This window comes from Seriola dumerili, unplaced genomic scaffold (assembly GCF_002260705.1).
Source record: "Seriola dumerili isolate Sdu_G_001 unplaced genomic scaffold, Sdu_1.0 BDQW01000138.1, whole genome shotgun sequence".
Lineage (NCBI taxonomy): Eukaryota > Metazoa > Chordata > Actinopteri > Carangiformes > Carangidae > Seriola > Seriola dumerili.
In genome coordinates, this window is record NW_019174393.1 from 14593316 (window position 1) to 14659031 (window position 65716).

General features: G+C 40.2%; 5 protein-coding genes across 9 annotated transcripts; 1 reads left to right on the forward strand and 4 right to left on the reverse strand.

Moving 5' to 3' along the window:
* Nucleotides 1–11192: 11192 nt before the first annotated feature.
* Nucleotides 11193–14273, reverse strand: atp23 (ATP23 metallopeptidase and ATP synthase assembly factor homolog). The gene is made up of 6 exons (XM_022749573.1): nucleotides 13921–14273; nucleotides 13663–13708; nucleotides 13138–13219; nucleotides 12892–13029; nucleotides 12224–12307; nucleotides 11193–12131 (listed from the first exon to the last, which is right to left on the reverse strand). Exons 1-6 carry the CDS (start codon nucleotides 14066–14068, stop codon nucleotides 11928–11930), a joined length of 702 nt encoding a protein of 233 aa, XP_022605294.1. The 5' UTR covers nucleotides 14069–14273; the 3' UTR covers nucleotides 11193–11927.
* A 504-nt stretch (nucleotides 14274–14777) lies between these two features.
* On the forward strand, nucleotides 14778–20586 carry rpap3 (RNA polymerase II associated protein 3). 2 transcript variants are annotated; one of them, XM_022749579.1, is made up of 17 exons: nucleotides 14778–14818; nucleotides 15120–15280; nucleotides 15374–15541; nucleotides 15631–15741; nucleotides 15821–15948; nucleotides 16037–16158; nucleotides 16253–16323; nucleotides 16405–16539; nucleotides 16824–16951; nucleotides 17082–17203; nucleotides 17484–17554; nucleotides 17917–18009; nucleotides 18817–19016; nucleotides 19148–19331; nucleotides 19660–19757; nucleotides 19866–19966; nucleotides 20075–20586. In XM_022749579.1, exons 2-17 carry the CDS (start codon nucleotides 15128–15130, stop codon nucleotides 20158–20160), a joined length of 1971 nt encoding a protein of 656 aa, XP_022605300.1. In that variant the 5' UTR covers nucleotides 14778–14818; nucleotides 15120–15127; the 3' UTR covers nucleotides 20161–20586. The 2 variants fall into 2 exon arrangements, with proteins under 2 accessions (XP_022605300.1, XP_022605299.1); XM_022749578.1 differs by having other exon boundaries at nucleotides 14784–14909.
* On the reverse strand, nucleotides 20503–25780 carry LOC111224886 (carcinoembryonic antigen-related cell adhesion molecule 20-like). 2 transcript variants are annotated; one of them, XM_022749575.1, is made up of 9 exons: nucleotides 25599–25780; nucleotides 25236–25505; nucleotides 24645–24893; nucleotides 24295–24561; nucleotides 23699–23944; nucleotides 23300–23608; nucleotides 21685–21960; nucleotides 21267–21515; nucleotides 20503–21177 (listed from the first exon to the last, which is right to left on the reverse strand). In XM_022749575.1, the coding sequence occupies exons 1-9, from the start codon at nucleotides 25750–25752 to the stop codon at nucleotides 21155–21157; spliced, it is 2043 nt and encodes a 680-aa protein (XP_022605296.1). In that variant the 5' UTR covers nucleotides 25753–25780; the 3' UTR covers nucleotides 20503–21154. The 2 variants fall into 2 exon arrangements, with proteins under 2 accessions (XP_022605296.1, XP_022605298.1); XM_022749577.1 differs by lacking the exon at nucleotides 23699–23944.
* Nucleotides 25781–30232: 4452 nt separating this feature from the next.
* LOC111224692 (mitogen-activated protein kinase 12-like) lies at nucleotides 30233–43838 on the reverse strand. 3 transcript variants are annotated; one of them, XR_002665235.1, is made up of 19 exons: nucleotides 43770–43838; nucleotides 42982–43168; nucleotides 42031–42160; nucleotides 41687–41745; nucleotides 41487–41598; nucleotides 41271–41300; nucleotides 39015–39062; nucleotides 38805–38919; nucleotides 38627–38698; nucleotides 38197–38276; nucleotides 37199–37277; nucleotides 36920–37093; nucleotides 35040–36131; nucleotides 33719–33781; nucleotides 33311–33559; nucleotides 32950–33207; nucleotides 31597–31845; nucleotides 31403–31511; nucleotides 30233–30584 (listed from the first exon to the last, which is right to left on the reverse strand). XR_002665235.1 is itself a non-coding variant. In XM_022749278.1 (12 exons), the coding sequence occupies exons 1-12, from the start codon at nucleotides 43098–43100 to the stop codon at nucleotides 36067–36069; spliced, it is 1083 nt and encodes a 360-aa protein (XP_022604999.1). In that variant the 5' UTR covers nucleotides 43101–43301; the 3' UTR covers nucleotides 34669–36066. The 3 variants fall into 3 exon arrangements, 1 of the variants encoding a protein (XP_022604999.1); XR_002665234.1 differs by lacking the exon at nucleotides 43770–43838 and having other exon boundaries at nucleotides 42982–43301; XM_022749278.1 differs by lacking the exons at nucleotides 30233–30584; nucleotides 31403–31511; nucleotides 31597–31845; ... (2 more) ...; nucleotides 33719–33781; nucleotides 43770–43838 and having other exon boundaries at nucleotides 34669–36131; nucleotides 42982–43301.
* Nucleotides 43839–44394: 556 nt separating this feature from the next.
* Nucleotides 44395–60144, reverse strand: LOC111225013 (mitogen-activated protein kinase 11-like). Its single transcript, XM_022749751.1, has 12 exons — nucleotides 59889–60144; nucleotides 52397–52526; nucleotides 52228–52286; nucleotides 51879–51990; nucleotides 50628–50657; nucleotides 50328–50375; nucleotides 50131–50245; nucleotides 49966–50037; nucleotides 49471–49550; nucleotides 49151–49229; nucleotides 48768–48941; nucleotides 44395–47750 (listed from the first exon to the last, which is right to left on the reverse strand). Exons 1-12 carry the CDS (start codon nucleotides 59999–60001, stop codon nucleotides 47677–47679), a joined length of 1086 nt encoding a protein of 361 aa, XP_022605472.1. The 5' UTR covers nucleotides 60002–60144; the 3' UTR covers nucleotides 44395–47676.
* Nucleotides 60145–65716: the final 5572 nt, after the last annotated feature.

The following is a 65716-nucleotide window of genomic DNA, read 5'->3' on the forward strand; positions in this document are numbered from 1 at the left end:
ACAACAGACCAAAGAACTTGAGTGTACTGGCAGTTTTTCATCAATTCATAGTAACCCAATATTAAGAAAAATTGGATGAGCCACTCTTTATAGGATAAGTTGTGAAAGTGTTTGTGAAGGTCATCACACACCCCGCAGTGAGAATCCATTGACGTTATAGGAAATGTTCAAAGTACATGGATACTGACCTTAGCGTTGTGGGTACACGCGGGGAGTACAGAGTACAGCTGAATCTCTCCAAAGAAAATGTTGCATTTCATTTTCAGATATTATTGTGACAGAAATGTTTGTGTTTTTTCCCACCAATGACTCTCTTTTCAGTCCCAGATGGCTCTTTGCTGAGTTCTTTAAAGTCCTCGCAGGCGATCATCAAAAGGCGAATTCCACATCTTTTGAAAGTGTTGCAATTACCAGCGTGAAAGTAGCACATATGTGGCGCACACTGCATCAATCATATAGTAACACCTGATTTTAATCACCTTACAATGCCTGCAGTGATTGTTTTTGACACCCACAAAATAGCTGAGAGCTAAATTCCTGAAAATGGAAAAGTGGGATATTAAAAACTATAATTTTCAGAGAAAAAGCAGAGTGTCAGCCACCATTTCCCATTGTTTTTTTGTTTTTTTTACAAAACGAGAAAACACACTCACATGGATATTGTTTTAGTGCTCTTCCCCGCTGTGAATTTGAAAAATGTGCCCTGATGTCATAAAAACAGTCTGATGACAAAAGGGAGAAGCACTGTTCTGTAGTCTTCACCACAATTAAATTTTTTAAGCACTTGTCATCTGTAAATTGTGTTGTTATAGTACTACACTTCCCCTGAGTCACCTTCAGCCAAACTATGAAGGGTGGTATTGTGATGCCTTCTGTTGATGAGGGTTGTGTTTCTGGGATGCTATTCTCTACTCATGCTAACTATCACAGATGTATGTAACAGGCTGTAAACATATGATAAACATATTATCACCTTTTTTCAGTTGACATGTTAAATGTGTCACCAAAGCTGCAAATTTATACATCCAGCAGACACCAAGCAATATTACCACTCATTCAGAGTTGTGTTTCTGTCTACTTACCAAATATAATTCCAATATTCACTCTTCTTTTGGCTCTGTTTTGGGCTCCACCAACCCCTGAAGGAAATACCTGGCACCTTAGCTGATAAAAGCTCCTCTGTGTTCACAAGCTTGTTGTTAACTTAATGCGTTTGGTGCTGGCTGAGTAACAGTGGATTTATCAGAGCTTCTTTGCTGAAAATGTTTTAATGCTGCATCTGGAAATGAGGTTAATGAGAGAGGTGAGGGTGAACCAAAACATCAAAGTTGCAGGACATAAAATCTGAAAAATTAGCTGAACGCAAAACAGCTTGACATACTAAAACAGATCTGATGGGAACTGCAGAGCTGGGTGATGAATTGCTACAGGTTTGTGACCCCTGTCACAATATACATGGTCATTTAATCCATTGCTAATAAAAAAAAATGATTAGAGCAGCTTTAATTTCGATTTAAACTGATGGATGAAATTGTGACACATTCTGACACAGTCATTTGTTTTTGTTTATGTCACTCAGGAAAATGTATTCTCAGTTTTACAGCTGTTTGATTGTGTAAGAGAAAAGGTAATTCTGCTTTGTTTACCTGAAATTGTAAAATGCATCATTTCCTGGGTGGCAGGAAGGAGCTTCCAGACAGATTAAAACACCAAGTGGAAAAACTTTAATGATCTGTCACTTCAACTTTCACTATCTGGGCTTTCATCTTTCACGACAGTCTTTAAAGGGCTTTTCTTGGCATTCGCATGGATTTGACATGCATCTTTTGCTGGGCATCATTCACATATGTTATTATGGAGCCCCCTGGATTATTGTCTTTGGCCCTCGCCCACCACAGTGTAAGTCATCGAGCCTCGCCATGCTGTATGAGAGAGACATGTTTCTGGTCAGTGACTCATGCAGCATGTTGAACCATGTGAAACCACATCTCTGTGCCCTTGTGTTACTCTGCCAGGAGGCCTACAGTACTGTCGGAGCGTGCCTTACAAGCCGTTTCCATGCTCTCTCAGCGAGCAAACTTGCAAACAGCTGCGTTTTCCATTAGAAGTGGTTTCTGGAGATGTGGGGGTTTTTTTCACCCGTCGCCCCGGGGGGGGGGGGGGGGGGATCAGGGGGATTGGGAGGCAGGGCTGCAGATAAAAAAGAGATGTGCCTCTTACTCAGTGGTATGGTCTGTGCACACGTTCATTAGCAACAGTCTCGAATCATGCAGACTAAGATTTACTGCTGGTGGAGACAACTTGAAGAAGGTCACCATGGCCTGTGGGGTGAAAATGGGTATTGACTATTTTCTTAACTAATGAACTGTGAGATTAGTTACTTAAACTCACATTAAAGGAATTACTTTTTTTTTATCAAGAAATGCTATGTCTTGTTCTGACTTCATGTTCAGACTTTAAGGTGTGCTGTTTGTTAACTTAATGCAGGAATTTAAAAAGAAAACAAATCATCCACGAAGACTGAGCACCAAGCAGGCCTTCCTCTAATAGACTGCCACACCCTCCCCATACTGTGTGTATTCACTCTGTCACACACACACAAGTCTGTGACTACAGGATTTGATCTGTATTTACAGTATGATACTGTTGTCAGTTCCTGAGATTAATTTACAAGTAAATAAACTGGCCAGTGTAAAGTGAAGTGTTGCCTGGAACAGGAAGCAGCATCAGAGTGACCTCTAGTGGCTCCACTTATTTTAAAAACCACTCCATTTCACATTTGAAATACCTGCTGAGATGATGTATGTATATATATACAGTATATATATATATATATATATATATATATATTTATAGTATGCCACACAGCATGTGTAATAACAATTCTGATGAATTAATTCAATATATTTAATAGAACTGTATTTGATGCATGGCCGTCCAACCAACACTGTTTACCCTTTAAACTGGTTTCATTTAAATAACAGTTTGAGGCCAAAATAATATAATATTTCACACAAAAACAAAGATTATAGAAAAGACAAGAAATGAACAGAGGGTTGTGGAGCAGAACTTTGTTTTTGTCCTTATTAATCATCTCGCCCCCCTTGAGATTTATCTTGTGAGCCTTTGGAGGGGCCCGACACCTCGGTTGGAAAAATCTGCATCAGCTTTACCATCTGATCATCTAATGTAGAAGAATACATCATTCACAGAGCCATTTTCCCACCTTACTTTTGATATTTTGAGTACATTTTGTTGATAATACTTGTGTGCTTTTACTTAGGTAGGATTTTGAATGTGGGAATTTTACTTGTAAGTATTATTATATTGTTGTATTAGAAAATACATATTATCATATATCTGTCCAATATATCAGGTGCCTACTGTGTTTTAACTCTAGACAGAGAGTATTTATCAATCTTTATTTGCAGATTCAGTTCAGTGGCTTACCTAGATAAGCAGAGTAATCTTTTGCATGACCTCATGGAGATCAGCAAGAGACTGATTTCAATACATGTGTCACGTGAGAACGGAAGGACTCGGACCGTCTTTACATGTTGACTGCCGTTGTTGCCTCACTTTCATTCATCTCTTCATTGAAATTGCCTAAGTTCCCTCGAAGATCATTGTGTTTCTTCAGCATGTGAGACAACTAATGTCTCTCAGGGTCATGCTCCAAATGTGTTTTCTTTTCGTTTACTCTTTAATTGGCTGCTGCCTCAGAAGAAGAACGGTGCCAGAGCCGGTTGCTGATCAATAGTGTCAGGTGCGGTGTTAAAAACTGGATTGTGGCTGATCCTGCATCACCAGCCGCTGACTAATGAGTGTGCTGCGCGGTCAGAGCCGTCTTCACCCTCCTGAATAATGAACCCCGAGCTGAGGTAGAGCCGGCGAAGGTTAACCCAACAAACGATAATTAGACAGATGCTGCAAGGGTTTAAGATATGTTCTCATTTTACTTTGATGATCAGTGGCAACACCATGATATTAGTTTGTTAATATTCCTCGAATAAAAGTTTATGCTCCTATGAAAACCTCAAACACTTGCTTGGTGCCAAACGTAGGTGTAATTGTAGGCGACTCTTTACATCCATGTTACTCAAGGACACCCTGGCAGTTTAAGGGATCAAACCCTTGAACTTCCAGTTACTGGAGAGCAGGCTTATCTCTAGGCGCTAGCCCCCTTTTCTGCCCCAATTCATATCTACTATGTCACACACAGGCAAATGTCAGCAAAAAAAAAGGCGTCAATCCTCCCCTCACGTGGGTCCTCAGCGAAGACACGGTAATCCCTCCGGTTGTGGATGTTCAGGTTCAGCTGCTCTGCCGCTGCCAGAGCTCAACCACACATCCGTGACAAAGCCGCCAGATTGGAGGACAGTTATCTGGCCTCACAACGCAGGAGACGAGCCGAGAGGTCAAACTAAATTGGCTCACCAGAGAGGGGAGTCCACCCCTCAGGCAATCTCCTGTTCCTCCCTTCAATGAATTGGAGGTCCCACTGGCCGCCTGTTCGGCTCCGAGAAGGCCGGGCCACATCTCACAAGTGGGGCAGATAGGAGAAAGAGGTGATCGGCCGATGTCCTTGGAGTTTCGAATGACAAAGAATTCAAAGGCAGGAGAGATTTTGGTGTTAGCTGACTTCACAGGGCTGCTAAACTCAAGTCCAGTCTCCAGAGAACTTCATTGACCTCTTGGGCTATTAATAGCAGGTTAATTATTGATATGTGTACTTCATTTTTCCCCAGTGCTGGAATTAAAGATTTCACCTGCAGAAACTCAGTTAACCGTGACCGTTGCATGTTGAATGGTTTGGAGCAGAAATGACTTGCAGGTAAAACAGCATGTCCATTGTTCCTCAAGACTCTTTGGTCTTTAACGCAACTTATTTAGCTTCTGTTGTTTTGACTGCCGCTGATTATTACAACAAATTATCTATGCTGAAACGTGCTGTTAAAACATTGCACCAATAAATATGATTTAAATTAACAATGGGAAAAATGACAGTGTAATGTGAAAGGTGTCACTCATATTGACAATCTAAAATTATCCCCAAACTCTGCACCTTGCTTTATAGTGACTTTGGGCTCATTGTTCTGGTTTTACAGCCAGTTCTGATACACCCCCTTGAATACACCTGCCCAGCAACAGACAGAGAGAGTTAGTGACAAGCCGGTGAATATAACTCAAGCATTTATCAGTGAGTGCAATTTCGAACGTAGGTTGTCTACATCATTATTTCCAAAGGACGCAACCCCAGAGTTTTCAAACTGAAACGAGTCAAGCATTGTTTCCAAAAATCTCTGTTTTATGGATCTTAAAAACTAGCATAGAGTAGTGGCTTTTAGGAGTAAAGATAGCCAAAAAGAGATTTAAAACTAAAACATAGTAGTGTGGATGTAACCTTAACTTTATAGTATTTATAGTGCTCAGTGAAGGCAGATTTCAGTTATCTAAATCTGTCACCTCAACCTGGAGCGATTAGCATGTTTCTTTATCTTTTAGGATACCGGGATGAGGTTTTTACTGCTTGCGCTACTTACCTCGCTAATTAGCTGCAACTGACTTAGGAGTGGACAAAGCACATCAAGGTTCATCAGCCACAAATTCAACTCTAAACATACAAATATCTTGGTACTGAATTATTAACTAAGCCAGACCCATTTATTTTGCTCTGTGCTCGACTCCAGTCTCTGTGGTCTCATTCTGTTGTGTTCTGTAATATCCCAATGTTTGCTGCACTCAGATCTTCTTGATTCTGTTATCTTGTTTCATGTTTTTTTTTTTTGTGTCCTCTTATGCTTTTCTTTGTTTTATTTTATTTTATTTTATTTTATTTTATTTTATTTTATTTTATTTATTTTTCATTGCAAATCTCTTTTGCTTTTCTGTTGTGCCCTTATTTACATGACATATTTCTGAGCTTCCTGTTCAGTCTGGAGAGTTAATCAATTTACTTTCAACAAATACATGACTCACAATACTTGTCAAGGTTAGCCGAGCTGACTGTTCGGATTTATTAATGAGTCTGTGGCTTTAGGGAGAATTAATAAAAAGAAAAACAGCCCTGCTCTTACCTCGGGACATTGTCCAGCGGTTGTTATGTTAATCACTGAGGCCTAATTAATACCATGCATATCATTAGCAAAGTGAAGATTCAAATGCCAGCATGTGTTAATTACTGTTGTAGAAGTCATCTACATTTCTGCCATGAATGTTAACAGTCTGCCAGTGCTAATTTACTTGAACCCAACACTGTGGAGGAAAATGAGTGTACGTTTTCAGAAACAATGGAGAGAAGCAGGAGAAAACATACAATAGCTTTATAGGTTAATTTAATGACATTGCTTTATTTCACATTACCTTACTGGTCTACATCTGTTTCAGAGATTTTATATACATTTCTGTGTTTTTGCTGTTTGACTGTCCAGGAAAACCTTAAATCTTTAAATCTTTAACAAGATGTTCATCAGTATCAAAATGATTTACTGTGTGTGTGTGTGTGTGTGTGTGTGTGTGTGCGTGTGCGTGTGCGTGTGTGTACGGATTCATTCATGCATGTGTGCGAGTTTGAAGGGGATTTCCTGATATAATCTCCAGTCCTTTCATTCCTAATAAACCCATTCAATGTGCCACAAATCCGTTGACTTATTGCTGTTATTGAGACAACGTGGGAAAAGGAAAAAGGCACTTAACTAACTCACCACCTCCTTCCTTCTCTGTTTGACTTTAAATGACTGAAAACATGGCAGGCCACACATCACAAGTCACCTTGTTTTCAGGGGTTGATTCCTAATAACCAGTCGGTAACTCATACAGATTTGTACTTAAATTTCTGCTCCCTTTTTTCAGGTCATGGATAGATTGTTCCATCTAATTTTCAAAGATGGTTTCTCAACTCTGGCCTATGAACCATCTCTTGACCTGTTCGTGAAGGTGAATGAGGTAAAATGCTGGTCATGTACCTCTATGCTGAATTGTGCAAAGCAAGGCAACCAGGCAAGCTAGCTAATGTATTTAATGAATGAGATGAAGCTATCCTTGTGGCTGTCAGAGCAGGTTTAAACAGATTATCCATCCAAGTTTATTTGTGATATTAATATATGATTATTATTGTAATAATGAATTAATCTGGCTGTGTCCATGTGTATAGGGGATTTGAAACTCTTAAGTGGGACTAGATTTGGGACTTATTAGGAGCTAGACTTGATCTCCATGACTTACCTGTAACCCTGAAAATAATTTTTTTTTCATATGACAAAGGAAAAAGTTTTATTAGTCAGTTACTACATTTAATATAACAAGAAAAACTTTTTTTTTGTTGAGATAAGCACCTGTGAAGTTTCTGCCTCCACCCCTGTACAGTGGAGGTGAATTAACTTTAGTCACTGGTGCGAACAGCATTCAAAAACATTCAACAGAATATCTTTCCAGTGTCCTTGCAACTCAAGAAACTCAACAAAACACAAAGTTTACAATTAACATAGGAACTACTCAAAACTGTTCACAGTGAAGTCATTATAATTAACCAGGGAAAATATGTGTTTGTGTGATTTGCATCAAACGACCATTTCATTGTGATTATAGATGACCTGACCTTGGGAGAGTCATGCCCAAAAGTTGTGCTCAAATTACATAAAATTATAGTATAATATTATACTACAAAGCTGATCTCTGCCAACTTTAAACACCTGCTTAATTAATCCTCAACTTGCACACATAATTAATTGATTTACATGCCCACTACCCCACCGCGGTCTCAAACAGTGCTTCCCTGCTGGGGAAGTTAATTGTCAGGTTAGACGGTTTGCCTCCAGAGGATTTGTGCTGTGAATTATAATGATTTAAACTTTTTCCTCATACACTGTCAGTGTCGCCTGTTAACAACCTGATGAATTACACTTCTTCCCTCTAGAGGACCCTATTAAGTAAAACCAATGCTTTCTGTTGGCAGTAGTGGATACCCACTGGTCAAGTAATAAAGTAGAAGAAATTTTGCTGCTTTTATTTTATAAAGGGGGTTTTTGTTTCATATTTCATACTAAAAGTCATATATAAAGTTCCTAATTTGATATTTTAGTGTAAATATGTAGGCTTTACTAATGCATCATTACTGCTAATTAACCACGCAACAGACCCAACTATAATGCTCCCAAAATAAAAAGGTTACTGTTCTTCAACCCTTTTGACTACAGTCATAACCCTGGTGTCCTTTGAAAGGACACAATGGAAAAGTGTGTCCAACCTTTTGACTGGTACTGTATATAAATAACTATACATCATTTGTCAAGGTTGATAATCAAGTCAAGGTGATAACTGAGTCCAGTACAGACCAAACACGCCTACAGTAGCAGCCAAAGGATCACACAGGTTGAATGGTGTGTTTTAAAGATTAAAAACATCACATTAACCACTCATATTATTACCACTATAAATAAAGATGCTTACATTACTTCTACCAGTAAACATGATAATATATTAAAAATAATAGTTTGACATGGAAAATATGCTTACATGCTTTCTTGCTTATGACACTGAATAAGCTAACGCCAAAATCCAGTTAGCTTAGCTGAGCACAAAGAGTCCCAACCACTACGTGTTGTGAATTCTTACGTTTTGTTTTTGTACAGATAAAAAAGGGAGACATGTTAATTTATGAGCTTTAGAGGTTCTAGGCTGATTTTATTACTTTTGTTTACTGTTTATCCTGTTTATGTCCCTTGTGCTAAAGTTAACTAGCTTTAGCTCTTGTCAAGAAAGTTTAAGCTAATTTCTCAAAATGTCCAACTCTTTCTTTCATTAAAATAGTAATAGTCCATCTAGCAAGTACTACATATACTGATAGTGCTAATACAGCTAATTCAACTCCTACTGTTGTTATTACAACAAGGCTAAACTTTCTATTTCTATTTCTGCTTGTGGATTGTGGATATTTATCCTTGTATTGTAGATTTGTGCTAAGATAAGATGTCAGCTGATAAGACAAGGTTCATGGCGCCCATCCTTGGATATGCACTCTTGTCCTCAATCAGCTGGATATGACTGTTCTCCTCAGGCTAAAGAACAGGTAACTGGACTCAATATATTTTCTTTGTTCAAGAGTTTCCCCAGAGTGCTGGAGATGGGACAGAAAAGTGACCATCTCGGCCAGAGGATGCCACGACGCCCAGCTTTTGCCCCGGGTCTCTCCTCCGCTTCTTTCTTCCAGTCCCGTTCATTTCAAAGTCATCTGAGACCTTGAGAAGCAAATGTCTGTGAAACACCCCCCAACCCCCCCAAAAAACTCATCAAACATTTCTCTGAAAAGATGTATTGTGCAGAAACACGCATGGTCGTCTTCAAGGCCACTAGCTCCAATATCTCAGTGCTATTCACATCCAGCTAAATAATTCAGCAGTCTCTCATTATCAACTCAACCCCCATGAAGAGCAGACGCAAACTTCACAAAGGCAAGTGGGTGTCCTCGCTCTTCATCGGCTCTCCATGCTACAACTAAATCTGGCATTATTCTAATTAATGAGATGAGTTCATTAGTGCTCTCAGGGTTAATGTGTTGTCCTACAGCAGATTAGTGAAGGGATTTCGGTGCTGCTGGAGCACCCTAATTAGATCACAGTGGGTGCCACCTGCTTAAATAGATGGAATAATGAAAGTCGTCACTCTTCTCAGCACTAACTTGATTGCTGCGCCCTATCTCTGCTCATAAAAGGCGCAACATTCACCTGGAACAGGGCTCAATGAAATGAATTTAATTATAGGCCATGTATCAATAAAACAGTAACAGGACTTTCTTCTCAAGTTTGGATTGGACTCGCTTGGTCCTGATGATGAGGATTAGTGGTTCCAAACTCCCATCTAGTGGACAGAGACAGTACTGCAGTCATGACTGAGGGTTTAAGACTGGTTATTACTGCTGCACAGCACAAACACAACACAGCAACTGGGTTTTTTGATAGTGATTCATGTTGCAGAGAAATATTGCTATAACTACATATCTTTGCTTGAACTTAAACAGAAATATTCATCTTTGAAGTAAATTTTCTAATTTCTAAAAAGCATGTAATGTTTTGTTTTTGTAATGTTAACGCTTTAGATTTAAGCCATTATAATAAGTAGTCTGTATTTTAAACCTTTTTACAACAGATGACCATAGCCTACCTAATTTCACTGTTAGCCTGTTTCCCCATTTATCTTGCAAAAACATTTTACTATGTCCTATATTTATTAAATGATCAAATGAGCATCATTTACATACCTCTCATTCCCTAATATTGTGTGCTCTTCTCTTGTGCTTAAATATTTATCTGGTTCAGTGTGTATATAGCTAACACAGTCACCAGCAGCTTAAGTTTATATGTTCATAGTTTGTTTTGTGTAAACTTTCCACACCTCTTTACACTTTTTACACATGGTGCTTATTTTATCAGCTGAAATGTTTCTAGACTGAGTATGAGACTTAAATGTGGGTTGGGTTTGTGGCGAGGACTTGGATTCAGGACCCGGTAACTCCTTAAGTCCCTGGCTGCAGTTGAACTCAGTACAACAGCATGAAACAAGTCAACTTACAAATGTTTGGCATGTCTAATTGTATCAAATGTATTAAGCAGCCAGCATTTGATATGTGAACAATTCCAGAAGTAATTCTGTTGTTTTCTATGATTTCTTTATTTAGCCTAGTCGGGTGTATGACATTGCACAAATCCAAATATCATTTGTCTTTTGTTTTCTTGTGTTTTGTCTCACATTAATCCCACTGCCTCAAGGCTGTTTTCATCATTTTCTCTGTTAAGCTTCTGAAACTAACCTAATCTTCTTTGCTCTTCCCCATCCCCACCCACTCGCCTTGTTGTGTGAGCCCACACTCTTCTCGTGTTTTTGTGGCGCTTTCTAAGTAAAGAATATAGAGATAAGTGGGATATTACACTTCAGCAGCAGACACACCAAGTGACTTTGTGATTATGATGCGGAGGGTGTTGTCTTTGAGATAGACAGAAGTGGAGGAGGAGGAGGAGGAGATGGAGGAGGAAGGGGGATTATGAGGCTAATTCCCTTATAATTTTTTGCTCATTAATCTCTGCGAAGATTCTTTAAATGCTAATGTCCAATAAAGATGTCAGCATGACATTTTACTGTGGCGGCGCAGATGTGAACAAAGTTGATGGTGTTTGTGTTGAAGAACTTTTCTCATTTTATTCATCTTGTCTCACGTTAATTTGACGGATCCTCTCACAGGATTAAACATAAATGTGTTATAACCAGTAATATACTCACTTATCCTTCCCTGGCAAGTCAAATTCAAACATTTTGTGCCAAGGTCGAATGAAACAGGTCCCTGTTGTCCTCAAAAATAACTTTGCGGTACTAGTTTTAAGGTTAAACAAGCTTAAACACAAACATCCAACCATGCTTTTTCAGAGGAATCAAACTTTAATTCAAATACATATGATTCTGTTTAATTTAAGCATATTCTGCTCTATTTACAAGAAATTAATGAAGGTCAATGTGGCAACAAGATGAAATACATGCTTGCTTGTCAACAAAGGACTTTCACAGCAAACATCGATGGACAAAAAGGAAATCTTTTATTTCCTTAAAAGCACCCATTGAGCACCTAAACTCAAATGACGAAATTCACTGGTGCCTCAACTAATACTTAACTTGCAAAGCAAAATCAGTCCTTACAATCCCTTTTTACAGAATTAGTGTCTGAAAGGTAGAAAATGAAATGTACCATAGCTCCTTCCTTTGCCTTAATAATCCAACGACAAATCATTCTCTGAAAATCCCTTCTGACAGGACGTGATCATTTTCAACCCAGTCATTCTGTTGAAGCCCTTACGCTGACCGAGGCCCTGACGCTGCCAAGCTCTTGTCGGCATCAGCACCAGTCCCAGCACCCTTGGGAGTTTAATGAGAATGTGACGACACTAGAGGTTTGCATTATATCGATCTCTGTTTTCATAATCTCTATAGGCAAACTTGGCATCCTTCTTGCTGTGCGGGATCCGCCCAAAGGGCGCGTGGTCATTGAAACACGTGTCGAAGACCTCGTCGACGATTTTCTCCGCCTCCTCTCTGCTAATTTTCCTCACAGCCAGGATGGAGCGTAGGGCACGGCCTCTGACGCATTCCTGTGTGAGAAAATAGGGCCAGTTAAGAGTTGGATTAGAGACACAGAGCTGAAACCTGCCAGTAAGAGTTACATTTATCCCAGCACAGGTACCTGATGATGCTGCTTTACACCAAAGTTGAACCTGGCAACTTCGTTGCTAAAGGCGCAGTCTCCACTGAGGTTAGCTGCCCGAATCTGAAACAATGACACAAAGAAATCTTTGACTAACCAGCAAAGTTTTTGGTCTGCAAGATAATGATTTTTTTATTCTGCAAATTCTGCAAAAAAAATTTTAAACATGCAGCTGGAGTAGAAAATGAGTTGTGAATGATTGAGATTGATAAAAACCAAGCCAACCTCTCCTTTCTCAGGTCGAATGCTGGCATCTTGTTTATGGATAAAACATATCAAGCAGTGAAAGAAAACTACTACTACTTTAAGTGATTTCAAAGGACTTTTAATTCCGGTGATGCTGTAAATACTCACTAAAGCACCAAATGTGTATTAATCCGCTGCTGAAAATAGTCCCCCAAGAAATGCAGTATTTACTCCTCTTTAAGTGACATTTGGGGGAAAACTACAGTGCTAGTACATTTTAATGCCAAGAGCAGTAACAGTACATATTTGTGACTGTATGAGATCTTCATTTGCTTCTCTTATACTAGCAGAAACAACTAATAGGAACATAAATGTTCACTGGTAGAATTAAAACTGACCAGACTAGAATCACCATTGCACATAAAGTAAATTTAGCCAGTGTCAAACACATTTTTACATACCTCAGAACAAGCTAAGTGTCTGAAGTTGTTGAACCAGTCCACATGAGCCCGGCAGTGATCAAAGGCATGGATGAGCTCATGTGTGACCACTCGGTTCATGTGGGACTGCTGGTGGATGTTGTTCTGACACAATACAATCTGCAAATGAGAGCAAATATCATCACATCTGACAAGACAAGTACTGTGAATCCAGCTCATTCTGAAATATCTTTTTTTTCTCTTTTTCACTGCCATTATCTCTCTTACTTGAGAAGAAGCTGCATCAAAACCACCGCTGACGGTCCCATCACAGTCTTCACAGGAGAAATGCCGGTCTTTAAATACTTTGCTGTGTTGAGAGGAGAAAGCAAAGTCATCTTGGTGCTATTTAATGTGCTTACTTTGCTCCAACAATTCTACTTTAAATGTCCAAAACAAACCAGCTCAAAATCAAATGACCGTTTAATTGTTTTAAAAGTGTCAAAAAGTGCCAATGAAATGAAGGGAGGAAAAAAAGCCTGAAATGATCACATTAAAGAATTAGGTTATTGAGGTGAGATTAACTGCATTGTGATTTTTAAGGGACAAGTGAAACAGGACACAGTCATGTTAGTCTGAACATGTAGTAACAGTCAGATACATTTATCAAACTGTTTATTTAGGCATCATAAAAACTATAATTACTGTTAATTAATAATATCAGTAGTATTTGCAGTAATAACATTTGCAAATACATTTTCTGCAAACAGTGAAAATGAAAGTGGAGGGTATAAAAATGAAACACATACTAACCATCCTGAACTCTTCATGGCATTGAGGAGCAGTTTTGCATACGGACCTACAGGGGACACAAACCGATAGTCAGCATTCGCTAGTACCTAACGCTACGCTAGCTAATGTTAACTGCTAGTGAGGCAGTCTGTCAAACGTTAACGTTGCACTGATGTTTTAATCACAACCACAATGGAGAGAAACTATTGCATTATACAATATTTCACTGCTGCCGTGTAACTCTCCTTAAAAGGGTAATTAGCTGTCTGCAGTACTCACTAGTTTCCATTGCAAACTGTAACATGACCTGACACTTGTGGTTGAAAGTGAACAGGCTCTGCGCGATGGATCCCTTCTTGTACTTCCCTGTGTTCCTCTCCGGGAATAAATCGTATCCATAATCCTCCTCTTGTTTAGTCTGGTCCATTGTGAGAAAAGTTGTGTACAATTTGGAAATGTAAGCATTAAGTCCCCCTGGTTAGCTACCGCTAGCTAGCAAGAGAGGTCATCACTGTTTTGGAGATCACGTGGTAGCTACAGGTCAAAGGTAATGAATTTAATAATGATTTTTTTCTATTTGATTGACATCATTCTAGAACATAGAAGTCAAGAAACTCACTTCACAATAACGAAATAAAAAGTAATAAAATATATGCTTTTATCAATGACGTTTTGTTGGAGACTGGTATACGGTGTAGATCGTCTATTCAGAACGAGCAGGCAAGTTGTCAACTTGAACCGAAATGTGTGGACCAAAAGCAGTTTATGACCCAATCCAACACCACCCACCAAACCAAGAGAAGACTAGTTCCCAGTTGAATTATTTTAGCTTTCTGCACAGCCGTTTTCAACTGCACAAGGGAATAATGCCATCGGCCATCTCTTATGTTTACATTTTGTATTTTAGGGGCTAACCTACTTTATTGCAAGCCCGTAAGGTATAAAACGTAATATTAGACATTACAGATGTTACACATACAGTATGGGTTCTTGCTTGTTGTTTGCAGACAGCTTTTACAAACTGACGAGTGAATTAAAGTGAGTGAGTGGATGAATGCTTTTGGAGTAGGTTATCAATTTGTATCATAGGCGATCTTTGGTTACGCCCAGCGCAGGATCAGCAGCGCAAAGGCTACTGGGACTCCGCTGTCATGGCGCCGAACATAAACAGAAAGCGGTGAATAACAACACATTTTGTTGTAGCACTTAGCAAAACTATCTACAGCTACACTTTAACTGTGTTTATGAGCTGGAAAGAGAAGATACAGGTACTTTACAAGCTTCAAGTAACTACAGTGTCCATTTTGCTCACTTTATTCTTAACATTTAGCGTCTCTGTTAGCTAGCTACCCGCTAGCCGCAAACACATGACAGCGTGAATCGTGTTTTCCTCTTGGCTGCAGTGCAGACTTCAAGACAACAAAGACGACAGCAACAGGTGTTAAGAATTTATCAAAAAACAAATGTCTGTTTCACAGGGAATAACATGTCTGGGGGAAACAAAGCCATTGAGTTACAGCTTCAGATGCGGCAGAACGCGGAGGATCTGCACAGCTTCATGAAGGAGCTGGAGAGCTGGGAGACAGACATGAAGAGGAGAGATGAGGAGCTGAGGACAGAAGGACCCCAGGAGGTTCAGGTTTGTTTTTGGTGTAAATGTTCGTCCACTTCAGGAGCAGCTAACGTTCTGGATATCCTTCAAGTAACAGCATCTTTCTGCATTGTGTTGTAGAGGGAACTCCCACCTGTGCGCAACAAAGACTACAAAACAAAGATGAGGGAAAAGAAGAAGAAGAAGAAAATGGAGACTGTTGGAAATGGTGACACAAAAGCAGAAGAGTCCAAACAAGCATCGAAGATTAAAGCATACGACTATCGATCATGGGACAAGTTTGATGTGGTAGCTGAAGCATTCTTGTAAAATATACTAAACACTATTTGTGAAGTTGTGGAGTAGCTGACAAAAGATTTATGCATCTGTGCTTGCAGGACAAGGCTCTGGCAGAGATGGATAAAGAGGAAAGTCCAGCAGAGTCAAATGAGTCGGACTCAGAAGAAGCTGCAGTTGATCAGGAGAAAGCGCTGGCAGAGAAGGAAAAGGTAAATCCTGCATAAGACATACTAAAAAAGAAAGCATAGTAGAAAATCCCTTTCCTAAAATATTTTATGTTATTTTCAGGGTAATAAGTTCTTCAAAGATGGGAAGTATGATGAAGCCATTGAATGTTACACCAGAGGGATGGGGGAAGATCCTTACAGCCCTGTGCTTCCTACAAACAGAGCCACCTCCTTCTTCCGGCTCAAAAAGTAACAGATCATAGATCATGTGTCTGCTGTATTGGTGCCATGTTAAGTTTTGTCTCCCTGTAAATGAATGAGACTTTGCTCTTTGCAGGTACGCTGTGGCAGAGTCCGACTGCAACTTGGCCATCGCTCTGGACAGCAACTACTTCAAAGCATATGCCCGAAGAGGAGCAGCACGGTTTGCACTGAAGAAATATGAATCTGCATTAGAAGGTGACAAACTGATTTAAAAAAAAAAGAAAAAAGACTAGATTGTCTCTCAGTCTTGAGTGCACTGAGATAACAACATGAATCTATTTCTGTATAGATTATGAGATGGTTCTCAAGCTTGACCCCGGAAACATGGAAGCACAGAATGAAGTGAAGAAAATTAACGAGGTGAGTGTGAAATGATCATTTTGGATCAGCTGCATTTCTCAAGTCTCTTTTGTTTGATCCCTTTTATCTTGCTGGTTTCAGGCCCTCGGACACGAGGCACCGACCGTCCAAAGTGAAGCCACGCAGCCACAGGAGGCTCTCACAGTCGACCCCGAGCAGCAGAGACTGATGGAGGAGCAGCAGAGGAGGCAGGAAGCGGTCATACAAAAAGACAGAGTAAGCTTTGATGTGGTTTGCCCAGTTATGCTGAAGTGAAGTGTCCCAGTTGGACTCATCAGTTCTCATGTCAAGAGGCTGGTAAATTCAAAATGTGCACAGATTTGTGTAAGGATTCGACATCTTATATTTAGACCCATTTTGTCCATCAACATCCACCACAGATTTTTTTTGGCACTGTGTGGGCTAAAAGGAAAAGTTCAGATCCTGATATTTGTTATATAATGTGCTTATTTGGAAACAATTTTCCTAGTTTGTTTATGTTTTGTGAATGTGCCTTTCAGGGGAATGCTTATTTCAAAGAGGGGAAGTACGAAGCAGCTGCAGAGTGCTACAGCAGAGGCATGGAGGCGGACAGTATGAACGTCCTTCTTCCTGCCAACAGAGCCATGGCCTTCCTCAAGCTGGAGAGGTAGGAACAACACAAAAAAATATTCCTCTTTACTAGAAAATAAAACATGACTTCAGGTTTTCTTTTTCAGTAGCGGTGATATTTTAGACACGTCTGAGCAGTGTACTCATGGCAGAAACCTTTTTTGCAGGTATAAAGAGGCGGAGGAGGACTGCACTAAAGCCATTTATCTGGACAGTACTTACTCCAAGGCTTTTGCCCGCCGAGGCACAGCCAGAGTGGCTTTAGGGAAACTGGAGGAGGCCAAACAAGGTACAAACAACAGAATTATGTCTTTTTATTTTTCACTGTTAGAAGCCCGGAAAGCTGCAGCAGATCTAGCTGTATTCTCCTTCCTGTCTGCCATCGGTTTTCATTTTCAACTCTTCCTCTATTACAAAAATGATCTGTTCTGTTTAATTTCTAAATTAAGTAAGTAAGAGTTATGTATTGACCTTTTGGGGGTATAAAACAGAGTCTCTGTGTGTGTGTGTGTGTGTGTGTGTGTGTGTGTGTGTGTGTGTGTGTGTGTGTGTGTGTGTGCGCGCCTCAGATTTTCAGGCGCTGTTGCACCTGGAGCCAGGCAACAAACAGGCCTTGAATGAACTACAGAAACTCCAGATTGTAAGTTTCAAAATTCAGGTTCAGGAAAACAAAACAGGAAAGTAATCACAGAAGAAGAAACCCTGATTAGAAAGTAAAGTGCTCTGCTCAACATATTCACCTCTGCATGATAGAAATACTTTTTAATTCTCTTTTTACTTTGTTTGCATTCTTTACTGTTGGTTGTTTGTAATGTTGCGTCTTAGAGAATTAAGTTTATTCCAATGCTGTGTGTCAAGTCCCTCTGCAACAGTGGTTGAACATCTCATCTCATAATAAATGATTAAATTCAGATCTAATGTCTGGATGACCAGTGGACTCGTCAGACTTTATTTGGTTTGACCTTCTACAGACGTCACTTCTCTTCCCTCTTGTTGTGTTAGGATGCATCTTCCAGCGGCCTTCTTCAAACAGAGGACAGCTCACAGAGGAGAACAGTCCGGCCAATCAACAAACCAACACATCTGCGCTCAACTGTGAGTGGTTCAATTTTCCACTTCTACTTTTCCATCAGTGCGGAGGTTTTTATTCATAAGGGGTGTAAAAAGGCTGTCATAAGGCCAGGCTGTCCCTGGTGAGGAGACTTCTGATACTAAAAACACTGAGGGGATCTGATTCCAGGTTTCATGTAGAAGCAAGATAATGTGTGTGTTTTGATTTCTGAAAAGATCCTTTAATTAATGAGAACGCAGTTTGCAGAGAATTTGAAAATTTTGGTTAAAACTATTAAATTTAACCCTGAAACGACGAATTAACTTGAGTTGATAGAAAGTTAATCTATATATTGAAAATATATTAGTCTGATTAGTATTTTAAGTAAAAACGCAGACTTACAAAACATAAACTTCTGTAATTTTCTGTAAGTTTTTGTCTTTGTAAATTGAAAATCATTTGGGTTTGATGGAGAAACTGTTCGACTCAGAGACTTAACTTTGGGCTCTAGTGAGCTGGCATTAGCACTTGTCTTTATATTTGACTGGGGCTGCAATTAACGATTATTTTTAGTATCAACTAATCTGCCAATCATTTTCTTTATTCATTGTTTATAAAATATTAGAGATCAGATATCCCACAGCTCAAAGTTAAATCAACAAATGTCCAAACAGTCCAAAAACCAAAACTGACAGACTTTATACAACTTGTATAAGTAGCAGATCAATCGTCTCCTCATCTTTATCTGCTGGAGCACTATTTGTCCAGCAGGTGGCAGGAGGGACATCTTTACTATAACCATCAGACTGGGTCATTATGTTGTCTGATTGTGAGCCTCTGATGCTCTTCAGAAACCTCTGAGGAGGATTGACATTGAGGAAATCAGTGGAAAGGCCTCGGTTCCTGAGGTGGAGTCAGGTGGGTCCAAGTCCCTCGTCGAGGAAGTGGTGAAGGAGACTGAGGACGGGTCCTCTCCACTGTCGACGTCACCCAGCGCCAAGATGATCAAAATCGAAGAGATATCAGACGCCCCCTCACACGCATCAGACCAGTAAGTGGCACTGTTTTATTACTGGTTATAACCATTTCATCACCCTCTTTGTTTGTCTGTAAAACACTGACTGTTGCTTTGCTATTGATCATTCCCACCCAGTAAACAGATGATATGCTTCTGTTCACCAGGCTTCCTCCCAGCAGACAGACAGGACGACCAGCGCAGAAGAACATCACTCATCCACCTGAACTGTTGACCAATTGCTCCACCACAGTAACAGACCCGCCTCCTCCACCCAACACCAGCTTCCAGCTGGAGGCCGACCTCCGCAAGATCGGAAAGCAGCCTGAAGTGATTTACAGATATCTGAGGGTGAGCTGTGTTAGAGAAGAACAATAACAGGATAATTATATGTTGCCATCACCACAGGGATCGTCACAGTAACAGTGACGGCGTGGATATGCAAAGCCAGAGCATATAGTGGACTGGGTCTTTATCATAATTTTTTAGAGATACAGTCTTCATCATGCGTTTCCTAATTACTACATTGACACAGTCTGATCTTTAGTTTTGATTCACATTGCAAATACACTGCAAATATGGTTTGAATCTGAAACCATACATTTAATCAAATTATCACACTTCAGATTCTAGAGTTTTTCTTTTTGTTCTCAGCCTTTTTTTGGGTTTTGTCTTGCAGCAAATCAAGCCTGAGGCATTCTCAAAGATTTTCCAAAACTCCCTTGAACCTGACATCCTCAATCAGATCCTGAAGACGCTGCACGAGTTCTACATGAAGTAAGTTCTTTAAAAAAAAAAAAAAGAGTACAATAGAAAAACTTATAGAGCTAAACTGTGTAAAAATGTGTAGTATGACATTGTGTATTAAGTTCAGCTCTTGTGTAGGAATGAAGCACCGGCTGTTACACTGGGGATCCTCAGCAGTCTGGCAAGCACGAGGCGCTTCGACATGGCCGTCATGTTCATGTCATCTCCAGAGAAGAAAGGTGGAGTCTCTTTGATGCATTGTTACACATGACTCATGCTTACATTGCATCTCATTCACCCACACACGCCGCCATGTTAGTAATTGCTGTGCTTTTTCTATTCTCTAGTGCTTAAAGATCTGTTTGACTTCCTTCACCAAGCCGAGCTGGAAGGATCGTCTGTCGTAGAGTTACAGAAGAAGTACGGTGTGTGACGCTCCATCTTAAGCAACACACTAAAGATTTTAACACAGGGTGCAACATTGGATTTAAAGCAAATCAAACAGTTATATTTAATACTGAATAAACTTTCATTAAAGTAGCAGTGTGCATATCCAGCGTGTGTGGGCACAAAACAGCAAGACATCCAATTAAATCCCATAAGGCAAACAACTCAGTATGCAGATAGAGTATTGTACTATTACTCCAGTGATGCTCTGTGAGCTTTTCATATTATAAACATGTTGGTGTGTTAACAGGGAGTCAGCTAATAGGGGGATTTGGAGACATGTTCTATCAACAGAAGTGTGAATTTCCATCCTGAGCACAGTGTAAAAGTCTGGATTGGTCTCTGTGAGTACTCTACGCGGTGTGAATGTTCCTCTCTAACCCTGCCAAAAAACAAACAAAAAAAAAAAAAACACCTGACATTGCATCGACTAAAACCTGCTTGAAGTATAGAAAACTCTGAGTGACAGAGGCTCAGTTTGAGATAGAACTGATGGAAAACTGAACTAGAAATAAACAAGTATTTTGTAATTGGTGTGCGGCCTGTTGAGTCAGTAACTACAAATGTTTTGAATTCAACATTACTTAATCTCAGATGTGTCACATGAATGATTAATTAATGCTGGGTAATCAGTCAAAGTCCAGTACTTCATTGTTTATTAAGTATAATAGTGCATATTGTTTGGCAAGAGAAATGGTCATACATCATGGGAGAAAACCAGATTAGCTTTGTGTTATTAAACCAGTGACCTATTACTCAAACACACGATCCATACGTCCTTTGTCTGTGCCGTCTAATCTTATTCAGGGTCACAAAGAGGTTGGAACCTGTCCCAGCATGCATTGTGCAGGGAAACGCCCTGCTTAGGCCATCACAGTGAGAGTACACAGTGCTTGAGTAAATAGTCATATATGTATAGTAAGTGTCATTAATAAGAAGATAACCGGACTGTTAGGAGAATGTCGTTTCCCTCCAGCGTCTCAACATCCACACCAGTGAGGATCTGCAGTGAAAAGAGCATCAATTAGAGTGAGAACAGATAACAGCCATGAACTGTGTGTACGTGCACTCAAACGTTCAACAACAGCCTACCTGAGACACCGAGCGTCTCGCTGATCATCGCCGTCTTCCCGGTGAACGTGTTCTCAGCCCGGCAGCTGATGGACTCCTCGGAAACGTGGCGGTTCACAGAGATGTCGATGACACTGCCCGTCACGTTCTTCCCGTACACGGTCCACGTGAAGCTGCAGGAAGGAGTGCACTCAGCTGAGCATGTAAAGCTCGCCGGGACCCCAATTTCAAGAGAGTCTGGTCCTGAAATCACCACATTCTTTGGTCCCTCTGCAAGAGAAGAGCCACTTAAAAGAAATACAGGCAACAATAATATTCCAATAAAGCCGCACAAAGTAAGATTTTCATGCGAAGGAGAAGTGAATTAAAACTCCTGCTACTCAAACAGGTACCGACATGCAAAAAAGCAAGTACGTTTTCTGAAAGATGTGTGATTTACCAGGCACCACCACGACAGTCTCAGCGGTTCTGTTTTCCTTTGTCACAGAGTTGAACGCCACACAGGTGAGAGCAGCCTTGTATGGAGGTGTTACAGGTGTGAAGAGTATGGAGGCATTTGTGGACAGAAATTTGTCGTGGTAAAACCAGGTGATGGAGCAGACGGGGAAGCAGTCAGTCAAACACTGCAGCTCTGTTGTGGACCCGGTCAGGACGACCATCTCCTCACCCACTGGCCCTTTGCTGCGTTTCACAATCTGCACCTCGTCTGGCCCATCTGGAAGGTATAACAAAGTTTTCAGTAGTCTGTTGACAGTAAAGTAAATTATTAGGGTGGTTTCATTTCGTAAAAATGGATGGTCCTCCCCTGGGTTATTAATATTTATGTTGAATACCCCTCTCGACACCCTCCCTACAACATGTCAAAAAGTATTTTTTTAATGTATCTATCAAGCAGCAACTTCTGGGGCTGAAAAATGAATCCAACGTCGAAGTGCCGAAAACTGCAGTTCCTCAAATGACCACTTGATGCTGGATTCAAATGCAAGTAAATCTCCATAGACTGTCATATTAAAATTTCGAACTTCACAGCAGAGATAAACATGTTTACAGCCTGGTACAAAAACAGTTTTGGTCCCTATAGCTAGTTTTCTCCTTCATGACAACCGTTTCCATAGCTCCATCCATCCATCCATTTTCTTCTGCTTATCCTCTAGTAGGGTCGCGGGGGGGCTGGAGCCTATCCCAGCATCCTTTCGGGCGAGAGGCGGGGTACACCCTGGACAGGTCGCCAGTCCCGTTTCCATAGCTCACCTGTTTAAATTTTATTAAGACTTAAAGTTATACATAATTGAGGGTGTGGTTGCTTTAAGTGACAGGTGGGTGATCAATGCTTGCCACAAACTGGCGTTCACTGAAGTCTTGGCTCCACACACGCCCCACCTCTTTGTCTATTTTTGGATTAGGAGGGAATTAGTTGGAGTCAGGTAGGTACTGATAAGATGGCCAGGGCAGCGTAGCTCACTCTGAGCTTCAAAACCTTCATAAATCTTCAGAAACCTTTGGGTGACGTCACAGAGGCTACGTCCATCCTTATATACAGTCTCTGGTACCTATTTAACTATTCACCATTTATTATTTTATTATCTATCTATTATTTATTTCATCTTATCATTATTTTATTTGCAGAGGAAGGCTGAAATAAAATATAAAAAAAAGTTGCTCCCCTCAGACAAAATAAATATTGAATACCCTGTCGTCCTCACTAATCATTTTTGTACATTCCCTAAGTTTGACATTTTGAGACACACACTTAGCCAAGTGTAATTCAATTACAATTAGCCAAGTGTCCAATTACTTGTGAACCCTTGAAATTTGAGGACTGTGTGACTTGGCACTTTAATGTAGTATCCTTTACTTTATTTCAAATTGAATGTGTTGAATCTCAGAGCCTGAGGAAGACAAAAATTGTGTAAAAAAAAAAAAGTGTTGCTGAACACCAAATTTAATGGCAGGAAATTATTTGAAGCCATTACCTAGCTCCCTCCTGAGTCCATTTCTTGAATATGTTGGACTCCTCTGCATTAAGACGTGCTTTTAGTGACCCTGGTACTCACAGTTTACATGCATCAGGTAGCCAACAGACAGGATGGGGGTTCTAGACTCTTGTCGACTCTTGTTGTTGTGGTCGTGGTTTCCATCCTCTAGTACCAAACATTGGTATAAACCTCCATCAGCTCGCAGGAGAGGACTGAAGCTCATCGTGGTGTTGTCAGGGGAGAACCGCACTCTTTCAGATGCTAGCACTGGGTGTTTGTTCTTCAGCCATGTGATGGAGGCTGGGTTCTGAGAGCCAGCACACTGCAGAGAGAAAGACTCGCCTGCAACCGGTAGACCCTGAGAGGTGGGACGCACTGAAAACGGGTCTGTACAGAGAGAACATTATATATTACAAGGCTGCTGCAGCATAACATTTAACTCAAACCAATATAGAATCAACTGAAAATCAGACTCACCAATGACGGTGAGGTTCTTAGTGGTGGTGAGAGTGGCGTTAGATACTGTGTTTGTGACCACACACGTCAGAGGTTCAGTTATAGAGAAGTCACTAGCGATGATCTGCAGCTCACTTCTCTCATAAGTCTTCCCCATGTATGTCAGCGTAAAGGTGCAGGATGGGATGCATGTGGCCGAGCATATGAATGTGTACTGTTTTCCAATCGACACTGTGCTGTCACCAGTGATGGTAACGTTAGATAAGCCTAGAAGAGGAGATTTAAAAAATATGATTGAATGTTCTATGCTCATTTTACTTCTTTTAAAAGTTCTTAAAAGTTTTTTAAAGTGGGTTAACATCCAAATGTGGTGCAAATTTTAACTGCATTTCTGCGAATTTATCTCCATCCACTAGTGTTATGCAAAAATTAGGAGTTTGTTCGTGAATTCTAATTCTCTATCGCAGAAGAAGAAGGCGCACTACAAGGTTAATTAAAAGAGGTAAAAGGTGAAAAAACACATAGAAAACATGATGGAAATGTGGGTAAAAACAGCTGGATGAAAACCATTCTATTGGTTGTTAATTCTCACTTTTGAGGTAATTTCTTTCACGTACTTGCCACCCAGAGGTGCAGACTCGAAGAGGACGAGAGAAGTGTGACGGTGTCCTCAGCTTTACAGACGAGCGTTTCAGAGATGACGGTGCCTGGAGGTGGAGTGACAGAAATTGTGTTGCCCTTTGCGGTACTGAGGTTCTCTTCTCCAGAGGCAACAGTCCAGGTGTAGCTGCAGGAGGGGTAGCAGTCAGCAGAGCAGGTAAAGTTGGACGCAACCCCTGCAGTCATAAAGGCTGGACCGCTGATCTGTACGTTTGATGGTCCAGCTGAAAAGTTGGAAACACATTTGGTTGAAGGATATCGCTCCTGAGAAAATTCAATAGTTCAAATTCAGTTCTCTTATTATCACCTGTCACTTGCAGCGTCTTCTGGGCGGTGACTGACATTCCTGTAGCAGGATTAACTGCTGTGCAGGTCAGGTTTTGTGTCGGGTGTAGTTCCCCAACCTGCAAACTCAGCTCCGGACCCCAAGAGGTCACATTACCACAGGTCCAGGTGAACTTACAGGTCGGGTAGCAGCTGGCTGAGCACTGGAAAACATACAGTTTTCCCACTGTCACTATGTCGACCTCACTGATCACCACTGAAGACGGCCCATCTGTGGTTGGAGGTAGAACAAACAAGATAGGCCTCTCAATAAATGTCGTTCATTTACGTGATTTTTCTATTGCTGAAGTAGCTTCCTCAAGTTGTGGCCCAGGGTCGTCTTTCCCTGCTGTGGTGGCAACTCAAGAACATGCTGATGGACACCGATGATGAACGAATCCAACAAGCTGGAGAGGGGGGTCTTTAATTTTCTTTTATATCAAGAATGCACCTTTTGAGCCCTGGCAGTAGGGGAAGCATGGCCACTGAGCAGCAGGGCCTTGCTTAAGGTCACTTCCTTGTTAGCTTATGAAGAAGCAGAAAGTATTTCATATTCTCCTACCAGTATACTCACAGTTTACTTGCATCTTGTAGCTGACAGACTGGATGGGGAGCTCCCCCTCTGCCACCACACACTGGTATAAACCATCATCTGTCTGCAGGAGAGGACTGAAGCTCATCGTGGTGTTGTCAGGGGAGAACCGCACTCTTTCAGATGCTAGCACTGGGTGTTTGTTCTTCAGCCATGTGATGGAGGCTGGGTTCTGAGAGCCAGCACACTGCAGAGAGAAAGACTCGCCTGCCACTGGTTGGGCCTGAGAGGCAGGGCGCACTGCGATGGGGTCTGTGCAGAGACAATAAGCATGAACATGACACGTTTGGTTTCTTGTACCTCATACTTTCTCTTAATCATGAGGGAGCGATGTCACACACTTACCAATGACAGTGAGGTTCATAGTGGTGGTGAGAGTGGCGTGAGATACAGAGTTTGTTGCCTCACAGGTCAGCGGCTCTATTTTCGAGTAGTCGCTAAGGTTAATCTCAAGTTGATTGTAAAACTTTGGTTCATTCCCCTGGTGCAAGATGGGCATCTGGATTTGGTCACCCAGGAAAGTCTTCCCCATGTACTTCCATGTGAAAGTACAGTATGGGATGCATGTGGCAAAGCATATGAACTTGTACCGTTTTCCCATCGTCACCGTGTGGTCACCATCGATGCTGATGTCCGATAAACCTGGGGAAGAAGTTAAAAAGCACATTTGAATGTTTTGTGCATATTTCACAAATGCATCAGAACGTGAATGCAATCTAATAAAAAAAAACTAATAGGTGAGTTTAGGTATAGTGCACATTTGAAGCTAGACTATGTAACTTTTGCTGAACGGCAGCCTCTGTGGCAGGAAAATAACTGAATGATGAATTTCCCAAGAGTTAGTTGCTTTAAATACATCGTAGGATGATCAAACTGAGGTGTTGTTATACCATATCATGTTATGTATATATTATACCTTGGTCATACCAGACCAAGTGAGGCTGTTGCAGTAAAATCCCTCAATGTACTGTCATTGAGAAAAGATGCAGTCTATTGCTTATTAGTTCAGTTTCTCATTTGTAAGAAGATTGTGTCATTTATTAGTCTTTCAAAAATTATCAGCCAGGCTTTAATCTTAGCAGTGTAATTCAAATGTAATTAGAGTGAACTGTCAAAAGAATCTAATCAAAACTAAATCACAACGTAATCTGCAAGTAAAGCAATTACACAAACTGAATTAAACATTAATGTGTAACACTGACTTCCACCATGTGTAATTGAACTGCAACATACCCAGTTTATTTGTCACTATTTATTAGAACTAATTCTCATCTAAAGCTTCAGTTCTTTCACGTACTTGCCACCCACAGCTTCAGAGTTGTAGAGATGAAGAGATGTGAGATGGTGTCTTCAGCCTGGCAGAGGAGAGTTTCAGAGATGACAGTCTTGTGAGGTGGAGTGACAGAGATTGTGTTGCCTTGCACAGTTTGGTACTTCTGATCATCCAGGATAACAGTCCATGAGTAGCTGCAGGAGGGGTAGCAGCTGGCTGAGCAGGTAAAGTTGGATTCAAAATCGTAAGTCAGCATGGGAGGACCGCTGATCTGTATGTTCGACGGTCCAGCTGAAAAGTTTGGAAAAAGATTTGGATAAAGGAGGCGCTGCTGAGGAAACTCATCAACTGTCATCTTCAGTTTGGTCATTCGTACCTGTCACTTGCAGCGTCTTGTGGACGGAGACTGACTTCCCTGTTGTGGGGTTCACCACTGTGCAGGTCAGGGTCTTTGTTGGCTCTATGTGCAGGAGCTGCAGGGTCAGCTCTGGCCCCTGAGAGGTCACGTTACCCCTGGTCCAGGTGAACTTGCAGCCTGGGTAGCAGTTGGCTGTGCACTGGAAGCTGTAGGGGATCCCCACTGTCACTATGGAAACCCCGCTGATCTCAACTGCGGACGGCCCGTCTGCAGGGGCAGGTAGAAGATTTGCTTTGAAGCAGGTGTCAAACATTTGAAGATAATCATGGGTAATTATGGGTAAGATTAAGACTTAAAAGCATCTTACATGAGATGTCCACCATGGTTCCACTGTGCTCAGTTTCACTGGCAGAAAAACCTTTGATATGAGAAACAAATTAACATAATTAACCTTCTGGCAGCTCATACAACTCTGCAAACCTCATATATCTAATCAAATAATTATATAAAAACCCCATACTGAAATTTTTGTATCAGCACAGTAAAGAATGTCTGAAAATAATGAGCATTTAAGAGATGATAATATTTTTTTTAAAAGCAGATGATGAGCCAGCGGGGCAGCCTCTTACCTGCCAGGCAGGTGAGCAGCAGCAACAGCACACAGGCTGAGTGATGAACCATGGTGCCTGAAGCCAGTCTGGATGACTATCCACACTCAAATAACCATCCACACTCTTATTATACATGGGGAAAAAGGCCTTGCCCAGTGTTATCACCCACTCATACAAAACACAGACAGCATATTACCTAATGTTCCTGGCAAAGGAGTGCAACAGGGTCGGTTATCAGCTGCATTTATTCTCTGCAGAGGGTGTGCATGTTCGCAGCCGACGTGCGGCTTGGTTTTTGGCTCCAGTGGGTTGTGGTTGTTTCTTTTGTACGTGTGGACTTGGTCCAGGTCAGATAATGAGACTGTCTCTGTTTCTTTCATATCTCCCTGTAGTCGAAGATATAAAGATTTTCAACTCAGGTTATCACAGCATTTTGATAGAATACAACTCCAGCTGTCTACAAGATCTGATACGTTTTAAGCTTTTCTATGTGTATTTACCTTTCATTATTACTTGCTCTATGTTGTCGCCGTGCAAATCAAACATTCATGACTTGTAATTTGGATGTATGAATTATGGAGTCAAGCTTCACCTGCCCCCTTTCCTCACCTGGCACAGTCTTTCAAAGAGGTCATCAAGGATATTGTCCAGTTTATGCATTTTTATTTTATTTTATTCTCTTTTCTTTTTTAGAAGCAGAGCATATAGCAAATGTTTGTCTAATTTACAGCAATGTTGTGTTATGTTAGGTTAATCAATACATTTAACAGCTTTGGTGGGGGGGTTGAGCTTGAGTGAGAAAACAGTTTATGAATTTTGAAAGATGAGGACATTGCAAACATTTTGTGTCAAAGAAATTAAATGTGATCCTCAGTTTAGTTCACACTGATGTTTGCGTCTTCATCTTCTGTTACTTTGTGCTGATGATACTCGCCGTTTCTTTAACAGAAACATTTTCCAAACTTATTCCTGCTAATGTTTTTTTGTTTATTTTTTTCTTCTTCTTTGATAAATTTGGTTTAAGATGTAATTATTTGTCTTCATAAGTTTGTTTTATCTCACCATCACAATCCCTTTTGCACACTTAATTCATTATGGGTTATGGGATTTGTGTTTTTTTTTTAATTCATTAATTTTTTTTTAATTATTTGTTCAAAGAAATTAATCTAAAACTACACTAAAGGAAAGGGCAGGGTTGTTATTTTTAAATAATATAATAATATAATAATAATATAATTATAATAATAACAATTTTGGATAATAGGAATTCTGGTGGCATAAATTGCCAAATATATGGTATGATCAAATCTGCTAAGAAGGCAAAAAGGTCATCTTTAATTGGTAAGGTGTACCGACATTATTTAATTTAATGAGTTGATGTAATAACTGTCCATCAAATGCTTGCACCCTCTAGTGTGAATTTCACCTGTAAAGACCATAAACTGGCAAGTGAAATTTTTAAATTTTTCAATCACATGTGGTGTGCCGTCACCATACAGCCAGCTGGCGGAGCCAAACCGAAACTCGACGTACTCTAGCCTCCACACACACCTACAACAGAGTTCTCACTTATTTTGGCTGCCTGAACCTCTTCTCAGTGTGTGGGTGTGAACTATGCTTAACCTACATCTTCCTCACTTTGTCAATTTTATCACACTTGTTTGAGTAGAACTAAAAACAGCTTTATGATCTTAATGAGTTCATCCTTTGGGCTCATTACACTTATAGAAGGATGGATAGTTAGATAGATAGATAGATAGATAGATAGATAGATAGATAGATAGATAGATAGATAGATAGATAGATAGATACTTTATTTGGTGTGGGGGGTGTGCCTTGGCTAGACAGAATAGCTCCACAACTATCAGGTCCATATGCAAGAGCTTGATCACCATGGATAGGTAAGACCTCCAATAATTTATTCCATGTGTCAGTAACATTGTGACTGTTACTATAGCTGAGTAAATTGTGATAAACCAAAGGTAAATTTGAATTCTTTTTCCTCTCCTTGATTCTACTTCGTAGACATTGTAAAAGCGAAAAATAAACATAAAACTTAATACAATGTTCAAAATACAATAAAGGTTGAATCGGCCACTAGATGGCAACCAATTGACTTGCTTGAGGCTCAGTGTCTGCTATCCAGGCCCCCATCTTGGCCAACTTGACTGGAAATCCTATGGATAGACTCAAAATGACCACAAAAGGGTAAGGAAACATTATTCGCTTTTCATTAGAACCGCTTTGGGATTTGATGGAATATTTAGTCATAACCAAAAATTTGACATGTAGACTGAAAAATGAGAATTTGGACCCTGAGTTTGCTTTGGGGCAGACATGAGCTGGTTAGCTCAGGCTACACTATGCTTACTATTAGTGGAAAGAGCAGCTTCTCTAGTTTCATACAACACCCAGCATGGTGGGATCGAGCAACTGTTGTTTACATTGATAGGGGTCTTATTTAGAAACAGAAATATTGAAATTATTGGCAAACAAATATTCTTTGGTCTAAATACACTTGGACTGTTGTTTTGGTAGCGTTAAAGCCTTGTCTTTTAGAGGCATAAAAAAAGAGACCAACACAGCATTCTATCAACTTTTCACAGGCAATTATGTATCGCACCATTCTGCCCGACCCGGTACCGGGTCCGTCGGCCCGTCTGTCACTGGACTATGGAAACCACTACACTGATATGTTGGATTTATTTAACATTTTTATTGTTTTGTCCATATTTGAAAACTGAAGAATAGGTGTCTGAGTCTTGTTATAAAAGTCATCAGTGCATTTTGATTAGGTATAGACATAAATGTATGTGTCAACATTTCAACTGTATTAGTGTAGAAGACTCTTACAAATATCTTCACAGATCAACAAATTCTGGCAGTAAATGTGCTGACTTCCTTCTCCACGCTTTGATATTGAAGTGCCGTTCCACGTCACTTACTACAAAGTGCAAACAGGGTTCAGCCCACTGTCAACATGTGAGACAAATGTAAAAGAACTGCATGCAGAGTGAGATGCTGGTGTATGAGTCATTAATTCGCCACAATTCAGCCACCTTTCTTTGTCACAAAATCATTCACAGAACCTAAAGAGGTGGCAGACAAAGACAAAGAGACAAAGACAAAGATTTTTGGTTAGAATAATAAGTTAGTACCTACTACCACAGCTAAAAGAATGATAAAAAATGTTAAATATCCATATTGTATAAAGGTAGATGTCCATGTGGTCTTGGATTATAAAGCAGAAACTGAGCCTTAAAATGATCCGTCAGGACTTCTGTAACTTTGTGATGTCCCACCATCCAACCTTGCAGGATTTGGTTTCTCTGAGTGTTTACCTGAAATCAGCTATATTTTTATTCAATCACTCATTCATCACAGTCAGCCAATCAGAAGAGAGGCTCCGGGCCTCCTCTCTTCTGATTGGCTCACCAACCTGTTGTTACTTGAGCTCCAGAGAGAAGCCTGAGAGAGGAGATATAAAACTAAATTAAGATGGTTTTTGGTTCTTAAAACCACAACTATATCCTCTTATGGATCGACACTTCAAATAAAATATAGGAAAAATATGATAATAATACTATTAGTGAAGTAATATGTTGGGAACCACTAAAAAACAATCAAACAAATCATATTGTTACAGTATGCTACAGTAAGAGCCAATAATATGTTTTTGCAGTAGGAGGCTGCAGTTTCAGGACTTTCAGGACCACATTGCTAAGACCCTGGTTTTTCCCTACAGTACCACCTAGTGAATTGGTTGGAAGTAGTATTGTTCCATGCACATGTTTAGAGCTAACTGGGTTTCCAGTACAGTGAAATTTGGTCTTAGGACTGTGGCCCTGAAAGTCCTGAAACTGCAGCCTCTGGGTCTGCAGAAACATGCTACTCATGAAAGTCTCACCTGTCTGCATTAGATCACAGTAAAGAGGCAGCAGAAATGATGAAGGCCAGCAGCAGCACTGCTGAAGTCTCTTCAGGACGAGCGGACAGGTTGTGCTCTGACCCTGTACCTGAAAAAAAAGAAAAAGCTGCAGGTCATCAGTTACTGTTACTATGATGTAAGGTTATGTACATTAAAGCACATAGCTAATCTACCTTTTATTTGTATAGTTTTTAAAACTGTGGCTGTCTTCCTCGAAGCAGTGTTTTGTGCTTCACACTTGAGAGTGACAGATTTGAGAGGATGATCCACTGTCATCTCAATCACATTGCCCCTCAGGGTCAGAGTGTCCACAGACGATACGTAGCGACAAGATGGCTGACATTCAGCTGTACACACGAACTTATACTTTTCTGCGATTTTGATCATGTTGGAGCCTTTGATCTGGACGTCTGATGGACCCGCTGAAAGAAAGATAGTGAGATCACTTCTCAGGGTTCAGCCCTATGTTCCCACATTTCTAATAATGTTTTGAAAATTAGGCCCTATTTTCCCACAGTCTTATATGTTCCCATAAGCCCATGTCCACACTAACCCAGGTAATATTTATCCGGTTAGCCCTTCCGTCCACATTAGAACGGTGAATTCCGAAACTGAAAACGATGCTTTACAAAAACGATCGCTGAGGTGGATAAATTTGAAGACGCTGTGGAACGTGGATGTAAAGCATTCTGAAAACGATTAGTGTGGATGCATTTTAATATTTACCCGGGTTAATGTGGACAAGGCCTAAGATTTTTCTCAAAAGGAAACCCTATGGTCCCATATTTCTTAACATAGGGCTGTGGGAACATAGGGCTGTGGGAACATAGACACGCTCCCACTTCTCAGAAAAACCTCATTAAATTTACTTGATAAAAAAACTGCAAATGGCATAGAATACTTTACATGATGTCTTATTAGCTAACTTGTAGCTGGTCATCTAATTACTTGAATGCGGTGGTTTTCTTTCTTGCCAAGGAACTGATACCACTTTCATGCTGGTATGCTAAATGAAGCCACAGCTAGATTAGCTTAGCATAAAGACATGGGGAAACAGCTAGCCTAGCGCCGTCTTAAAGTAAGAATCTGTTGACCAGCACCTCTAAAGCTCGCTAATTAACACATTATGTCTTGCTTAATTATAAAATAGTAATCCATAACAAAAAAGATTTCATATTTAAAAATGTTTAGCAATTAAATGATATGCATACCATTTTAATCAATGAACTTTAGAGGTGCTGGAAAACAGTTCAAGATCCCTATTTTCAGCCTTATGCTAAGCTAAGTTTCTCCTGGCCACAGCTTCATATTTACTGTACAGACATGAGAGTGAGAGTGGTCATCTCATCTAACTCTTGCCAAAAAGGCTAATAAGCATATTTCCCCAACTTTCAAACAATTTCTTCAGTGCTTAATACTGGAGCTAACATTAACTTGCAGGCATAGTTAGGTATCTGGGCCGCTCTTACTCATGGAAAAAAAGCATACTCTCCAAGTTTGGGCCCTTTCACCACCAGTAAACTTACTTATTACAGTTATGTTTCGAGTGGCAGCGATGAACAGCCCCGAAACACTATTGGTGGCTTTACAGATGAGAAATTTGAAGCTGTCCATCTCCTGAGGAGTGACAGAAATCACATTCCCCTGACCACTAATCCATGGACCATTGTCTGCCTTCCAGGTGTAGGTACAAGATGGCTGACAGTAGGCGTGGCAGCTGTACGTGTGGCTCACTGATGGATTCATCAAATCAGGGCCTGAGATGGAAATGTTGGCAGGCCCAGCTAAGGTAAGAAAGACAGACACAAGTCATTATTATAAGGGAGTTATTCTAAAGGCCTCATCTGGCAATCAAAATAGTTTCTTTGTTTTTTTACAACCTCATACCTAACACCTGCAGCTGCTTTGTTGCGGTGGCAGTCAACTCTGTGTGTTCATTTGTGGCTGTACATGTCACTGTTAAAGCCTCCACCCAACTGGTTACAGTGAAGGCTAGTACATTGCCCTGACCCTGGGCACTCTGGCCATCCAAAGACATAGAGTAGGTACATGCAGGACATTTGGCGTCGCACTCAATGCTGCTTGGCACGCCCACCGTTACATAGTCCGGACCGACAATCGATACTTTCACTCCTTCTGAAAATGTCACAATTAAAACTATCGTTTAGAAGGACGTCCATTTTCACATTTCATTACAGCAATCAAGTCAATTTAATTGTATTTTGATATTTAAGATGATACAGACTGCACCTTTATGATAAGATTTATTGTTTGATTGATTGTAACATAACTTACTGTCATCGTCATCGTCATCTAGTTCAGGCTGCTCTCCATCTGAAGACAGTGCTGGCTGAAGGCCTGACAGGCAGTGAGAGAGTACTTTATAAACATCTAGTACTAAGCATAACAGTTTAAAAGCTAGTTTGAGAAACAACTCAAGATCCACTTGCCAACACTTTCCAGAGCTTTTAACTGCATCATACAATCTTTACCCGTAGAAGGAGTTGAGTTGAGATTGTTTTGTCAAACTAGGTCAACAATGAGCTTTGATGCTTCATTTTTAAGCAATGATGCAAAGTCATAAATGCGCCACAGACAAAAATCGTACTAAGCTCATGAATCAACCAATTCATCTCCATCACAACTGAGTAACGTCCATCTGCTGATGAAGACCTGTGATATGGTTGAAAGTGCAGGAAAAAAGCTGATAAGTACCCTGATTTAAGTGAGGCTATGTAACTTTTCCAAGAAGCAATAACACATTTGCTCCCCAAAAGTTAAAATCATAAGTAATAAAACAAGTATATTTAGCTGCTACAGTCTCACTGGTACGGCTAGTAGCTTATTTTGGCCAACTTCTCAAGCTGTGTAAGTGACATTAATGGGTCTATTTGCTGTGCTTGTACTACTATTACACTATGTTTTAGCTTTTACCATGATCTCATAATTGTCACTTGTGGTCACAGACATTATATACTATATTTAATGTATTAGTAGCAATATAACAATGTAAAAATACTTCATTACTTGTAAAACTTCAGTATGTAATCCCATTTATAATAAGCAAAATATCCTTTAAGTATAAAAACATGTAGTATTATATAGAAAAATATCCCTTGTGATTATATTTTTGGATTATTTTTACAAGCCCATTAATGTGTCAGTAGCATTTCACTGTCGTAGTTGAGGTGGAGTCAATTGTGACTACTTTACACGCTGTTATGTGATTTAATCTATAACAATAATCTGCTACAAAACATTAACTATATTGAAAAAGTTGATAGGTTGTATAGTAACTGCTCACTATAGCTTTCAAATATGAATAAAAGGTACATTTACTTCTAGACTGTAAAGGACAAGAGGAATAAAGTAACTTGAGATAGAAAAATATAAGGACAGTACAAGATCTTCAAATTACACTGTAGTTCATGCTGTACCACATTTACAAAAGGTAACATACAAAGTAAACGGCATTCACAGTAAAACTACGATTTCAAGCAGTAAATAAAAGACAGTATGGCAGCACTACAGTAGACCTACATTGTGCCAAAGGACCAAATCATAGCAGCTAAAATTCAACCCCCCACTGTTATTTCACAAAGAAAATCCTTGTTACCTGCCAGAAACAGCAGCAACAAAAGTCTGCTGAGATTTGAATGTCCTCCGTTTTGTTTAGATGTGTAGTTATTTTCCATTGTCCTGTAAGAACGTGTAGTGTAAGGCCACCAGGAAATAGACAACTGGCGCTACACAGCCAGTCACCATCAGCAGGCAAACAGCTTTTATCGGAGAGAGCTGAGAGGAAACACATCTGCCCTCTTAGTCACTCTAATGAGAAATCCATTGCTTAGATTGTGACCCAGAGTGTAAATGTTTCACTATTTTTCCGGATTTCTTCAGCTACAAATATTTACTAGCAAATTGTTCCTCAGTTGTCCAGATGAGAGGGGAGTCCATTGAAGAGTTAAGGAATATATAGCAGCAGTACTCCTGCCTTTGAGTTTCTGGCTCAGAGTCGGCTTGAGTGAATGCTTTGGATAGTTTAATGGTTCGGAGAGTGAGCCCAAAAAGGAAATGTCACAGGTCTGATCACTGTAAAGGGAATATGTTGCATTCAAGTTATGATTTATAATGCAAAACAGACATATTATTACAAACAAAATTTAATAGATTCAGCTACAGAGTAAACACCTAAAATAAGATTAGAGAAGCAGTCATGCAGTCCAGCTGTAGAAGCTGATATGATTTGTGTGTAAGCATATTATTCACTTCTGCCCTTCCAGCATTCAGCTTGGTACTGTACGACTGGTGACCTCACCCCGTAGTACCAGAATTAATGTCCATTATCAGAGTAAATGATCAAAATGCAAACAGATGAAAAAACAGTTGCACAATGGACACACTGAGTTTAAGGACACAGACGCAGTTAGCTTGGATTTAAACATGAGGTCTACACATTGATGGACAAAATAATCTGGCACACAAACACTAAAATCACAACTCAGCTTCTTAACAATTGAGCAAATCACATTTATTAAAAGCAAAAACTAACAACAAATCCCTCACTCCTACACAAATACAAAGAAAAGAGTGTAAAAATGTGTGCAGAGGTATGTGTACACAATGTGTGTGTCTGTTTGGTCTTAAAGTGACGTCTCCTTTGAGTCCCGGGGCAGCCTGAAGGTCAGTATCTCTGTGAAAGTGTGACCTGTACAAATGCAAAGGAAAGGATCATGCATCAGCTTTACAGCATGTCTGTGTCCGGACCTTTTATCTTATGAAACAATTCTTTTCCTTTATAAAAGCACATCAAATCAGAGCGTTAGTGACCTCCTCTGGCAAAAAGCAGGTACTGTCATTTCTTGCTATAACTCTGACTGGCCTTTGTCTGGCCTGTAAATTAACACAACCAAAGGTCCCTTTAAGAGGTATAACGTCTTAAACCAGCATTTGTAAACATAACACTGACAGCTTCTAAAGTTCATATGGCAGATGTGTTAGCTAACACTTGATATTTACACATCCAACCAAAACATAGCAACATTAGGATTTATCTAGAGTTGTGTTTCAGGTGATGTGATAAATTTAAGTCCAATATTCTCTCTCCGTATAGCTCTGTTTTGTTCTGTTTTCAGTAATTCCTAAGAGAAATATCTTAAGCTATTAAATGCTACACAGTCTTTACTAACAAGTAGCTAACTTTGCTGTTTGGTGCAGGTCAAGATGAATTCAGTGCGTTTATCAGAGTGCTTCCCATGAAAACAGCTAATAACTGCTGCAGGAAACAAGGCTAATGAGAGCTGTGAGACTGAACGAAAACATTAATGTTGTGGATCTTAACCAAAACAATTAGCTGAAAGAGGCTAAAATAAAACTCAGAAGAGCTGAGGTGAACTGCAGAATTTGGTTATGTTTTCTGCAGGTTTGACAATACAACTGAAACATATTGATTTAATGCAGCTTTAAATCCAAATCAGCCTCTCCCCTCTCTCTTACGTTTCCACTGGTCCAGTGGCAGGTCTGTGTTGTCCATGGTCTGATCGTAGGGCAGCGCCTCAGTCTCCTCCTCTGTGTCTCTGAAATCGCTAAAGAAAGGCAGGTCCAGCGCCTCCGAGGCGCTCACCCTCCTCTCAGGGTCCAGGAGCAGCATCTTTTCCAAGACACAAACGGCTGCGGTGCACAAGGACATGTCAGAGTCAGCATGATGGAATTTTGTGGACATAACTTACTCTTATCATTAGGTACATAAAATGGACAGCAGAGATCTTCACGTACCATTTGGGCTAGCTTTGGAGAAAACAGAGTGCAAATCTTTTTTTGGCACTTTTGGTAGATTTCTGATGTAGCTTTTGGCCTGTTAAGAGAGGAAGTTTAGAGATTAAGGTGACAGAAGATGGTATTTTAAATATATTTTACACTTTTCCGTTGTTTCATTTGAAGTGTTGATCCATAAGAAGATATACTTGTGGTTTTAAGAACCAAAAATCATCTCAATGTATTTTTTTTTACATCTCCTCTCAGACTTTTCTCTGGAGCTCTAGTAACAACAGGTCGGTGAGCCAATCAGAAGAGAGGAGGCTCTCTTCTGATTGGCTGACTGTTTACTGAGTGATTGAATCAAAATATAGCATATTTCAGCTAAACACTTAGAGAAACCAAATTCTTCAAGGTTAGATTGTGGGTCCAAGTGGGCGGGGCTTGGAGCGGCTGAGGATGGTGACTGCTTTGATGTGACATCGCAAAGTTACAGAAGTCTTGATGACTCATTTTAAGGCTCAGTTTCTAAATACAGGCTGTGTGCGTTTCTCTGTGGACTGAGCGCTTTGATAATTTCACAGTATGAATCTAGAACGCAGACCTGCTTTATAATCAAACAACACATGTAACTTTATCACTTTATATAATATGGGACCTTTAATGATGGATAACAGCTGCTGAGGTCAGTTTGAATTCATTCAGCAACAATCTATTTCAACTGAGGAAAAAAAAAAAAAAATCCTGTAAAAACCACTCCAACGGCAGAAGGTTATGGTGCAGGAGGGGCTTGAGAATTTTCTAGGGATATTATAAAACTTCTTTTTATGATGAAAACTATAAAAATGAAGTGAACCCCGCTACTGGAATCCACTGTAACCACAATGGATCCAAGCTGTCCACAGCTGCTGTTCTCTTTGAGGTTTGAGGGAACTACAACCACAAACTTTTTACAGCCACCGTTCATCTTGTTCAACTCAGTGAGTGTTTCATGGTCAAAAGGATCGAGTGTGTCTTACATCTTGGCTCTGTAGCTTCACGACAAAGTCAGCAGTTGGAGTTCCTGTAATCTTCATGATTTCTCTGAGTTGGTCCAGGTCTGACAGGAGCTATGGTCAAGTATCATTTGTTGCATGCATTTTTAGCATTCAAAAAAGAGCTTTCTGTTTAGCTTACAAAGCTAGTGTGATCAACATGAAGAGACTATAAAAACAGGAAAGTAGACTTTCATCATAGAAATTATGCTAATTTGTCTTTACTGTTTTGAAAGGCTTCATGGTTTAGTTTTGAAATACAACTGGCAATGACCTGAAATTTTTTTTTACCAAGGACAACAGATCTAGAGGGAAGTTGACTCATTCCTCTCATTACAAAACAGTAACATCCAACAGGTTTGACACTGTCTACAAAGGGTAAAATCAAGCTTGCACTGACGACAGTTAAGGATACGATCGCTTCCTTTGAACAGTGGCTTTCCCAGCAGCATCTCTGCCATGATGCAACCTGCAGACCAGATATCCACTGCAACAGAAAAGCAGCAAACATCAGCTTTCTCAGTGAATCTTGTTTTGTTTTTGTTTCGTTTCTCAGCTCCTGTTGACAGATATTGCGATATATGAGAGTTTACCAGTTTGTGTGTAGTGCATCCAGTTGAGGATGACCTCAGGCGCTCGGTACCAGCGTGTCACAACGTAGCCGGTCATTTCTGTGTCCGCCTGCCTCGCCAGGCCAAAGTCAAGAATCTAAATCAGAGAGAAAATAAAAACAACTGTAACATGAAGATGTGTGAATGTATGGAAAGTACACCTTAAGATGGCCAGATTTTGAGTTCGAGTACCTTTAACTCGCAGTCTGGGTTAATGGCCAAATTTCCAGGCTTAAGGTCCTATGGGATATGGAGGTGTGAGGTAGAGGAAATAATGAGAATATTAATTACACAGTAAGTTAGAGCTGTCATCAGAAGACATATGCTTGTCAGTTTTTCATGTTTTGAGTACAGTATTTGTTATACAGCGGGGAAAATAAGTATTGAACGCATTAACATTTTTCTCAGTAAATATATTTCTAATGGGGCTATTAGCATGAAATTGTCACCAGATGTCAGTAACAACCCAAGTAATCCACACATACAAAGAAATCAAAACATATATGTCCATAAGTTAAGTTATGTGTAATAAAATGAAATTACACAGGGAATAAGTATTGACCACATGAAGAAAAGGATGTGCAAAAAGGCATGGAAAGCCAAGAAACCAGCTGAAATCTGTCAGTATTTAGAAAGCAATCCTGCCCCCTATCAGTGCAAATTAATATCAGCTGGTTTAGTCCTAATTGATGGCCTATAAAAGGTTTCTCGTTACCAAGGTGTCACACAATGGGCATCTCATGATGGGTAAAAGCAAAGAGCTTTCTCAAGACCTTTGCAACCTTATTGTTGCAAAAACATACTGATGACATTGGTTACAGACGTATTTCTAAACTTCTGAATGTTCCAGTGAGCGCCGTTGGGGCCATTATCCGGAAGTGGAAAGAACCATAACCGTAAACCGGCCACGACCAGGTGCTCCTTGCAAGATTTCTGACTGAGGAGTCAAAAGAGTAATCAGAAGAGTTGTCCAAGAGCCAAGGACCACTTGCGGAGAGCTTCAGAAAGACCTGGAATTAGCAGGTACAGGTGAAGAAAACAATAAGTAATTCACTCAACCGGCATGGCCTCTATACACGCTCAGCGCGCAAGACTCCATTGTTGAAGAAAAAGCATGTTGAAGCTCGTTTAAAGTTTGCTGCACAACGTTTGGACAAGCCTATGAAATACTGGGAGAATAAAGTCTGGTCAGATGAGACCAAAATTGAACTCTTTGGATGTCATAGCACACACCATGTTTGGAGGAGAAATGGCACTGCACATCACCCCAAAAAACACTATACCAACAGTGAAGTTTGGAGGTGGGAACATCACGGTGTGGGGCTGTTTTTCAGCATATGGTACTGGCAGACTTCATATAATTGAAGGAAGGATGAATGGAGAAATGTGCCGAGACATTCTTGATAAGAATCTGCTGCCATCAACCAGGATGCTGAAGATGAAACAAGGGTGGACATTTCAGCAAGACAATGATCCCAAACACACAGCCAAGGAAACTCTCAATTGGTTTTCAGAGAAAGAAAATAAAGCCCGCTAGAATGGCCCAGTCAATCACCCGACTTGAATCCAATGAAAATCTATGGAAAGAACTGAAGATCAGAGTTCATAGAAGAGGCCCCCCCGGAAGAATGGGCCAAAATCACACCTCAGCAATGTATGCGACTAGTTTCTCCATACAGGAGGCGTCTTGAAGCTGTCATTACCAACAAAGGCTTTTCGACTAGGTATTAAATAAATTTCAGTAAGCGTGTTCAATACTTTTCCCTGTCATTCCCCTTAATTACACATAACTTAATTTATGGACATATACAGTATGTTTTGATTTCTTTGTATGTGTGGATTACTTGGGTTGTTACCGACATCGGGTGACAATTTCATGTCAATAGCCCCATTAGAAATATATTTACTGAGAAAAATGTTGACGCGTTCAATACTTATTTTCCTCGCTGTGTTTACATGCCTAGTTAATTTTAGGTAGCAAAGTATTTCCAAAATGGATATATAAATAACATTTTGGGATAAAATTCTTCAACTTTGGTTACGTTAATTGAGATTTAAAGTAATATACAGGGGCACACAGAGACTTTGTATCCCTGAACACTGACTAGAATGCTCCTGCCTCCTCCAGGGCTGGAAACAATGAACTCTATCCAGCTGTTCAGTGTGAACAAATTTAGATTTCTAAAATTAATTCACACAATTTCTATCGGTACTAACTGAAGAGTAAAGTCAAAGAAATATGTTTCGACATCATGGACATTTCAATAACAATATTTAACAGAGAGCTTATCACTCTGTGTTGAGTTTAGAGAGACATGAAAACACACAAACACACACACATAGAGCAAAGCTCCCTTTGTGGGAATGGGGATGAATGGCATTTGGTGTGAAAAAGAGCAAGAACCCCACCCCCAAAGCTCATAGACTGAAAGGTCAAAGTTCACGCACCCTGTGGACGATCCCTGCGGAGTGGATATACTGAGGAGAGAGAAAAAAACAGACAACATCAACAACTTCAGCTGGACTCACTTTGTTCATGTAATTATTAACAATGGTGGTGGAAACGTGTGACATAACTTTTAGTGAGACACAACTGCTACTGTATCTATGAACAGATACTGAGTGGATGCCAGTGACAGTCAATGTGTCAGTAAAAGCGTTCACCTTGAGTCCTTTCAGCATCTGATAGACGAGGAACTGCACTCTGTCCTCCGATAACCTCTCCAGCTTCATCAGCTTCCCCAGGTCAGTGCCCATGAACGGCATCACCAGGTAACTGTGGAGGACAGAAGAAGACGTGTCAAATTATCCAAAATGCACCAACTGCTTTTATAATGACTGTTTACGAAGACGCAGGAACTTACAAGTCACGCAAGCGGTCCAATGAGATTTCAGCAGTGAAAACATCCAGCAGACCAATCACCTGCTCAGAACCAATCAGGAAAAATAAAATCTGATTAATATAGTATTTATTCACGAATGCAAGAAAAATCAAACAGTTCTTTTGTCACCAAATATTGTAATTTCCTTTTTCCCCTTCAAATTGTCTAATCTGCTCCAACATTAGGCTGCAATCTCTCTCCCCTCTTCCATCAGAGTAGTTCTTTTCATTAACTGCCTTGCAAACTATAAATCTCAGTTAAAAGAAAATAAACCACAGACCAAAAATACATGTGCAGCTTTAAAGTTATCCAAAGATAGCTCTTACATTTTCATGCTTCATGTGTTTGAGGAGTCGCAGCTCTCTGTATGCCCTTTTGGCAAAAAGTTTGGACTGGAAGGGCCGGTGGAGTTTCTTGATGGCCACCTGCGTTCCTGTCCGGCGGTCCCATGCTGAACTGAAATGGACAGATTCATGTTATGTAGTTACATTACAAAAGAAACGTTGAGCTGATGAAGTTTTATTGTGGAAAAAATGCTCTCTTTAGTCCATTTCCATGTTGGTGTCTATAAGGAAATCCACAGGTGTAATTAATAACATCTGGGACACCTGAACGGAGCTGTCGTTAATGATATTAATTATACCTGTGCCTTCCCTGCTATGACAAGACACGCCAGTCTGCTGGCCATTTGTGATTGAAGACAAAGTAATGGTGCATTCTATGCACTTAAGTCCGGGTCTTTGACTTTTCCTAACAATGAGACTGGGGGTGGTTTTCTTTGTTCACCCTCATCCACACAACACAATGCAAAGAGAGGCCCTGCAGAGCCAGCTGTGGAGAGATCCCTGACCAAAATACCCCACACCAACAGTGGTGCTGCTGCAGGACCTTTGTACTAGTAAAAATAAAAGTAAAAATAAAGTAAAACAGGTAGGCTATATGAAAAATATAGTGCTCATTAAAAAAAAAAAAAAAAAGGTTTAGGTTTGTTTCTTAAACAATGGGAAAAAAGTCAGAGTGTGCAAATTAAAACATAAAATATAAAAAGGAGTATTGGGTTTTTCTATAGTATATAGTATAGTGTATTGCTGCAATGAGAGTAGATCTCTTATTTCCACAGTTTATTTCTCAGGAAGCAGGAAGACTAAATACTGTTTGACTGTGTGATTCTAGAGCAAGACATAACATAAAGCCCACCTCCAAAACAGCTGATATAAACAAAGCTAAAAACAATATTTCTGTGAGCTGCAACGGTGTTGTTTTCCCCCCAGACTTACCACACTGTTCCATACGCTCCTGTCCCGACCTGCTTCAAGTCCCGGTACCTCTCCGGAACCTCCCACACAGTTCTGTTAACCTCCTGCCGGTAGAATCCCGTCCTGGACCGCACAGCCATACCGTCCCTACCGACTCGACAAGGCTGAGCTCAGGAAGTGGGTCCGCTCGCTTCTCAGATCCGGTCCGCTCATGTGCAGAAATAACGTTTCTTTTTTAATTTTTATTTATCGTAAACGTCTAAGACGCGCAGCCAGTCCCACAGTGAAGACTAAATATAAATTCCTCCAGATGAACCAGCCGACCACTTGTGCGCCTCGTAGGGTCGCAAGTTACCCCCCCCCCCCCCCCAACACTCACACAACACACAACACAACACACACACAACACACACACACACACACACACACGCACACACACACGCACACACATACACACACGTCGTTAGTCATGGGTCCTGGTCGCCCGGGGCAGTCTATGGGTGTGTCTACAATGTGGGGGGAAAAAAACACCAAACCAAACATCTGCCCACCCTAACGTTACACCCCTATAAAAACCCTGGAGTATGTAATATTTAATTATTTTGCATTTTCTCTCTGAGATTCCTCCAGGTTGATTTTACACCGATCATCACACCTTAATGGCGTTTAATGTAAACTTAATATTTGCATAATGTAACTCAACTGCATGGTTTTAGGATTTAAATTTATTATTATTTTTTTTTAATAAGAAAGGTTTGTTTCTAGAGTACCTGTGTTGCCTGTTCATAAATCTTTCCTGAAGGTTTTACCTGGCGGCAGGGAGGGCTCCCATTCAGCCCCAGGAGTGTGGTGATGAGGTCTGTATCACAGTCAGCATTCCAGTTGAGGTCAAGACTCTGTGCAGGTAAAATCATTTCTTTATGGACCTCACTATGTGTATGGGGGTATTGTCATGTTGAACCAGGAGAGCCCCCCCCCCTCCCCCGTCATGTTGGAAGCACATCCATCCATCTGTTATAACTATACCAATTATGCTTTTGAGGGTTGTAGGGAGGCTGGAGTCAATCCACACTGACACTGGGCAAGAGGCGAGGTAGGTGGGCCTTTGGGGCTTAGCTGAGAGCGACGACTGCTTTGCTGTGACATAAAAAAAATTGCAGAAGTCTTAACAGCTGGTTTTAAGGCTCAGTTTCTGAATACAGGCTGTGTGCATTTCTCTGTGGACTGAGTGGTTTGATACTTTCACAGTATTAATATAGAACCTAGACCTGCTTTATAATCAAAGAAGACATGGACATCTACCTTTATACAATTTGTGAGCTTTAACTGAAACTAAGGGACCTCAAAAAACTGTCCACATACCTTCGACTATATACAATGCATAAAAGAATGACTGAATGCTACAGAGAACGTGTGACAAAAAAACATACTGACAAACAGAAATGATGGTGTTTATTCTGTTGAAGCCAAGACTTGCCAAGTCATGTTACCCGTTGATGATGAATGCAAAAATCATCTGAATCATTTGAAAATCAAGAGCTGTCATTCAGCTTAGTGATTTGTAACTCGTGGCTACAGCGGAATCACATGCCACCATGTATTCAAAAGACACCTTTAACTGGAAACATACATACATACAGTATACATATACATTCGGTTTGCAGTTTGATATTCAAATCCACACCACGTGTACAACATCCACATAAGCAAGTAACACTTTAACATTCAGAGCTCTAACACACTTTGACATTTTGCATCCAGTGTTAATGGACAAACTTGCACAAAAGGCTACATGTACCACTCCATTGTGAACCATTACAGAAAAAAATAGTTCAGATTATGTTTCCTTTCTTGTATTTTGTAAAAATTATTTCAAAATGGTAAATTGATGTTTAGTTGTACTAATGTTTCTTTGAGGTAGAAATAATCTAATTTCACTGAGTCAAACAGTTTTCCCTCCATGATGATAGAGTGACAAACCAAAATACACATTAAATAGAGCTGTTTGTGCTGCTACTTGGCATTAAAAGGTCAGTTAGGCAAGCTAACCTAAATAATTAACCCTGTTTACACCTGCCGTTAGTACCCAACTTGAATTCAGACAGCACAGACTTTGAAAGAACACACCAAACTATATAACCACATACAACTAATTTCAACTAACTAGGTTAAAATCGGAGCTAGCTAGCTATTTAGCTAACCTAAACAGCTACCAGTGTTGCTACTTGGCATTACAAGATCAGCTAACCTTGAACACTGCTTTACAACAGTATACAGATTAAGGGTGTGTCTGGAGCAGTCATATAAAAAATGATTCATGAGCTTTCTGAGCTTTTTAGCACTGCCCTGGTATCTGACTGGTATTTGTGAAATTCCTTTAAATTGACTTATTATTCTGTTGTTCATCTCATATCTTCAGCAAAGTGAACCTCAAGCTTGAGTGCCAACCATGGTACTCCACACTGTTGTTATACAAGTACATTAGTATTAAAAATTTAATTCAACCTAGTTTACTAGGCTTGCTTAAGCTTTTAGATTTTTAGCTAACGTTAAGGGCTACTTCTGCTGCTCCTTGAGATTAGAGGTCATTTAGGCTAAAAAACGAACCTAGAAAACATCCATATCCAACTTGTATCAACATAGTACACAGATTATGTTTAGAATACATCTTGGGCAGCCAAATATAAATTGGATTTATATCTGTTTATGATTTATAACACTTTTATCTCCCACAATGTCTATTTGCATCAGTTAATGACCATTTGTTCATCTCATATCTGCATCTACTTAAACCTCAAAAGACATTTTCTATCTTTAGCTTTAGGTAGTATTTTCGTACTGTTCTAATCAGCAGCTGACAGTTTAAGTATGCAGTTTGATGCATTAATTTGGCATCACAAAAAGCCCCACATTGAAAGTGGTTTGAGGAACTGGTCTTTTATAAATGCGTAGATATTTCTAATGTGTGATCTTAAATGGATTTGAACATGATCAGATGGTTATCTGACTACACTAAAGATGCATGATAAGACTCATGCTAGACTGTATTTTTTTTCCATTCTTATTCAAAGAACTTCATAGTATTTGCTTTGTCCTCTTTACCCCTTGACATTTTCAGACGTTCACTATTTAGTCATAAAACATTTGGTCTTTTGACTCTGTGCAGTGTGGTTTAACACAACCAGATTATTTCTACCTCAACAAAAAAGTTTATAGAACTAAAACTCCAGTCTGCTGCAAGTTGAATGACGCAATGTCAGTGAGAAAGTCAGCAATTTGTTGTAATAATCTGTATAGCATTGAGCTCATGCTGCTTATACAAATGTCACCTGTTCCTTATATGATTGTGGGCAAAGTAATGTTGCACTAAGCAAAGAACTGCAGCAACATTGAAATACTCACACATGAGGTAAAGAACATCCCAATGCTTGAATACTGTGGTCACTAATGAACTAATGTGTATAATCTGGATAGATTCCTTTATAATACTCGGGCATTTCGAACTGAAAACTGAAAAGAAGCTGCAGAAACATGACAGCTCACTGGTTGCCACCAACAGCCAAATATGGCTGCTTAATGCGAATCATCAGTCGGAGTGTTTGACCAGTCATTGTTTGGACGGAGCTACAGGTCCAGTGCTGTTACACACATTGTGGAAACTGTATCTAACAGTTTACAAAATGCCTGTAATCTTAATTATTGTAAACACAAACCATGGCTGCATAAGACACAGCAGAGAACTATGGAAACCTGATGGCATGGCGCCGAAGCCAACAGGTGATCAGAAATCAGCCATCAGCGGAAACTGTATATGAGAAGTGAGGTCTCACTGTAAACACAGACCTGCAGCGCGGTCATTTTCTTCCAGCTTTGGCATATATCTATTACCTTGCTAATTAATAGCACAGTTGGTGTTTACTATTCTGTAAACAGGAGACGGATGGTTTTTCATCTGAGAAAGAAGAGCAGTTTTTTTGTTTGCTTTTGTAATATATTTTTTACTGTGCGGAAAACATAGATAGGTTGAATGTTGGTCACGTTCCTGGTAATGCCTCTCTCTGACCCTCAGACCGGTTTAATACCACTGTGTCAGGTGCAATAAGCAGTCTTAATGGTTATAGTACAGTACCAGTAATATGCTGTAATAATAAAATGCACAAAAATCATGCAGTAGTATGCAGGCTAAAGCTGTTCTGTGACATGACGTGGCATTGCTGCAAGCCTTTAAACATGAATTCCATTATATGTAAGCAGTGACTGCTCATGGGATTTGTCATGATGAGGGACCAGATGGTGTTCCTGTCGTAGCTTTGGAAATCCTAGTGTACGTTTTTTCTTCCTTCGATACCCTTCTATCAGTCTGTTAACACAGTTCAGTTCCTTAAAGTTACTCCCTCATATGAGTCCTCACGTCCTGTGATGCCTGATGTAGTTGAGTTCTTCATTTTTACCCTTGCCGAGTGGAAACATAAGAGGAAGCAACTTTCTGCACTGGAGAGATCCTTCTATCTTAATCTAAAATGCTCCCTGTAAATTGTAATGTGCGCATCTGATCCCGTGGAGACCGTCCTACCCTGCTGCTCAAACACACTCATGACAGGTAATCGAACATAGTCACACTGAAGCAGGGGCAATGCAGCGTTTCCTGGCCACAGTCCTTCTCCCACTCACTGAGTACGTGGTCCTTTTCCAGGTATAGGTAGAGCAGAGGGAGTCTTACTGCTCCACCTGAAGGCTATCGGTCTTGCTGCCGGATTCTTTGAAGCTGTTCACCTCTTCGAAAACCAACTCTGTGCAAATGCATGTGAGAGAATTATATGTGTTAGGGGTTGAAGCAGTAAAAAAAAGCACTATCTTGACATTTTATCGTCAAAACATGAGGTAATTAAATGTGAAAATCGAGGTATATTTCTGGTGCAAGCTTTATCCAGTGCTATTATATTTGTGCGTGTTCAGCTAGGTATAGTAGTCTATATATACTAGTCAGAATTAAGATGCAAACAATGCAGAATTATCCACAATGACTGTCATCTCTGGGGCATTTCACAAGCCATAAAATTCACTGATGAACTGAAGCATTATCATATTAATGATGTTGTAAATGGCAATATGTCAAAATCCACATCACTTTGGTGTTGCAGTCAGCATTCTTGCAACACCCATGCAAGCTTGAACTCATCATTGCATAATGTTCGCTTTAAATCTGTTGCATCAGTTTGTGCAACTTTTTCTTCTGCAAATCAAAAACTGCCCCACTACAACTGTTCGTAAAAGGAAGCGAGAGCATTAAATAGGAGGAAGACATTGGCTGGACATTTGAAAGTGCCATTGATATGCAGCAATCATGTCATGGTTTTAATTTTGTCTTCTGCCTGGGACTATAGTCAACACATTGCAAGTGAAGAAAACACAAAATCAAATTCAACACAATGGAAGTGTTTCCAGGGAACACAAAAAAGTGATGTACCCAGGCTGACACACACACACACACACACACACACACACACGCACACACACTCACTTGCATGTATGTATGCGCATTTATTGCTCGATGCTTTTAACTTGAAAGGTCACAAAGCATTGAACAACAGGTGCGTCTCAACCGGGTTCATCACTTTTTTGTGTCCCCTGGAGACACTTCCGCTGTCTTATGAGTATTTGCAGCACGTGTTGTCAAATTGTTGAAGATGTTTTCTGAATTTGCTTGTGTATTTGCATGTGTTTTCTTAAGCTGTAGTGCATTGAGCTTTCATGGCCACTGTAGGTTTCAGACCATATACTGTGTTACTTTCAAATCAAAGCTATACCTTTCCATTCCTCTAGAGTTCGGTCTTTGCTCTCCAGTGTTTGATCGTAAGGCGGGGCCTCTGGTTCGTCGTCTGGATCGTGGTACTGTGAGAAGTAAGGGTGTGACAGAGCCTCGCTGGCTGAGATCCTCCCATCGCAGTCCAGAACCAGCATACGCTTCAATAGATCAACAGCTAATAGAGAGACAGACACAGACAGACTGGTGAAAGAGGGCTGGGAAATGGTTAGAGACAAGTTTAAAGGACCAAAGGACCAAACCTGTATAAGTGAATTTCTCATTCACAATACAGAGAGAAAGCAACTTGAGCTTTAACAGCCTCTGTAACAAGGCTTGCAATTGAATTTAAGAGTATGGTAATCAAATCTGCAGAGCAGCACCCACCTAGTGGATTTGCTCCTCTAAAGATCTTTTCCAGGTCCTGCTGAGGCATGAAGGGCAGAGACTGGATGTACTTCTGTGCCTGCAAATAGAGACAGGCTTTCAACTCGTGGCATGTGACAATGTGGATCATTTGGTGTCAAACAGTCAGTGATCAATCACCCCAACTCTCACACATATTGACGATTAAATCAACAGCCAATGTCATTGTCAACAGAAGGATTGATGAATTAGAACAGGTTGCTTTCATCAGTGGAGGTAATTGTAGTGTTACTGAAGTTACTGTTCCCAATCATCCCTCTATTTAGTCTTCTCTCTCTTACATGCTCAGAGCAGATCTTCTTTAACAAGTCAGGTGTCGGAGTCCCAACCACCTCCATGATTCTCTTCAGCTGGTCAATATCTCAGAGAAGGAGGGGTCAAGGGCCATCAAGATTTTTGTGGAAAGTCTTCAACCTGCAGGATTTGACTCATATTATCTTGTCACACAGGAAATAAACTAAGACAGAAACTCTACTTGCTGAACACAGCAGAAAGTCAGCTTGTCTTCTCTAGACAGCACAAGCACCACAACATACAAAGATCAGTAAATCAAATTCGTTTTAGACACCGAATACAACAACCTAGATAATTCAGCCCTTTGTGATCCACCCTATTCATTCCCAACTTCTCGCTGCTGACGCACCTCCCCTTCAGAAAGGCCTGGGATTGTAATGCAAATCCACAAGAAGTCTGCATCCACAGGGCACTTTAAAGAGGTAATGGAAGGTTGCAGGCTGCAAATTGCGGTAGACTCATGCCATGCTGATTAAGGATACAATCAGAGCCAGGAAAAAGGACTTTTCCCTTCAGAAGCTCTCCCATAATGCATCCCACTGACCAAATATCAACTGGAAACAGAAACACCAGAGGTTTAATAACATTTAATGAGCTTGCAAAAAAAAAAATAGATTGAAAATGTCTATAGTTTGATGGCATCGTACCGTTCTGATTGTAGTGCATCCAGTTCAGCATGATCTCCGGCGCTCGATACCAGCGAGTCGCCACATACCCTGTCATCTCGTCATCTGTCTGTCTGGCCAATCCAAAGTCAAGAATCTGGAGAACAGGTATAGTTTATCTAAGGTATGGGGTTCATACTGTGAAGGATTTGCAGGTTTAAACTGAAGGTCAGTCTTACCCTCAGCTCGCAGTCCTCATTTACCGCCACATTACTCGGCTTGAGGTCCTGGAAAAGATAGTGAAGCAGACAAAGGAGGAGAGAAGCATGATTAGAATAAAGATGTACCTGCAGAGAGAGGGATGGATATGAATACAAAACTGCAAAACCACATTATTAGAGGAAATACGAGGGGGAAAGCTGTCTGTTTAGAGGTCAAGAAAAAGAGGTTTATTTTCCATTTTGAATCAGGCAAGTGCTGCAACAATCTCTCAGACATGGTGGTCAAAATGGCAAGAAGAGCAAAGGGAAGGCACTCACTCGGTGGATCAATCCCGCTGAATGGATGTACTGTTCGGCAGGCAGTGGGGTGGGGCAGGAGGATGGGGTGGGGGACATAAAGGGAGACATGGGTCAACAGTGCAGTTCACCATATTAGCCCCTGCCGAAGGGAAGACTGCTTTTATCTATCCCATGGTAACCGGCAAGGCCGAACAGACAGCCAGCACTGCCAGACTGATTCAGTGTCAGCAGGGAAACACAGGCCACAATTCACAAAGAATAGCATAATGTCAATTTCAATACACTGTAAAAGTCGAGTATTTCTGCAACACAGACTATGGTGTCCAAATTCTGACAGACAGACTGCTGACAGGCTGCATTCACATCAGTGAATCAAGCAGTTTATACTACAGTGATTTCTAACCAGGAGTTCCTGTTCCCCAGGAGACGAGGAAAAATGTAGCTGATAAATTACGATAAAAAAAATAAAAAATAGAATGAACATATAAAGTCAACATGATAAAGAAAATGCCTACAAAGTTAAATAGGCTTATTATTTAATATTTCAGCTATAAGCCAGCCTCAGTTTAACACTGATGATGGCTTGTCTTGTTGACTCAGCCACGATCGTGCACTTGATACAGTGCCCAGGATTTGGAGCTGTGCACACTGCCATTGCTTTCTAACATATTAAGTCAGCTGTAGAACCTGAACATTACGCAGACTGAGCGTGCATAAAAGCTAGTTAGCAAGCGAGCAGAGAAGTCCAATAAATAGTTGAAATAGTTAGCTAAAAATAATGGCTAAGCAGTTAAATATGCTACTTAGCTAAAAGTAGTGAATAAATAGTGCAAATAGGTAATAGTACCAAATAATTATAATAGTTGTAGTGTGTAGTAGTTTTAAAATATTTTAGTTAATAATAGATAAATATTCAGATAGTTAGCAAAAAAGTTATGGCTAAATGGTTTAAATTTCAAACTTCTACCACTTCAAGTTACTAGCACCAAGGCAAACTTGACCAAAATGACCTAAACATTGACAGTTAAATTGTATGAAAAAGAAATATTTTGACATAATAATCAATATGTAATGAGTACAGTTAAATAACATCCAGTTAAAAATCAGTTCAAATTAAAACATTTGGTACTTGATGGGGTTAATAAGGGGGTACTTCTGAGAGGAAACAATTGGGAACCACTGGTGTAGTATCTGCATACTAACACATGCTGTATACTATGCTGCATTTAGTGTGAAATACAGCAGGTGTATCATGGTGGAATAAATTACCTTGAGGCCGCGGAGGAGCTGGTAAATTAAGAACTGCACGTGCTCGTCTGACAACCTCTGAAATTTGACGATGTTATTGAGGTCTGCACCCATCAGGTTAGTCACCAGGTAGCTGGAAAAGGGCAAAATGTATGTAGGGTGAATAGGGGGTGGGGTTAGGGGAGCTCCAGTTAGAGGAGAGCATGTTGATGCTGCCCTGGCAACCGTCAGACAATTCTACAAGACTATTATCCCCAGGATCACCTCCGTCACCATCACCATGCCCTTTAATAACAGAGTCATTGCATTTTTGGTGTAAATTGGACAGCTGTGAATCTTGCAGTAAACATCAAGGGTTTAAAGAACGTACAGCTCATTGAAGTCTTCTAATGTTGCAGCAGGTGTGAAGACGTCCAGCAGCCCTATTACCTGCAGAGACAGAAACAAAGACAAGTAGAGCAGATCAGTAATGGAGTGGAAACGTGCAGAGGGCTGTGTGTGTCTGCCTGTCTCTGGGTATTTCTATAAGGAGCACTAACATTCTCATGTTTCATGTGCTTGAGCAGCCTGAGTTCCCGGTACGAGCGGCGGCTGTGGATCAGAGACTGAAAAGGCCGGGACAGTTTCTTCACCGCAACCTTCTGCCTTGAGACCACATCATACGCCGAACTGGAAAGAGAAAACAGAGAGAGGTAAATATTAAAAACATGTCTGTATGTACATCAATTGACATGACTTTGCAAATTTGAGTTTTTTTTTTTTTTATTTAAACCCTATTGCTTTTGTTGGATGTGGGCAACAAATTACATTTTAAACCAATAATTCAACATTTTCAATGCTTATTTGCTGTGAGCTAGACAACAGGACTGATATCACTCTCATATCTGTGCACTCGATGTTAAGATACAATGAGAAGATGGTTGGCTCAGCTTACCATACAGACTGAAGACAGGTGGAAATAGCTGGTCTGACTCTGTCTCAAGATTACATGTTGTAGCACCTCTAAAGCTCACTACATCTCATTGTAGTCAGTACAAAAAACAAAGTCTAAAAATACTACTACTACTCTTTACCTGCGGGACAATAGCTTGGCTAGGTACAGTGACTTCCACAGACATTGTTACTTTTGGACAGAGCTAGGTTTCCAGTCATTATGGTAAGGTAAACTATTTCCTGTACTTCAAACGAGGTACAATGTGTTAATTAGTGAACTACGGAGGTGCTGGTAGGTGGAGTTTGGTGCTTTTGGATAGATGTAAGCTAGCTGTTTGCAACTGTTTCCAGTCTTTATTCTAAGCCAAGCTAACTGGCTGCTGGAGTGGTATCAATCGTCTTATCTAACCCTCAGCAAGACAGCGAATAAGCATCTCTCCCAAAAAGATTCCCTCAAACTTCAGCTGAGAGTATGTCTACATATTTGTGATAAATGTCTGAGAGTGGAAAGAGTGACAGACATACAGGACGGCGGCGAGAGGGACAGTGTTAGAGGATGTGGTGGAAGAAGGGAAGTGAGGATGTACGATACTGTATAATTGTGGCGGTTCATACCACCTCCCACTTTTGAAATGTAAATATCATTCCATATATCAAATGCTGAGCCCTGCTGCTGCTGCTGCTGCTGCTGCTGCTGCTGCTGCTGCTGATGATGATGCCACTGCCTTTGTGGTGCCAGTTTCTTTTCAGCCTTGCCAGCTTTTCAACACTTGCACTAATAATAATACAGCCATCAGAGAGCGGAACAGACAAACAGGAAGGAAACATGAGCAATGCTGTTGAGTAAAGCAGAAACAGAGCAAGAAGCAAGAAGTGAAACAAGTGGACATTTAAAGTAGGGTTAAGTGTGAACAGTGAAAAATTTATACTGTATGTTCAGAAATGACTCACTGTATTGTGTAATGTGACCATTAGTTTATATGAGTGAATTCTGATCACTTTAAGGGAAAATCTTTTTGCGGTGTGCAATATAATTTTTTTTTTTTTACAGTGAGTAAAAAAATTTATGTCTATACTCTCTATACTATATTTTATTGTATTGTCGCTGTGATAACTGCCTCTTCTGCAATGGATTTCTCACTATCAGTTCTATATAGCCCTATGAAGAAGCCTCCAAGCCACTGTAAAGGAGACCAATGTAAACGTTTTGAAAAAAAAACAGCAATGGCTACATGAAAAGTAAAGCAAATATGGCAAAGGGAGCTACATGATATTTTGGACGAGCAGTAGGCGATATGGGTAAAATCTTATCTTACAGTGTAGGAAATTTTATATTGCAATATCTCTCTCTATATATAGTGTATATATATATAATGACATAATAAAAATGTTAAATTTATTTTGAATTTAGAAACATTTATGGATAAAATAAGCATAGAGGAAGATCTTGGGCTTATCTGGTAAATAAACAACATTCATTCATTAGCCATACCAATTATCCCTTAGGATAATAGGAGGGGGGGTCTATCACAGGGCTGACATAGTATAGAGACATTCACACCTACAGGCAATTTAGAGTTGGCAATTAACTGCATGTCTTTGGATCGTTTGGATTGTGGGAGGAAGCCGGAGTACCCAGAGAAAACCCACACAGGAATGAGGAAAACATGTAAACTCCTAAGAGAAAGGCCTCAGCCAGGCGGCAGGTTCAGACACAGGAGTTTCTTGCTGTGAGGCGACATGCTAACCATTGCACCACCGTGCCACCTAAATAAACAGCAATCACATAAAAATGAAGCAAGCAATTCAGTTACTTTATTTGCAACATTGCCCTCTAAGAGACAGATACATTTTAACTATATGGCAAAATCTTTGACAGTGGACAAAATTGATTCATGGTGTAAATTTCTGTCCTTCACAAAGCCACAAAGGAATAGTTCAACATTCATCAGCTATCTGAAGCTTAGCAGCATAAAAAAAAGCATAAAGACTGGAAACAGGAGGAAACAGCCTCTACCTAGCAGAACCTCTCAAGATCACAAATTATATCTCGTCTGTCTGATCCCCGCAAAAACAAAAGGTTTCAACCTACCCAACCCCTTAACCTAAGCTAACCGCCTCCTGTATCTTAATATTTAGCCTATAGACATGTGTAACCAGTTAACCTCCAGTCAACTGTGATCATGTAACTTAGCCACTCTCCATGGAGTACAAAAGGTGTAGTTAATACATTAAAACACAGAAAACTTGCCTGACACAATATGTTAGCGTAGTACACAATACGTTTAAGCTAGCAATTGAACTGTTGAATGAAATTGAACAGAAAGGCTAAAACCTGGATGATCATGATGTCTCCCATGGAGGACAACAGCGAAAGGGGAGAGGTAAAGGCGGGAGACCGCCTTTATAGCGGGGACCCCACAGAAGTGAACATAAGGACACAGAAACAGTCTCAAATGTTCCGCATGTTGACTCATGAGGGCTAACATTTCGAGCTATAACCATTAGCACACGTTTGTGTTATTGTAATACTACATATTATTGTTGTATAACTGACTGTTAGGGTTTTTTTTTTAAGTAATGTGAGGGGCCCATGGCACATTCATTCCCCTGGGGCCCCTAGCAGCTTAATAAATGATGCAAAAACGGCAGGTACAGTATACTGTGTGGTCACTGTGAGACAGTGTGAGTACCCACCAAATGATGCATGTCTTCTGTATTTTTCCACAGTATGAAACTCACTGTAAATATTACTATATCATTTCATGATGACCTGTAATGCTTACATGCTTGAGTAAACTACACTCTTGCCAGTTGAGTGCATCCGTGTGGCTCTGCGGCTTGACATCACCTGCTGCCTGCCCGGATGTCCCCACCGGGCTCTAGCCAGGACAGCAGCCAGTCTCCTCCGTCCCTGACATCAACCAGGCCTCACCGCCTCGCTCACATACCTTCCTCCCTGCCATCTTCCATACATGGGTCTGACTGCACCACTCTCAGCACACACAGCCGAGCAAGGCATTGATTTCATTGATTTTTTCTCCTCCTTTATTGTCTCACGATTTTTTTTAATATTCCGACTCCTAATGCACCTCCGGTTTCAAGCATGTGGAGGGGAGGGGTAAGTAATATCTAATGTGAGATGATTCAAGTGCACTGATAATCCACTGCTGTTTTTAGGTACATTAACACTAACATTATAGCCCACATGCATCTGTGTCTCTTCAAGTGCACTGATGTGAAATGATCAGTCATCTATCCAATCACGATCAGCAACAAATCGGAACCCCAGTCTCGTTTTGTGCTTGTATCAAATTTCCAATCAAAAATCTGACAAGCAGCGACACAACCCTTTTGACAGGAGAATACGAAGCGGTCATGTTTTATTCATAGTTACCCAAATGAGAGGCTTTGTGCCAAATTTCTGGATTACAGAGCAGATGTTACATATGCAGACATGAGATGAAAGCAGCCTTGATCAGCTTAATGCATATTCTCTGCTGATGTTCAGTCTCGATTGGTCCAATATTGGCCCAGTTTATGTCTCGAGAAACATAAGCAGAAAAGAGACTATGAAGCTGAGAAGACAATGAGTCTGGATTACACAAAGGGAGCTGACAGTGTTCAGTCTGCCAAACTTTTTGCCTCATGACTTATCAAAATTCAAGCGGCACTGCATGTTAAATTATTAAATAAGCTTTGTATTTATGATGCTTCTCTCTCTTGTGTTTGTGCTTTGCAGCTGTAAAATCTCAATAGTCATTCCTCACTAGCCTAGTGCACTGTTTTCTTTCTAGACTCTGTTTCTGTATGTTACAGTTCTCCCTCTCCCAAGGGTGACTGGGGTATAACTTCTTCATGTCTAGCTATAATGGATTATACGAGCTTGTCGGATACTTGACCTCAGGCTCGCATTCTCAAGAGGGTTGGCCAAGAGAACAAGCAGCCATTTGAGATAAATGATGAGAGCTGCTTTACTGCATATCTCAAGAAATAGACTATATGAGACTAACACCCCCCCCCCCCCCCTCAATTCAAGAAACCACACATACAGATGTCATACTCTCAACTCCCATCCCCCAGCCATTTACTGACCAAGTCTTACCATGAGAAAGTCACTGACAATGGCTTGAGATCAACATTAAACAATGCAGGGCAGTGCTGGGTGGTGGGTGGAGGAAGGTCTTTGTGTGTGTGTATTTAATTCAAAAAAGTGTTGCAGTAACTTGAGGCATTTCACTAGGCTCTAGGCATTATACCAGATATTATGCCTTGAGAAATATAACAGACAGGAGGAGGAAAACATCTGCTAATCCTGAAATCTTTGTCACAATTTTCTCATTCTTCCAAACAAAATAGACCAGCTTAATTCGTTTGAAAAAATAGAAATTACAATTGAATTTTTAAAAGACATATCCATGTACTGAGTCAGCTGTAATACGTGAACAACATGTTTTGCAACTGAGAGTGCATAAGAACTAGTAAGCTAGCAAGCAGAGATGTTGCACGCATCTTAAATTTATGAATAAACAGTTATATATAAGTTAGTTAGTTATATATAAATAAATTAAGTAATAATAAATAAAGAAATAAATAAATGGTTTAGTTAGCTAAAAGTAATAAATAAATGATTAAAGCATCCTGTTTCTGCCAGTCCAAGTGATTGTAGTTTTATATAATTAACATCAACTTTAAAATCAGATTTAGAACATGAGTGGTGGAGTTGATGAAGGGTTAATGGGTCACAAACGAAAAGCTCTTATATTGATCACTGTTTAGTTGTATATGACACTAAACACTAATTTATCATCAAAGGGGGAATAAAGAGACTCCACAACTCTTGCCTTGTCTTCATGCTCGGTATAGTCCTATTCATGATCCTATTGTGAAACCAGAGAAGTTCCAGAAAGTGCCTTTCAGGGAAATAGATACACATGAGAATTATATTACTATGATCAGAAAGACTTTGGCAGTGAGTTTCCCATTACACCAATTATCTGAACCTTCAGAGGTCAGAGTCACAACTGTGAATGCCACATTGCTTAGGGCAAAAATGTTTAGACAATCTGTAACACTGAATGGATGCATTGAAAATACTACACATGCATTTGCAGCATGGGTGTCCTACATGAGAATCAAACTTTAACCTCAGCAGTACTGTGCTACAGAAACTCCCATGTCCATATAACCTTGAATCAGCTGAAAGCAAAGTCATGATTCTGATCCACCTCTCTGAATGTTTTGCTCTTGTGCTTTTCTGAGCAGAGCATTAAAGCTGCAGTATATGCTAGATGTTTATGCACAAAATACTCATATGAGAGCCTGAATCATCAAGTTGAGCTCCAACAGAGAAAGACATCCCATCTGCTGCTAATTCAGTGTCTTAAAAGTGTCTTGATTAACATCTGACTTGACAGGAACTTGGCTGCTGAGGTTAATATTTGATTCTCATTCTGGACACCCATGTTAACGCGTGTGTTATATTTTCCTCTGCCACACTCCCACACTTATGTAACAAAAAGTTCTGAGAAAGTCAGAATAAGATGCAGTAAATTAAGCCCAGTAGCTCAAACGAAAAGTGTCAGTTATGGACACTTCTACACTTCCACAGAGAAAGCTCAAACAGAAAATGAGTGAGTGCTCCATCTGGAGAAATTTGGACTCTTCTGCCTTTATTGCCCCTTTTTGGTACAAAACATCTCAACATTTGGACTCCCTGTCGCAGGATTTGGGGACTTACAGCCTTGCAAAGCTGGCCCAAATTTTAGATAGTTCTCATTGTTGTCTGGATTGTGCAGATGTGCAGATATGAATGGATCAGCTTTAAAGCAGTTCTCAGGAAGGTGCCATTTCACCTGCAAGATAATGTCATTGCAAATAGATTCTTTATATATCTTATATTTATAGCTACAAAGCTTTGTGTAAATAGTTCTTTACCAGCTTTTGGGAGTTTCTGTACATGATCCAGTGATTGGCCTAGCTGCCAGCATCAATCAATTCTTTGTGAAAGATTTTCTGGCTGCGTCTGGCTTTGCATTTAATTCTCACTGCCTTTATGAAGGTGCCAACATGCAAGGTTGCATAAAGCAGCCTTAATATCTAATTCATGTCTTGAAACTGGGATTATTACTCTGGGATCAGTCATTTGAAAAAACAAACCATTCTCTCTACATTTCCTTAGGTAACCATCAGCCTGCTATGAACAACTTAATTAATATCGAGTCTCGGAGGCGGTTATCACCATAGCACGTTGCCATGGCAACGGTATCCCACCAGCTGATATGGATTGGTCCAAAATTAAAGCAATTACATGTTGTAGGTTGACTATGTCTGCATCCATACAGACAGGAGGGTGGGTGTTCAGGTATATGCCAGGATTCAGGAATATGCTACAAGATGATGCATTCATTCACCTACTGCGGGCTCCAAGGTGTCAGACTTGCATCATGTTATCAACTGAGAGCAGCTGTGGTTTTCCCCCTCCAGATGTGGCGTGCATCTTTCGAGTCCCACTAGACTAACCTCTGCAGAGTTGCTCCTCATATTTAAAGGAGTACAGAGACTGTGTGTGTGTTTGTGTGTGTGTGTGGAGGGGCTGTGTATGTATGAGGCGGGGGGTGAGGGGGGGGGTGAGGAGTATTTGGGAAATTCCTGTACTGACACTGTCTCATTCTTTCATTTCCTGCCATCCATGAGCAGCAGACAGTGAGATTGTGGTTAAAAACAAGTCGCACAGATCTGTTCTGTCCTTCTGTGTGTCTGACAACAGCAGGTATAAAGAAATCTGACTCATCTTGCATATTAAAATATTAATATGATAGAAATATTCATATCATATTATGCTTTTCCCTCAATATTGAGCCTGTAGCTGCAGAGGCAATGGGGTAATGATAATTCGCCGGTAATAACAACAATGACAACAATAAAACCCCATAATCACTTCCCACAGGCAGCTTCATCCTGGCACCAGCAGACATGTACGCGTCGCTATGCTGGTGCATCATCACCAGTGTTCGGTAAATGTTATGGCTGTGCAGCCTCGCCCCGACACCCGCCCTGCGCGCACACACACACACACACACACATACAAACACTCACCACACAGATCCGTAGGCTCCTGAGCCCACCGGCGTCAGGTTCTGGTATCGTTCCGGAACCTCCCACACAGTCTTGTTAAGCTCCTGCCGGTAAAAGCCGGGTCTGGCGGACATCTCTCCGAACCGTCTGCAGGGTAGAAAGGGGTGCGCGAAAAAAGGGGAAGAGACGAAGAATGGAAATGAAGGGAGGAAAACGATGGATGCGACCGGGAGGCGCGGGCCGCCGTCTGCTTAGGCAAGCTGCTGCTGTTGCTGATGCACACGCCGCACCGGCCACAGCCTCTCTCTCTCTCTCTCTCTCGCTCTCTCTCTCTCTCTCTCCCTGTCACCCTCCCTGCCCCCTCTTCCTGTGGCTACATTGTCAAAAAGTTGATATAATAGACTATGCATTAGAGAAATGTCAAAAATATTATATTATATTATGTGTACAATTGAGCTTATCATACAAAAAGAATCATTGTTAATACATATGACTAATGGTGCTTTGAATGATAGATCATATATATATCTGTATGTTCACAGCTTTTCAATGTGTAAAAACAGTGAGCTGCAAGGTGCCCAGATTAAGAATATATTTCACTTTTTATGCATTTTTGTACAAAACAAGAGGTGTGTATTTTGTCCCCCAACAAACACATTGAACACAAATTTAGAATTGATTTCTTAATGACCAGTTCGAACAGGAGGAATGATTACACTAAGCACAAACTGTTTCAGTGTGCTTTAAGACGATATTGAATCATTTTGAACCTCTCCTTTAAGTATTTGTTGGCATTTCACTGTACTGTATTTCACTGAAATAATCAAGCAGAAGATTGTGCTGGAGGCCACAATGTTTAGCCATATATAACATAAATGCCATGGTAAAATACTATTCATGTTCAGGCAATATATATTTACATGCTTTGCTCAGGAATTGACACAACTGACACAAAACACGACTGAACACAATCAACACAAAGATATTCAATTTGAATTGATTGACACAACTGTACTGTAACAATCCACTTACACTGTGTCAATAATGTAAAAGTATTGCTGGCATCTAGTGGTTAAAATGTGCAAGTGCCACAGAGGTGTCAAAAGCAGCAACAATTAAATCCAAGAGCTCTCTAAACTGAAGTTTCCTACTGTATTTTGGCTTCAGATACTGATTTGTCCTTCTGTCAGACAATTATATGCTGTTGGATGATTTAATTATTTTATGGCTGCGCTAACCATGACATGTTAGTGTAACAGGGATCCACAGCAGGCACGAGCACAGATAGACCGCAGGTGATACTCAAGCACCTGCCCCTTTGGCCTCTGCCTAGAGGAAAAAAAAAATATAAATATATATTTTCCTATTTTTTTTTTAAATTATAAGTTTTTAAATTTGGCCATGGCATCAGATCTCGTCTAAAAGCGTGTTGTAATGTCCGACAAAAGCCTTTGAGTTATATCTCTGCGAGACGCGCGAGCCCCTGTCCCTCCCTCCCTGGCTTCCGTCATCACAGCCACCATGTACACAGACCATAGACTATATATGTAGGCTATATGACATAAACTGAGAGACCTGCGGAGCTGAGTCCACTTCCCGTTGACCTGCCTTGATAGGGCGAAAACCAGGTAACGATAGTGTTTGCCCTAAGGCTCGGCATTGTTTCACACTATTGTAAAAAATGTAACTACTATTACAACATCTCAATACGGACAGCCTAACTCAGGCAATATCCCTCCATTAAGCTAACGAAAAGAATAGGTCAAAATATGCATTAACTTGTGGTCCAATCCTGACCTGACAAAATTACTGAACACTTAAATTAAAGACAAAGACTGAGCTGTGAGTCCCGCTGTATTCACTTATAAAATGGTCGCTCAGAGAGAAAGTTATTGAGACAGAATGTCTTTCTTTTGGTCCCTCACTCAGCTCAGCAGCCTCCGTCTGGATCCACAATAGTTTAGTCTTTATTTACTTCAACTCCAGCACGTAACAGACTTTCACTTTATGTCTAACTCCCTTTGTTTGATATGTAGAGCTGGTCAGAGCTGTATTTTACTACGAAGCCTCGTTTTCAGTTGCTCCCTTTTGCCGTGTTAAAGTTACTGCATTATGTGTTAATACTAATTGAAAGCAGGTGTGTTTTATGTTTAATTATTCCTCTGCCTCCTTTAGTTATAAGGATACATGTAATGAAAGTAGTTTATTTGCCGTAACAGAGACTAGGATCAGATTCTCAGTGAACTGGAAGAGCTACTATTTACTTTAAACATTATAAAAACATTGCTAAATGACAAATAGCCCATTAAAATTTTGCTTCAGAAAATGTAGCTGTATGGTTGGGCACTTGAAGTTGGGCCACTGACAGTTACAGTGTGGTGAGGCATAGCCTACAGTTGTAATGTATTAATCATGCAGTCTTTTGCCAAATAAACATAACCCTTAATTAGCATGCACAAAGTTGATTTGGCTCATTTATCAATAGCAGCACAATACTCCCTTCACCTCAGTACAGCTCTCTGTTTTTTTCAATTTTGTGTAAAGATTTGTTGATATTAAACTATTGTTTTATAGACCACAAGCAAACAAATTATGAGAACGGCCTTAAGCATGCACAGTGTGGCACTGTTTTCTTTGTTGTTGCCTGTACTTGTGTTAAATAAAAATAGTCAATGCTAGAGTGCATTGTCTTTATATACATTGATAATTTTGTTGAAATCTTTTGAGTATTAAACATCTGCAAGTGTAAGGTATTGAAATGAATAAATGTCGAAGTATCTTTATTTAATAATTATGAGAGGGATGCCCTTTTTTTCCGCTTGAGCACCTGCCCCCCAAAATGTCTGTGCACGGCCCTGATCCCACATCCAGGATGCCCAAGCCCTGTGTTCAGGTCTCAGTCTCCCCTGTAGGCATGGGTTTGAATCCCACTTCTGACAGTCTTTGTTTTTCAACAGAATAGATACCTGTAAGGTGACATTGGAAAGAAAATGTCGATTAGTGCAGCACAAAATTAGTTGTCGCAGTCCTTATCAAAGTCATGTCAGTTCAGTTCAACAGGTAGATTAACATCAGTAAGACTTGCAGGAAAATGTTTTTTTGTGTTGGCTTATAATGTTTGATTGGACATAGCAAAATAATAAGGGTAGCATGATTTTAGAACCAAAAGTGCTGTTAGCAGCCCCTAGAAGTCTTGAACAGAAGTGCCTACACCAAACCAAAACTCAGCCATAAACATTCCCTGTCTAGATGTATTTGCTTATTTATAGAGGTAACAGGAGAACAGAAACAGATTTCTCCCAGTGTAATGAGTTCTACAGGAAGCTTCACAAATTCCGATCAATTAAAACATTATCTTTAATGTTTTGATAGTCAGTAGTCACAGCCTTCTTGTTTAAGCTGTCTTGGTCCTCATCAGAATTGTCAATCCCAGGTTTGCCTCTAGAGGGAGACAGATACCTTCTGACTATATCATAAAAGTGTGGTCACAGGCTGATCGGAGCTGAGTAAACCCACAGTTGATGAGTCAGCGACGCTGTTTGGGACTGGAACATTTAAAGGCTTACGTATTACAGTTGTAATAAGATCTTCTGGGTCACATCCATGTTAATTTAAACCCAGTTTGGTTTCCCTTACATTTTCTTCAGAAAGTGTCAGGGGAACAATAGATCTCTTTATGTATCCAAGAATAGAACAGTTTAAAGATGCAAACTAGTGACCACAGCATTATTATTTTGCACATTTTTTTGGGGGGATTTCCTGTAAAAACAAGATGGAAAGGTGGGCCATGTCATGCAGTAAAAAGTGTGATTCAGTGATAAGTTTAAACAAATGTTTACTTATCATTATTATTATAATTATTTGGAGTTTTATTTTTTATTTGACAAAAGATGAAAGGCAAAAGCTGTGATTGACTACTAAATGTGCAAGTTGTGCATACTGTGGTATGGCAGCATCAGAAGTCTGAGGTAATGTGAGTAGTTAAATGATTGTATTTGATTAAAAAATAATTCGATCTCTCCATAAAGTATCACAGAATCTAAATCATAACTGTACAGGAGATCTTAGAGGTGCAAATTTATTTATATTATTGATTTATTTAAAGTTTGATTATAGTGCAGTACAGTGGCAAGAAGTAATCCTTTGGAATTTTGTATCCTTTGCATTTATGTATAATTCTGTCTTAAAATATGATCAGATCTTCATTAAGTAACAACAATGAACAAACACAATTTACTTTAACTAATAAGATACTAATCATTGAATACATCATTCAAAAATTTATGGTGTAGGTTGGAAAAAGTATAACTAGGTTACAGTAAATCCAAGGCTTCACTTACTGCTTCTACCAGCACTATGAATGATTGATGCCTGTGTTCAATATAGACACGAAAGATTATAATCATTGTGGCACATTGAGTTTGTCTATATTTATGACCAATTAATGCAGAAAACCAGGTAACTCCAAAGGGTTCATAGTTTTTCTAGCTACTTTCTGAAAATTAACAATTATAATTGTTAAATAAGATGATGATTATTATTAGTATTATTATGATAAAGGTTTATTTCCTTACATTTAAATGCAATGGGAAAACAAGTGTGTGTGTGTGTGTGTGTGTGTGTGTGTGTGTGTGTGTGTGTGCTTGTACTTCTCTCTTTGAGAGGACAGTTTGAGTTTTAAACCTAAGGAATGAGTACATTTTGAGAAAGTGAAGCTCTTTGGGGTATGGTGTAGGGAATGCATTATGTCAACAGGTGTCCTCACAAGAATAGAAGCACAAGTATGTGTGTGTGTGTGTGTGTGTGTGAGAGAGAGAGAGAGAGAGAGAGAGAGAGAGAGAGAGAGAGAGAGAGAGAGAGAGAGAGAGAATTCTGTGATGTCATTATGATGTGTCATTCAAAGTTCTAATCATTATGACAGATCAAAGCCACTTTTGAACTTTAGAATGTATCTCTCCACAAACAGCACAAACCAGTTGGCAGACACAGTGGAAGAGGAGAGATGTTTTTGACAAGTGGAGAGCAACACAAACAACAGGAAGGACAGGAAGAAGGCAAAAAGGAGTCAAAGAGGAAAATACTGTGATGTAGCTTTGCTTTGACCTGTTCTGGAAAGTGGATTCAGAAAACTTTGATGCAAAATCCCCGATATTACTTCTGAGAGGTAAGGATCAACGTGCTGAATAAGAAATTTAATTTGTTACTGTATTAGGGGGCTATATTGCTCACTGTAATGTTGAGTAATAGTGTGTGCCCTGAAGGAAACTGCTGTGGGATTTGTGTTGCTGCAGCATTATGAAGAGTACAGAGCACCCGGAGGATCATGCAGGGCTTTTATCCAAAGTGACTTACAATTGAGGGACGATGCAAATGTTTTTATTGAACTACTTTTGTGTGTCTTCATTTTTGTATTCAGTCACATAGATAAATAGCAAACCCAGTCAACAGGGCTAAATAACCTAGCACTCTACATGAAGTTATTATAACTGGCTTTATATTTGGTCTGACACATGCAGGAGCTGTGTGTGTACACTGAGTTGACATGATTGTGATGGCTGATTATTCTAGAGAAACTCATCTTTCTGAAGTTCTGTGGTGTCTCAATAACATACTTTAACTTATATCTGATGAAAACACCACAGCTTCAAATCTTGTATGACTTAATGGAGCTATACAATGCAGAGTCTTTTCCTTGCTCTCCTGAGGGTGGTGTCAAAACAGTTTCTTCTTTTTCGAAATCGTCAGTATTGTCATCACTGTCAAGACGTGTTCATGCATTAGAAGAGGGAACCTCTCGAATCTGACCAAATAGGTTTTATGGAGATTTTTTCTTGCGCACTTGAGGGTGG

Excerpts from the sequence above, each read along its gene's own strand:
- atp23 (XM_022749573.1), bottom strand. The coding sequence starts at position 14,068 with ATGGACCAGACTAAACAAGAGGAGGATTATGGATACGATTTATTCCCG. Across the intron at positions 13,709-13,920 it reads ACAGTTTGCAATGGAAACTA|GTCCGTATGCAAAACTGCTC; the intron begins GTGAGTACTGCA and ends TGTCCCCTGTAG. Across the intron at positions 12,132-12,223 it reads GTGTAAAGCAGCATCATCAG|GAATGCGTCAGAGGCCGTGC; the intron begins GTACCTGTGCTG and ends TTTCTCACACAG.
- rpap3 (XM_022749579.1), top strand. The coding sequence starts at position 15,128 with ATGTCTGGGGGAAACAAAGCCATTGAGTTACAGCTTCAGATGCGGCAG. Across the intron at positions 16,324-16,404 it reads AAGTGAAGAAAATTAACGAG|GCCCTCGGACACGAGGCACC; the intron begins GTGAGTGTGAAA and ends TGCTGGTTTCAG. Across the intron at positions 19,758-19,865 it reads CTGCACGAGTTCTACATGAA|GAATGAAGCACCGGCTGTTA; the intron begins GTAAGTTCTTTA and ends GCTCTTGTGTAG.
- LOC111224886 (XM_022749575.1), bottom strand. The coding sequence starts at position 25,752 with ATGCCCATCTTGCACCAGGGGAATGAACCAAAGTTTTACAATCAACTT. Across the intron at positions 24,562-24,644 it reads GAAGACGCTGCAAGTGACAG|CTGGACCATCAAACGTACAG; the intron begins GTGATAATAAGA and ends CCAACTTTTCAG. Across the intron at positions 21,516-21,684 it reads GACTGTCGTGGTGGTGCCTG|AGGGACCAAAGAATGTGGTG; the intron begins GTAAATCACACA and ends CTTCTCTTGCAG.
- LOC111225013 (XM_022749751.1), bottom strand. The coding sequence starts at position 60,001 with ATGTCCGCCAGACCCGGCTTTTACCGGCAGGAGCTTAACAAGACTGTG. Across the intron at positions 52,287-52,396 it reads AGCACATGAAACATGAGAAT|GTAATAGGGCTGCTGGACGT; the intron begins GTTAGTGCTCCT and ends CTGTCTCTGCAG. Across the intron at positions 50,038-50,130 it reads GATGCACTACAATCAGAACG|TTGATATTTGGTCAGTGGGA; the intron begins GTACGATGCCAT and ends TTCTGTTTCCAG.
- LOC111224692 (XM_022749278.1), bottom strand. The coding sequence starts at position 43,100 with ATGGCTGTGCGGTCCAGGACGGGATTCTACCGGCAGGAGGTTAACAGA. Across the intron at positions 39,063-41,270 it reads CCGCAGGGATCGTCCACAGG|GACCTTAAGCCTGGAAATTT; the intron begins GTGCGTGAACTT and ends CATATCCCATAG. Across the intron at positions 38,277-38,626 it reads ACTGTTCAAAGGAAGCGATC|ACCTGGACCAACTCAGAGAA; the intron begins GTATCCTTAACT and ends AGCTCCTGTCAG.